The sequence below is a fragment of the Miscanthus floridulus genome, chromosome 9 (genome assembly GCF_019320115.1).
Source record: "Miscanthus floridulus cultivar M001 chromosome 9, ASM1932011v1, whole genome shotgun sequence".
In the NCBI taxonomy this organism is placed as follows: Eukaryota; Viridiplantae; Streptophyta; class Magnoliopsida; order Poales; family Poaceae; genus Miscanthus; species Miscanthus floridulus.
The window spans coordinates 13850090-13920002 of NC_089588.1; the positions used below are offsets into that span (position 1 = coordinate 13850090).

General features: G+C 44.0%; 7 protein-coding genes and 1 long non-coding RNA gene across 10 annotated transcripts; 4 read left to right on the top strand and 4 right to left on the bottom strand.

Moving 5' to 3' along the window:
- Positions 1-19354: 19354 nt before the first annotated feature.
- On the bottom strand, positions 19355-24011 carry LOC136483447 (uncharacterized). 3 transcript variants are annotated; one of them, XM_066480527.1, is made up of 4 exons: positions 23591-24011; positions 22942-23126; positions 20481-22854; positions 19355-20318 (listed from the first exon to the last, which is right to left on the bottom strand). In XM_066480527.1, the coding sequence occupies exons 2-4, from the start codon at positions 23057-23059 to the stop codon at positions 19754-19756; spliced, it is 3057 nt and encodes a 1018-aa protein (XP_066336624.1). In that variant the 5' UTR covers positions 23060-23126; positions 23591-24011; the 3' UTR covers positions 19355-19753. The 3 variants fall into 3 exon arrangements, with proteins under 3 accessions (XP_066336624.1, XP_066336622.1, XP_066336623.1); XM_066480525.1 differs by having other exon boundaries at positions 19355-22854; XM_066480526.1 differs by having other exon boundaries at positions 19355-22854; positions 22942-23129.
- On the top strand, positions 23884-28913 carry LOC136479279 (uncharacterized). The gene is made up of 3 exons (XM_066477200.1): positions 23884-23986; positions 27535-28159; positions 28910-28913. Exons 1-3 carry the CDS (start codon positions 23884-23886, stop codon positions 28911-28913), a joined length of 732 nt encoding a protein of 243 aa, XP_066333297.1.
- A 559-nt stretch (positions 28914-29472) lies between these two features.
- LOC136483451 (methylesterase 17-like) lies at positions 29473-30802 on the top strand. The gene is made up of 4 exons (XM_066480531.1): positions 29473-29872; positions 30024-30164; positions 30278-30412; positions 30505-30802. The coding sequence occupies exons 1-4, from the start codon at positions 29627-29629 to the stop codon at positions 30775-30777; spliced, it is 795 nt and encodes a 264-aa protein (XP_066336628.1). The 5' UTR covers positions 29473-29626; the 3' UTR covers positions 30778-30802.
- LOC136483454 (uncharacterized) lies at positions 29730-30612 on the bottom strand. The gene is made up of 3 exons (XR_010765447.1): positions 30482-30612; positions 30317-30388; positions 29730-30216 (listed from the first exon to the last, which is right to left on the bottom strand). It is a non-coding gene; the product is annotated as an uncharacterized lncRNA (long non-coding RNA).
- Positions 30803-31289: 487 nt separating the features above from the next.
- Positions 31290-33588, top strand: LOC136483452 (methylesterase 17-like). Its single transcript, XM_066480532.1, has 4 exons — positions 31290-31532; positions 31928-32068; positions 32505-32633; positions 32941-33588. Exons 1-4 carry the CDS (start codon positions 31308-31310, stop codon positions 33202-33204), a joined length of 759 nt encoding a protein of 252 aa, XP_066336629.1. The 5' UTR covers positions 31290-31307; the 3' UTR covers positions 33205-33588.
- Positions 33589-33770: 182 nt separating this feature from the next.
- Positions 33771-35885, bottom strand: LOC136483450 (mannan endo-1,4-beta-mannosidase 8-like). Its single transcript, XM_066480529.1, has 5 exons — positions 35484-35885; positions 35067-35261; positions 34810-34932; positions 34514-34725; positions 33771-34389 (listed from the first exon to the last, which is right to left on the bottom strand). Exons 1-5 carry the CDS (start codon positions 35883-35885, stop codon positions 34041-34043), a joined length of 1281 nt encoding a protein of 426 aa, XP_066336626.1. The 3' UTR covers positions 33771-34040.
- A 94-nt stretch (positions 35886-35979) lies between these two features.
- On the top strand, positions 35980-40780 carry LOC136483449 (cysteine desulfurase 1, chloroplastic-like). The gene is made up of 10 exons (XM_066480528.1): positions 35980-36261; positions 36760-36893; positions 37277-37436; positions 37805-37991; positions 38255-38400; positions 38494-38566; positions 38700-38763; positions 39268-39367; positions 39461-39619; positions 40285-40780. Exons 1-10 carry the CDS (start codon positions 36073-36075, stop codon positions 40453-40455), a joined length of 1383 nt encoding a protein of 460 aa, XP_066336625.1. The 5' UTR covers positions 35980-36072; the 3' UTR covers positions 40456-40780.
- Positions 40781-42446: 1666 nt separating this feature from the next.
- On the bottom strand, positions 42447-43536 carry LOC136483453 (ethylene-responsive transcription factor ERF095-like). Its single transcript, XM_066480533.1, has one exon. It carries the CDS (start codon positions 43425-43427, stop codon positions 42771-42773), a length of 657 nt encoding a protein of 218 aa, XP_066336630.1. The 5' UTR covers positions 43428-43536; the 3' UTR covers positions 42447-42770.
- Positions 43537-69913: the final 26377 nt, after the last annotated feature.

The following is a 69913-nucleotide window of genomic DNA, read 5'->3' on the forward strand; positions in this document are numbered from 1 at the left end:
GAGCTTGTTTCTTCACAATCTTGTGTCCAGCTTGGTTCCTATCTTTGTGCTTAGACTTTGCTTGATATCTTGGGTCTTCTCTTGTGCTTCTAAGGTCTTGCTAATGGTGTTGATCATCGGATCATCACGTTGCCATTGTCCAAGTCACGTCTTGCATCCTATTGAACTACAAAATAATCACTTGCAAATTCATTAGTCCAATTTGATTGTGTTGGTCATCAAACACCAAAATCCAAAGTGAATGGGCCTAGGGTCCATTTTCCTTACAATCTCCCCCTGTTAGTGATTGATGATAACACAACCAAAGCAAGCAAATAATAGAATTTTGAAATTTAAAAACTACCTACTTGCTAGGATGCAATGCAAGGGGCAAGATTATATGATGCTAAAATATACTACTTGTAAGATTATATAAAAACTTATCTTGCCCTTACAAATGTCCCCATGTGGTATTATGGATTTAAGCCTTGCTTCCTACAAATTCTCCCCATTACATAGGCTAATCCATAATCCAATATCCTCCCTTTCTTGGACCATTTCTATAAATTAATGCTTGCTTTTGGTCCTCTAAATTCTCCCCCTTTGGAATCAAACACCAAAAAGGAAGACATTAGTAGCACAAGGGAGGGTCAAACTTTGTGATCCTTTGTATGTAGAGTGGAATAGGTCACAAGATTTGACTCTCACATTATATAGATTAAGCTCCCCCTAAATATATGCATACATATGATAGAAGGCAAAGCATATGCATAATTGGCAAAGTATTGCACAAGGGAATTTAATCTATATAATGCACGGAGAAAGCATATAAATATCAAAATGAAATCAACATGATGATATTGGTTTAGAAATACCACATGTAGGAATCAATTTGATTTCTACCACTTGCAATTGGTGGTGGATATTTGAAGTATGATGCTTAACTCCGGGGACTCCATTTTCCTTGCAATGAGACTACTACACACATGATAAGCTTGAAAAGGTGTTAGTCTCAAAGCATCCAACTTGTAGATTAACCTCCCCCTAAATTTGTGCACACAAGTATGGATTATTTGTAGGAAACATGCACATTGATTTTAGAATAAAAAATACCACTTGAAAAATGTCATCACATGAATGTGAGAGTCATTTTTTGAAGGTGATATTCGGGAGAAATTATCTACAATTTGGACTTTGGCACATATTAGATGAACAATTGAAGGAAAAGCTATGTGCCATGCTCCAAAATAATTTAAAACCATGTAGGATTGCTCCAAGAAATAAGAATAAAACCGAGTAAGCCTACCATATGAAATACCTAGTGTATGCATGACAAAAGATATAAGCATGCAAATGCAAACCTAGGCATGAAAAGTAACTAGATGCTTAAAGATACCAATTTGTAAGAAATACCGCTTGAAGGAAGTATCAATTGAAAGTAATAACATCCAGTTACCTAACATGGGAAGGGGAATTTGGGTCCATAGTATTCACTAACCCACTTGGCAATGATTTTGTCTATCATGATGCACCCCATGAAATGCACCCATACTTTGCCAAGTCTCCAAATTCTCCGAAGTCCTTTGGACTTCTCACTTCCCTTTCGGGATCCAAACCTTCTTGGTGCTCCTCATGTTGGAAATGGTCTCCTTTGGCACCCAAAAGTGTTTGACCCCATTGTTGGCTTGCTTGTTCACCTTGATGGCCACCACTTTGTCATTTTTCTTCTTCTTCAAGAGATAAGGTGTGGAGGCCTTCTTGTCTACCTTGTTGGTGTAGGTGTTGGAGAGCTTGCTTGTTTGCTTCTTCTCTTTCTTCTTTGCTCCTCCCCCATTCTTCACCTTGCACTCATAGGACTTGTGACCTTCCTTGTGGCACATGTAACAAACCATTGTTTGTCCTTCATCAAGCTTCTTCACTCCCTTGATGGTGTTATCTTGATGAAGTTGGGTTTGCTTCACCTTGCCTTTCACTTGAGTCAAGTCCTTGGTGAGGCAAGCTACTTCTTGCTTGAGTTGCTCATTCTCCTTTACAACCTCTTGTGTGCATGTATCTACAACAACTTTCTCAACACAAACTTAGTTGCACAAAGGTGAGTCTAAACATAAATCATTACAAGAAGTAGAGGCATCCTTTTTAGACATGTTAAAGATAGAACTTTTCTTTTTAAATGCCTTGGTAGGGGTTGTACTAACAGCTTCAAGATTAGCAACTTTATTAGTTAGCTCATCACAATATTTGCGCATGGTTTCCATTTTTGCAAGCAAACTTTTATAAGCATCTTGTGAGCTAGCTAACTTTTCTTTTAATTTTTTATTTTTCTTTACAAGTTGCTCATCATTGATTGTGCATTCATTTATTGTTGCACTAGCCTTAAGTTGCTCAATTTTAGTAGATAGTTCAACATTGAGATTAGCAAAGTTCTCATATTGTTCAAGCAAAGTTTTGTATGCTTCTTGTGAACTATCTAGCTTTTCTTTTAAACGTTTGAGCTTCTTTTGTTGACTAGTGCAAACTTTAGCATAATTAAGATTTTGTTGCACAATTTCATCATAAGAAGGCATATCATCATCACTATCACTCTCACTAGAGGATGAGCTTTTGTTACCTCATGCCATAAGGCACACACGAGAAGAGCTTGATGATGAGTGCTTGCGGCCTCGCCTCTTGTGATGATATTCTTCTTCACTTGAAGAATCATCCCACTATCTTAGTGATGTGAGGGCTTAGTTCTTGCATGCCTTCTTCTTTGTCTTGGGTGTGGGCTTGTTTGGACAAACTTCCACAAAGTGCCCCAATTCGCCGCATCCATAGCATCCTCTCTTTTTTTACTTATTTCTTTGATTGGTGAAATTGAGATCTTGAATTTGAATGGGCACACCCTTGACATTGAGCCTTTGGATCATCTTCTCCACCTTATTGATTAATTTGATTGATTCTTCATCAAGGTCAGAGGTGGAGGAGGAAGATTGATCATCATCACTTGAATCTTCATCATCATCATCATTGTCCTCATCTTCTTCTTCATCTTCACTTGAGGAGCTTGAGCTTGAGCTTGTCTCAACTTGCTTGCCCTTCATCTTCTTTTTCTCGCTACATGCGAGAGCTTTACCTTTGCTTGATGAAGAAGCTTCTTCTTGACCCATCTTACGTGACATTTCAAATGCCACTATCTTGCCAATGACTATGCTCGGGGTTATGGTGCTCAAGTCCTCCATATTGTGAAGGATGGTGATGATGCTTGCATATTTCTTTTGTGGTAGCACGAAGATGATCTTCCTCATGATGTCTGCATCATCTAGCTTTATTAATCCTATTGAATGGAGCTCATTGATAATTAGATTCAAATGAGAATACATATCACGAACAAGCTCATCATCATTCATTGTAAAGGAATCATAATTTTGTTTAGCTAGACAATGTTTTTGCTCACGGACATTACTTGTGCCGTCATGGAGCTCTTGGAGTTTTAACCAAATTTCATGTGCCGTATTTAAAGTGAACACTTGGTTAAACACATCCATGCTAAATGATTCAAACAAGCAATTTTTAGCTCTAGCATTGAAATGCATTTCTTTTTCATCACTCTTTGTGGGTTTTTCGGGATTCTTAATGGGTTTCATCCCATCATGAGTGACTCTCCAAACACCCAAATCAACCACCTCAAGGTGGCAAGCCATTCTAGCCTTATAATAAGGGAAGTTAGTGCCGTCAAAGTGCGGAGGCCTAGAGGTATCCATCCCAACCACTCTAAATAGCGTCGGCTCAACGGCGGTTAAGCCAAAAGTCCAAAATTGAGCCAACCGGCTCTGATACCAATTGAAGGGACCGTGACGCCTAAGAGGGGGGTGAATTAGGCAACTTAAAATTCTAACTCTAAACTATGGCCTCTTTTTCTAACCTTAGCAAAACCTATGCAAAAGATAAACTACCTAAATGTGCAACTACGATTTTGCTAGTATGTTGCTATCTCTACCGCAAAAGAAGTAATTCAATCAATGTAAATGCAGAAGCTTAAAGAGCAAGGTAGAGATATGCAAACTCCCGTTGATGACTCTGGTATTTTTACCGAGGTATCGAGAAGCACGCAAGCTTTCCCCTAGTCCTGGTTGGAGCCCCTCGCAAGGAATCCCTCGCAAGGGCCAAGCTCCCGGTCGGGTAACTCCGTGGATAGCCTCGGGCCTTCCCCACGTGCAAGTGGGTCTCTGACGTGCCTCTTGGTAAGCCTCTCCCGGATGCTCCCACCGTCTTCACTATCAAGCTTCTGGTCGAAATGCCACGGACCTTGTTCCCTTCAGTACACGGTGGCGGCCACACCACAAACATGGTTGGTGTGATCTCACAAGACTTCAAGCCCCTCCGATGTACAACAATGGTGCGTGCAAGCACCGAGTGGTAAGAGGTATGCAAACCTCACTAAACACTAGGCCTAAACCTAGAGCAAGCGCATGAGCGATGGTCTAATCAACCTAAGCACTTCACAAAGCACCTACGCTAATCACCTAATGAATCACTAAGCTCTATGCAAGTGGAGATCACTAAAATGGTGTATCAACACCCTTGGTATGTTTCGTCAGCTCCACACACCTGAAATAGCCGGTTGGGGGTCTATTTATAAGCCCCGCTGTGAAAGTAGTCGTTGGGGACGAAATCCTGCTTTTCTGCTACTGACCGGACTCTGACCAACGTCCGGTTAGCACTGACCGGACATGTCTAGTCACGAAAATGGCTCTCTAGAACCTTACTGATGTTGACCGGACTCTGGCACTCAGCGTCCTGTGCAGCGTCCTATGCATCGGAGCGTTCGGTGCAGCGTCCTGTGCAGCGTTCGGCGCAGCGCCCGGTCGCTGCTGTTGACTCTACTGTTGGTGAGCCTCTTGATCGGAGCATCTGGTGCAGCATCCTGTGCAGCGTGTGATGCAGTGTCCTATGCATCAGAGCGTCTGGTGCAGCGTCCTGTAACCTTTGTGAGGTCGTTTCTTCGTGATCTTGTGTCTGGGTTAGTTCCTATCTATGTGCTTGGACTTTGCTTGATATCTTAGGTCTTCTCTTGTGCTTCTAAGGTCTTGCTTATGGTGTTGATCATCGGATCATCACGTCGCCTTTGTCCAAGTCACGTCTTGCATTCTATTGAACTACAAAATAATCACTTGCAAATTCATTAGTCCAATTTGGTTGTATTGGTCATCAAACACCAAAATCCAAAGTGAATGGGCCTAGGGTCCATTTTCCTTACAGAGGAGTAATAGTAGATAGAGTAATAGTAGAGGAGTAGAGTAGAGGAGGAGTAGAGGAGTGTAGTAGCTAGTAGTTAAGAGCAGCAGCCACTTAGATACAGTAGTAGTCGTACATAGAGTAGTAGAAGTGAGCCACTTAGTAGTATAGGGAAGTGAGTAGAGTAGCAGCCAGCTAGTAGGAGTAGGAGTAGCTAGCAGTAGCAAGTAGAGTAGTAGTAGTTCAGTAGAGTAGTAGTAGTTCAGTACAGTAGGCAAGTGAATACACATGCATGCAAACTGCTACAATGAGATGTAGTAGTAGTAGTTCAGTAGAGTAGTAGTAGTAGTTCAGTACAGTAGTTCAGTAGAGTAGTAGTAGTAGCCAGCAGCTAGCAGTATCAACACACATGCATGCAAACTGCTACAACCAATATAGCTTAGGCAAGTGAAATCAACTAATAAATAAATAAATAAAACTACTTGCAACCTAAAAAGATGACCAAAATTTGTGCAAATGACAAAGTTCAGAACCTAAGCTAATTGCATGTGCTTACCGCCACCACCGAACAAAGGAGGTCAAACAAATCTAACCTGATACACTTTTCATAGAAAAACAAACAAAAAGATATGAAAAAATGCAATAGTTGTAAAATTCGAAGGATAATAAGTTAAATGTATGCAGATAATAAACTCTGTTTGAAAGTTTAAATAAATAACTTAATGAAATATGCTTCATGAAATCTAACTTCTAGACCCCCAAGCCAGTGAATATACATCAAGGGGAATGTATTTTATTTCAAAATACATCATTATCCGACCTTTCAAGAATAAATTAGCTCAGTGTGACAGATATCATGTGCACGAATCAAAACATATCAAATAGCATATAAAGAGTACAATTATGAAATTTGTATAATGATGCATTTCCAAGTTCCCATTTTTGTACAGCAACAATTCTTAACATTTCAACTAGCACATCAGAACCATCAAAGTTAATAAAAAACACAGGATCCCAATTTCCAGTAAATATTCCATCAGAGTATCACATCAGCATGTGAAGTATTATTGGATTATCACAAAACTATGTTGGTACAGTTAGAATTTGGATGATCCCTTTGCAATAATCAAAAAGTTTTGTGCTTTGTTCTGGTTTGGGGAATTTATAATTCCATCAGATCATGCCACAAGCTGCATGCATGTAGAGTGGATTATCACAACCACAATGCTGGGATAGTTAGAATTTGGACGGTCCCTTTGCATCAAAGAATCAAGAAGTTTTTTGCTTTGTTCTAGCATAGGAATTTTATGGAAGTACACTAACAAAAGAATAACAGAATAGAAAAGAATGGCTATAGGTAAATGACATGATTAATATCAACAAAAACTTACAGGCAATACCAGAAACCACTAATCCCCAAAACCACTGAACCTGAACCCTGGGTTCAGATACACATGGGATCAAATGCAGTGCACTACGTGCTATGACATGCATCAAGTGCTTCTTAATGTACTACAACAATGTGTGGCGACTATCTCCAAATTAGGCAACAAGGCCTGCACCTTAATTAGCTAATGGGAATCCCTGAACTTTGTTTGACTAATGACATGACCAGTCTAGAAAGGTAGGCATAAGTTACGTATCAATCCTTTAAAATTGTCCATGTTTTTATTGCACTTTAGTGCATACTAATCTATCATTAGCAATATGGCACCAAAAGTGATTGGCCTAAACTAAGCTTCAACTTATCTAGCAAATTTGTGACCTGATTTCTGTGGTGCAGCTTAACTGGAAGCTTTTGGTAGCTGACATGTGAGTGATAGGTTTTCTTTTTCAAACTTACTTGAGGAGATCTTGCCTAAGCTTTGCCAATTTTTATATCACAAGCATTTTATTTTGGGCTTAAAAATCATAGCTACATATAGGACAATAGCAAACTGCTCTGTAGCTCAAGGCCTCTAATGTAATAGAGAGAAAACCTTTGCATATGCAATTTATGAGAAACTGAAATGATTAATTTTCTGTGTATGTGTGTATGATTTTTCTCGAGATATACATGCACATATTTTACTCCTTAATTGCATAATACCATACTCTAATATTTTATTTCCATCCTTTTATCAATGAACAGTAGTTGCGGCTCAAGCAGCGGCACATGCAGCTGGTGCACAGGTGATAGCTTCGTAGCCTGGGACAGCTCTAAGCTATGGATTGATAGGCTATATATATATGCCAAGTTGTCTTTGTTTAGAGGAGCAATGCCTGGCATCTCGATCATCTTGTCATGCTAGCTGTTCAGTGAATGGGATGCAAAGGGGGTAGCCACCTAATTGTCCCCAATTGGCACATAAACTAGATTCGACAGTACACATAGAAGCACACACATGACACATGCATCAATCATCAGAAAAACAGGATCCTACAAAAACTAAGTCACCAGTCTTAGTCGATCTATATCTATAGGACTTGAGAAAAGCAACAATCACAAGGCCATTTCTGCTTGCATTGGAACCAAACACCACACCGAATTTGCTTTTAAGTAAATAAATAAACTATCACAGAGCCAACAAGGTTGATTAACACAAAAGCCAAATTAACTCAAGGTGGATCCGAATTACCTATCAGGTGTAAGGGAAGCTGTAGAGGAGCACGAACGTCGGAGAGCACGGGAATGAGTATGGACGCCGGTGGAGGTGCGCGGATGCCAGAGAGCACGGGAAGGAGTGCGGACGCTGGTGGAGGTGCGTGGAGGCCGCCCGCTGTTGGAGGTGTGGACGCTAGGGAAGGAGTGCGGACGCTAGAGAGCTCAGGCACCATGGCCGCTCGCCATGGGAGGGAGCACGGACGCCGACGCACCTGGGCCACGGGAGGGCGGGGAGCAGGCCCGCGGCACCTCAAGGTTGGAAACCCTAGCGCCACCGGCCGGGGCTCTAAAACCCTAGCCACCGTGGAGATGGGGCGCGGGCGTCAAGAGAGGTCCAGGTGTGTGGAGACGGGGCACGGGCGTCGGGACAGGTCTGGGAGGCGGCGTCGACGGGGCGCCAGGGAAAAAGTGGGTAGCCTAACAGCGTCGAAGGAAGAAGAGAGCGCCCTACAGGTTTTCACCCGTGCACCCTTGTATTTAGACTCAGGACGATTTCTAGGGGCAGTTCCTGATCCAGCCGACCCTACAAATGCATTTGTAGGGGCGGTTCCTGATCCAGCCGCCCTTACAAATGCATTTGTAGGGGCGGTTCCTGATCCAACCGCCCCTACAAATATTTTCTATTTTTTAAATTATTAATTTTATATTTTTTATATCACAAAAACACAAAGTAATATAAAAACAATTGTATATATACATAAATATAATATTTTGTATTATTCTATATATGCAGAAATATATATAAAAACAATTGTAGTCAAAACAATATAGAAAACAAAAATTAAAAATTGGAATTTTAAAACTTCGACTATAATTTTACGACATTAAATGAAATAAAATTAAAATGTTGTAAATATAAAAGTTGTATAACTCATCAACATGTACAACTTTTATTTTTGTCATCTTGTCATGTGACTTTTTTTTGAACGATTTAAAATTTGAAATTCAAATAATTTCAACTTGAAACAATATTTTAAAAGAGTAAATGATTTTAGATGAAAAACTCATGAATACCAAAGTTGTAGAACTCATCAATATGTACAACTTTTATTTTGATCATATTTTTATTTAATCAAATTTGAACAGTTGAAATTTTGAATTTCAATAAATGGCAACTTCAAACAAGATTTTGAAACCTTAAATTATTTCAACAATAAAAGTCGTGAACATAAAAGTTGTTGAGCTCATCACTATCTACAACTTTTATTTTGGTCACTTCTTCATGTGACAAAGTATTAGTAAACATTGTTCACAAATTCACATATGACTCATAGTTTCATGAACTATACGAGAAACATGTTGATTATGAATAATGTTTACTGTCACTTTGTCAGATGAAGAAATAATCAAAATAAAAGTTGTAGATCTTGATGAGTTATACAACTTTGATATTCATCACTTTTTCAGCTGAAATCATTTAATGGTTGAAAATCTCGTTTGAACTTATTATTTTTTGAAATTTGAAAATTTAAAGTGCTCAAACTTTGTCAAATAAAAAGAATGACCAAATCAACACACTAACTTGATAGGGCAAGATTTTAGAAAATTTTAGGAAAAAATCATCACATTTGGAGTTAGTATAAGGGAGAAAGACTAGTTACAAATTTTACCTAGAGATTAAAAAGAAAAATCACAACTGTTCATGATGATCAATGGTGAACAAGTGTGATTTCTCTTTTTAATCTATGGCTAAAACTTGTAACTAGTTTTTCTCCCTCATACTAACTCCAAATGTGATGGGTTTTTTTCCTAAAATTTTCTAAAATCATGCTCTATCATTTTAGTCTAGTCATCTATCTTTGTCACTAATTTTTAACAATTCAAATCTTGAATTTTAGAAAATGATAGCTTCAAACTTGATTTTCAAACACTAAATGATTTCAGCTGTAAAGGTGATGAATATAAAAGTTGTATAACTCGTCAAGATCTTCTACTTTTATTTTGGTCATTTCTTCATTTCATAAAGTGTTAAGTGATTTCATAAAGTTTTAGTAGTAATAGAGTAGATGTTCAAATAGATTCATCTGGATGTTGCAAAGGGTAGTCTCACACACATGCATAAATGTAGTCTTACACACATACAAAAATATGTAGTCTTACACACATACATAAATATATAGTCTCACACATATGCATAAATGAAGTCTTACAAACACACACTTACACAAACACTCCACGTTCAACAACTAGCTAGCCCGCTGTAACGGTTTTTCCCTTGACACCTTTTCGTTCCCATGGCAATATGTCTTTGGGTAGGTTCTTTTCCACAACACTGATCCTCTTAGGAAAGTCTATGAATAGCAGCATCTCATCGTAGTTATTGTAAGCTTCAACATCGTCCACGCCATCAACTCCAATAATATGCTACGAAGGCAACCACGTGCTTTGTCTTCTTCTTCGGGGGGAGGTTACTTTGTGGGTCAGACATATAGAAAACTTGTGCGACACGTGAAGCGAGCACCCAAGGGTCATCTTGGTAGCCTAGATTCTTGAGGTCCAGGACTCTCAATCTGATCTCATTCAGTTGGTGTTGTTTGATCTAGTGGCATCGAAACAGGGCCACCGTTATATCCCTTCCATAGTCAAGTTCCCATATCTCTTCAATCATGGTAAAGTATTGGATCTTTCACCCTAATCCATCGAGAGCCTCTATTCGAACACCGCTATTTTGGTTCACATATTTACTATCCTTTGTGTGGGTATAGTACGTATACCCATTGATGTCATAAGCATTCCAAGATATCACTTGTCTCGATGGCCCCTTCGCCAACCTACTGATGGTAATAGAGTCTATGGTTTCTTCAGGCGGTATGTTTTGGTCCTTCAACCATGTAGTTAGTCATTGCTTGTGTTGTTTCATGACCCAATCATCCGAACGGCCATTTCTCTCCACCATAATGATATCTAAGTGTTCATCAATGTACGGTTGCATCAGTTGTATACTCAGCAAGACATTGTAATGCGCCCGACTCACCTCTTTGTAATCATGGTCGATGAACACTTTTCTACCACTAGTGACCTTCCTAGCCAGCCTACCCTTGTGACGAGAATCGGGTTTACCAATCCCTTTCTGTACTTTTAGGTACTCTTGACAGCAATCGATGACTTCTTTAGTACGATAACCCTCTATCATGGAGCCCTCTGGGTATGCTCGATTATGCACGTATCGACTTAGAACCGACATGAACCGCTCGTAGGACCACATTTCATGCAAGTAGCAAGGGCCTAGCGCCTGTATCTGATGAACCATGTGAATCATGAGATGTGGCATTATATCAAAAAAAGTAGGAGGTAAACACATCTCTAGTTGGTTTTGTGTCTCCACCACAAATTCATGTAGATCACTCAGCTCTTGCTTGTCAATCGTCTTCTGTGAGATCTTCGAAAAGAAGTAGCATATGCGGGTGATGGCCATTTTCAAGAACTCTAGCTTTATAGCCCTGATTGCAATAGGTAGAAAAACTGTCAGCATCACATGGCAATCGTGAGCCTTGCAGTGTGTTATTGACAAGTCCTTCATCGACACTAGCTTCTTCACATTTGCTGAAAACCTAGTCGGGACTTTGAACCCCCTCAGGAAAGTGCATATAGCTCTCTTCTTGTCTGGTGTTAGGTTGAAGCATGCCGCAAGCAGAGTGTATTTTCCATTAGCCTTAGGTACTGGGTGAAGTTGTGGCATCACATTTAGTTGCACCATGTCTTTTTGTGCTTTCAGACCATCCTTTGACTTGCCTGTGTCTATCAAGGTAGCAATGAGACTCTTAAAGACATTCTTCTGCACGTGCATAGCATCAATGGCATGGGGGACCTCCAAGTCTGGCTAATAAGGCAGATACTGAAAGAAGATTGATTGTTTCTTGAAAGGTACGCCTTCGATAGGAGATGTGCTTCTATCTTTGTTCGTCTTATCTGGATTCTTCTTTCCATAGACGATGTGTATGTTTTTCACCATTCTGTACACGTGTTCTCCGTTATGACATCTCTCCAGAGGGGGTTCAATCTCTAGGGCGTTGTCATAAAATCTAAAGAACAATTTGCTGTGGTACTTATGACTTGTCTTTAAGAAGCATCAGTTCCTTAGGTAAACTATCTTCTTGGATGCATCCAGGTACACTGATATAGTACCATCCAAGCAAACCAAGCATCCTGTCTTCCCTTTGATCTGTCTAGACAAAGCAAACAGCTCGAGGTAATCATTGGTAGTAACAAATATTATTGCTCTACATATGAAGTCCTCCTTTCAGAATGCATCGTACATCTACTCCCCATGCCTCCATAGCCTCTCTATTTCTTGCATCAAAGGCTCGAGGAACACGTCTATATCAATGCCTGGTTCTTTAGGGCCAGAAATAAGAATAGTGAGAAGGTACTTTCTCTTCTGACACAACTATGTTGGGATATTGTACATGGTTAAGATCACTGGCCATGTGCTGTGGTCGCTCATCCTCTCATTGAAAGGATTCATTCTATCGGTGCTCAAGCCAAACCGTATATTCCTTGGGTCATCGTTGAATTCTTTGTGCTTCTCATCAAACCTTTGCCACTGACTACAATCAACTGGGTGTGCAATCTTATCATCATCCACCTTGCGCTCATCATCCCACCATGTCATGAGTGCGGCTTCTTTAGGGTTTAGGAAGATACATCTCAAGTGGTCGATCACTGGCAGGTACCATATTACCAAGGTAGGAATTCTTCTCTGCTTTGCATCGTTGCCTAATGGAGTGTCATCTAGGGGATAAGATTCTTGTACCACCTTTTTTGTACCCTTCTTATTCCTCTTTTTCCCCGTGGAGGCTTCGTCCCCACTGTAAATGTCATTGTTCTTGTATCGGTTGGCCCCACACCGGGGACATTTATCCAGTGACTTGAACGTTTCACCACAAAAAAGTATATAGTGGTTGGGGCATGCATGGATTTTTTTCAACCCCCATTGTCAATGGACTTATGACCTTCTTCGCTTGGTATGTGTTGGCGGGAACTGAGTTTGATTGTGGCAGCACCCATGATAGGAGATGTAATAGATCATTGAAACTATAGTCTGACCAGCCATACTTAGCCTTTAGGATGAGTAGCTCAAGCACAAAACGTAGCAATGTCCAATGTGTTGGACAACCCTTCTCAACACCATACATAGTCTCCTTCGATGCTTTTGTCACCCTTTCCAAATTTTCTAGACCTTTCGAGCTACTTAGTAAAATCTCTAGTCTAACAGCTCAAATCATGTCCTCCAAATCATCTTCATCCCTGACACGTGCTCCACCATCATTATTGGCACCACCTTCATCGTTACCATCCCAACCACCAGCATCACCACCTTGTTCATTGCCAAACTTGAAATCCATTCGTGCATCAAGCTCTGCTGAATATTGGGACAGGGATTCTATGGTTTCGTCATCGTATTCCTCCTTATCCTCGTCATTAACAATAACCGTTTCACCATGATGAATCCACACTATATAGTCCTCAACAAATCCTCGCACAATCAAATGTGATCTGATGATAGTCACATCTGTCCATGCCATATGGTTCTTGCAATCTTTACAGGGATAAATAATTGTATCCTTATTCTCTTTCAGTGTCGTTGCATGCTTCTTTGTGGCTTCAATAAATTTATCCACCTCTACACGGAAACCTGCCTTGAACCTTAGCGAACCATACATCCAAGAGTTCTTGTACTCCATCTTTTACAACAACAACAAAACAAACATTAAAGGACTACTTATTCAGATATATATAAAAATGAATCAAATTAATAATTACTTGAGAATAATTGTATATACTTCAGATATATATGAATATAAATCTAATATAATTACATGAAGCATACAAATACACCATGGTAGAGGAAAATTAATTAATGGCCCATTTATCCATAAATAATTAAAATACATATTTATTGATTACAATAAACAATTTCAAAGACAACAATTAGCAACAATTATACTTTACCCAATATCTTTCATACAAACCCTAGTCTAATTTTATCAAACATAAATTTACAAAAATGAAATTAATAAAAAAACCAAACCCTAGATCTAGATCTACATGCACATGAAACATGCATAAAACTAACTAATTGTTCACTAAAATCAAGAAACATGGACCAAATAAGGGTATGATCTTGTTCCCCTCCCTAATTTACCCTAGTACATTTAAAACTTGGGTCTAATTTGCTTCATAAGTAGCTCAAGCACCATAGAAGAGAGAGAAAAACAAAACTTTAATTACTCACTAACCAACCATTAAAACTTCAAAAAAGTGTGGAATAGCATTTTCTTACCTTCTACAACCTCTCCACCAAAGGATTTGAGACCAAAACCTTCCCCCTTAGTAGAGCAATTTTTGGGAGGTGCCCAAGGTCTCCCCACCTTTCTTTCATGGCTTGGAGTGAGTGACCCAAGAAGGAAGAAGGTGCTGCAATTGTTTTATATGTGGGTCATTTGTAGGGGCGGCTGGTGATTGAGCCGCCCCTACAAATCGGAGGTATTTATACGGGGGCATTTGTAGGGGCGGCTCAATCACCAGCCGCCCCTACAAATAACAACATCGGGGACGGCTGGTGAGTGAGCCGCCCCTACAAATTAGACCCATTTGTAGGGGCGGCTTGTATCACCAGCCACCCCTGCTATTCCATTTGTAGGGGCGGCTGGTGTCTAGGCTCCGGAGCACGCCACTGTAGGGGCGGCTCCATCACCAGCCGCCCCTACAAAAAATTTGTCCTGTTGCTAAAAATCATTTTTTACGTAGTGGTGGTGGGTGTTCGGCTGACTAGGGAGGTCATGGAGGTGTTGAAAGGTGGTCGGATCCCTGCAAGTTGGAACGAGGAAACCATAGCTTTGATCCCAAAGACTGAGAAGCCAGAGCGGGTCATAGATTTGAGACCGATCAATCTCTGCAACGTAATCTACAAGGTAGTTTCCAAAGCTATATCAAATAGATTGAGAGAGGTGTCGCCTGCAATTATTACTCCAAATCAAAGTGCTTTTGTGCTGGGGCGTTTGATTTCTGATAATATCCTTATCGCATATGTTTGATTTCTGATAATATCCTTATCGCATATGAACTCACTCATTATCTACTAAATAAAAGAGAAGGTGAATTGGGGTATGCAGCTCTAAAACTTGATATGAGTAAACCGTAGGATCAAGTAGAGTGGTGTTTCCTAGAGAAAATGATGAGAAGGTTGGGTTTTCATGATTCTTGGATAGGTCTTATCATGGAATGTGTGTCGACAGTGAAGTATAGGGTAAAGGCGAATGGAGATTTGTCTGATATTTTTGTCCCGCGGCGAGGTTTGAGACAAGGGGACCCATTATCACCCTACCTATTTTTATTGTGTGCTGAAGCTTTTTCCGCCCTATTGAAAGAAGGAGAGTGTGATGGTTCTCTGGCGGGGGTAAAAATCTGTCATAGTGTGCCAAGTATATCTCACCTTTTGTTCGCTGATGACTCATTAATTTTGATTCGTGCGACCGAAGGGGATAGTAGGCAGTTGCAGACAATACTACAATTGTATGAACAATGTTCAGGGCAACTGATAAACAAGGTGAAATCAGCAGTGCTTTTCAGTATGAATACAAAGCCTCAACAGAAACAAGTGGTGTCTAACATTTTGCAGGTCACAAAAGAAACAATGAGTGAGAGATATTTGGGGTTGCCGGTACATGTGGGACACTCCAAGACGAGTATTTTTGCATATCTGAAAGAAAGGATTTGGAAAAGGATGCAAGGGTGGAATGAGATATTTCTTTCATGGGCAGGCAAGGAGATTTTAATCAAGGTAGTGGCCCAGGCGATACCGACCTTTGCTATGGGATGTTTTGATCTCTCTAAATCTTTGTGTGATTAGATAAGTGCTATGATTTGTCACTTTTGGTGGAACCAGCAGGTTGAGAAGAACAAGATTCATTGGTTAAGCCGGGATCAGCTTATGTTACCTAAGGAGGATGGTGGTTTGGGATTTTGAGACATACATGCCTTTAATCTTGCTATGCTTGCAAAGCAAAGTTTTTTTTGATTGCCTCAACCTTCGAGTACAAGCTGTAGTATCTGATTTTATTTGGAAAGCAATCTGGAAGCTGAAAATCCTGGGCAAGGTAAAACATTTTTTCTGGCGTTTGGCTCATAATAATCATCCTTTGAGTTGGTCAAGGACACAGTCAAACTAATTCTAAAGGCTAAGGAAGAACAAAAGCTGATGATGATCATCACCATGTGGTATATTTGGCAGGAGAGAAATATAATTAGAGAAGAAGGTCGGAGACGAGGAGCAGATTTCCTTGCTTGATGTATCTGATCATATGCAGACGAGAACACTGCAATTGTGACCGACAACAGTTTGACGGGCAAGAGTGTGCGTCGAAGAAAGGAGTATTAGAGGAAACCCTCACAGGGCTTTTTGAAGCTTAATTGTGATGGATCTTTTTTGCCGAGTTCACTGGAAAGGAGTTGGGGCTATTTGATTCAAGACTGATGGGGATGTGATAGTGTCAGGAAGAGGGAAGATAGAGTGTCTCTTAAATACATTCCAAGCTGAACTCATTGACTGCCTCCAAGGAATACAAGCTGTAGTAGATCTGGGTATTGGCTGGCTAATCGTGGAGACAAACACAAAGATGGTGATTCAGGCGCTAAACACAAATGATTATGAGAAAACTGCAGTCAGTGTTTTAATTGCGGAGATAAAATCCCTAGTGTCTTCTTGTTTTATTAGTTTTGGGTGTTCTTCTAAGAGTAGGGATTGTAACAAAGCCGCTCATGAGCTGGCCGTGTTGGGTTATTTGTGTAATCCTAGGGAGGAACAAGTCATGAGTTCCATCCCTGAAAGTGTTTATGTAATTGTTGCTAATGATTTGTTAGCCGTTGAGTAATGAGATTATACTCAGTTTCAAAAAAAAAAGATGCCCCCAAGACACTCCGCTGCTCCTCCACATCATCTTCAATCACATAGCTAACATTAAAGTGCTCAGTTGTTGCTCCTTCATCTCCCACCGTTTCTACAAGCTTGACTGCCCTCTTTGACTTTGTTCTTGTCCACGTTGACTGCATCATCCCCGGCGAGCCCCCATACTCGGCATCCTCATCGGCGCCGTCCTCTCCTATGCCCTCTGTGCGTGCCCATGGGGTCTTCTCACAGATCACACGCATCAGGCTCTAGGACATCATGAAGCCCATCCAAGGGCTTAGTCACATCCTTCAAGGAGGGTCCACCTCCTTCGCATCAAGCTCCTGACACTGGCAGCCATGCCTACCATGTGCAACGGTGCTTGACTCACCCATGGCTAGCGGTAGCACATGATAAAGTTGGCGATGTTGGGCTGCTGCAAGAGAGAGGTGGCTCGTGATGGAGGGCGGTGCTTGGGTTGGAGATGCACGTGGACTCATGGAGGCAATGGCAAATTGAGGGGAAAACATTTAGTGCATACTGGATGCACACAACGTCCATGCATACGCAACTTTGATGTGCGGCACGTGTCCACCAACAAACGTCTGACGCATGCAGCCCGCAAACCATGGACGAGAACCTGGAGGCCAGAGCCAAGCACATGAGAGGCAAGCGGGTGCACGCCGTTGGATTGGTCAAACTGGACACATGGCAACTATCTATGGCATGTATGCAGGGAGGCATGGTGGATAGTATGCACTGAATTTTTTTCCCAAATTGAGAGGACTGTCGATGATGCTGCGACTGGGGCGAGGGTTGCGAGCGTGGAGGGAAGACGATCAACGGGATATGGCATCATTGATAGATAGCGGCTCAACCTGCGGTCACACAATGGTGTGTGGAGTGAGGCACGCGGATGACTGGATGAGTAGGATAAGGGGGTTGGCACCAACATGCTGACTTTTAGTCCTCAAACTTTGTATTTTGGGATCAATTTCATCCATAAACTATCAAAGTGCATTTAACTTTTATTTTCAACTTAATTTTGTCTATTAAAAAAGAGAACCTTATATTTTAGGCATAATTTCATCCATAAATTATCAAAATTATAGATCTGCTATTGTTTCAATATATCCATATATTCTTAATGAATAAATAGTGTTCGATGCAACTGTAATTGCTCCCGGATATATATAAATGGAACCATTATAAGGTAACACTACAAATAACAGCTTGGAATTATTAATGACCACGAAAGAGTTTTTTGATGAATATTATTTTTCTATCTCCAATCGTTGATGGTGTTCGAGCTAACCAGGTGCAACAGTACAACGTTCCACGTAGAACGCAGACAACGTTGTGTTGAAAATAAAAGTTTAAAGAATAAAATACACTTTGATAGTTTATAAATGAAATCAAGCCCAAAATGCAAAGTTCGAGGATTAAAACGATCATCTTCATAGTTTTAGGATGAAATTAAGCCTAAAAGTAGGGTTTGAGGACTAAAACGACCGTTTTGAAAGTTTAGGAATAAAACTAAACCTCGAGAAATAGTTGAGGGACCAAAATAGCTATTCTGCCTAAACTTTTCCAAACACACACACACACACACACAACAAGCTGTTGGGCTAGCAGCGATGCGCAGCAACGCCACTCCTGCAAACGGCTGCTACAGTGCTATTGCTGCGGTGTGCCTCGGCCAAGGCCCAGCTAGCAGTTCTGCTACAAGCTAACTTACGCTAGTGTACAGTAGCAATTGAAAAAGAATCATCTCTATGAAACACAAAATGCTTCGGTGATCACAGAGTCTGAAATTAACAGTGTGAAGCATCCAGGTACTCCAAGAAACACACGAGACCATCACAACAGTGAACAGACCCCAACAGCCCCATGTTTTCTTCATCACTAGGCTAATAGTTATACTTCATCGTTCTATTTCTCAGTAGGCACCACACCACCTTTACATTGCCAGGCTTGCATTGTATATTTGCATTGCAGGAGGCCCCATGAAAAAGACGGACTCTCTGGGCAAAGGTGTACCAAATGAAACCAGTGGCCAGAGGGCCAACAAACTAGAAAGAAACCACCTCATATTTTCCCCCATTTCTTTTCAGAAGATTACACATGGTGCACATGAACAAACCAGATCCTAGGAATATAAAAATGATTGTTATGCTCTCACATTATCATGCTCCCATGCAAAACAGTATATGGAATCCAACAAAACACTTGCAGAACAAGCTCATCACAAGGATGTCATCATTGCATCACCTACCTTTTTTCATGGCATTGTGGGGTTATAGTATCTCAACACCATCAGGAATGGCTGTATTAGCCTGTCCACAGCCAGCCTCTGCCTTTGACATCGCAATCAGATCCAGCAGCAGCCTTGTCTGCTGCGACTGCGATCATGAGACACATCGTGCATGTCTTTACGGACAAGCCACATGCACCTGCAAAATTTAGTGGTTGGTTGGATAGTCCACCTCACTTCCACACATGAGCCAGCACAAATAATGTGCAACCTGCCTTTGATCTGTTAGCATGCTACTGTCGGTCTTGGACATTTTTCTTGTGACAGAGGAAAAGAAAAGCTAAAATGAAAATGAACTATGTTAGTGTCAATACAATGTCTACAGCTCCCATTTCTCATTTCTGAGTCTTAATTCAACATGCAGGAGTTGTGAAAGACCTGAACTTAACAGTATACCGACTATATGATCAATTTTGACCACGAGATTACCAACAGTGTGGTATTAGTAATTGTCATTATACCAGATATGAACAAATTTACAACAAGAATAAGCAATATCTATACACCATAACTAAAGAATATGACAAAACTAAATTGCTTCAAATATTCCAACTTCTCTGAGAAACTAATGAAACTATTTGATGGCAAGATGCCAACTTGCCTTCAGATCATAGAAAGGGCTTCTGCGGTACGGTTGGACCACACTCCAAAATTGTTTCTCCTTCCTAAGTTACATGCAAAGGGAGCAAAAGGTTTCACACTTCAGAGTAAAACCTTATTTGTTCTTTCTTCTGGATACTCTGCTGGAAACTGGCACCATTGACTCAAAGCTCTCATATCCATCTTCAAACACCCTGCTGTGACGTAACAACTGGCTAGCTGAATCATAACCCATGAGTCGATGGAGTGCCGAGTCAGAAACCTTCTTGCCACTTTTTGTAGCAGCAAGGCTACTAGATCCAGCTTGAGTAGGCAAGCTTCTTGTGTACGATGCTCCATAATCTTCACTGATACTAACAGGACCCCCTGTGAGGCACTCAGCATAATAAGAAGCAATATCATCATTTTTAGCGACTATGCTATCATCCAGGTTGTATGACTCTTGGGCCACATCCACACTACTCTTTGCATTTGCATTGTATACTGCAGGAAATGATAATGCCAGAACCTTGGAGCACTTGCCACATTGCATTTTGCCAACCTTTGCTTTTGATATGTAGATATCTGATGGCATTTGAACCAAATTGAAACAGCTATTGCAGATAGTGAATGGGGAAGCACCTGACAGAGGCCGCAAAATATGCTTTCTCACCACTCGTTTCTGCTCCTTGTAACTTGACCTAAGTGATTCATGGTCCAGAATTGTACTTTCAGCGTACGAGGACTGATAATATGAATTGAACTCCCATGGGTCATAATTGTGTGGTAGGCGTGTTTGAGCATGTCCAAAATGGCAATGTGTGTATGTATGGGTTGGAGAGAAAGGATTTGGTGGTGGGTACCTTGGCGGCCTTCCATGACCATAATAGGATTCTAGAGCACAGGAACTTGGAACGGAATCACCATCAACACTTTGAAGATGGTGCTCAACATCATAGCTATTGGATTGTTGCTGGTACTCTAGGCCTCTCTTCTGGTAACTTCTCTCAGAGCCCTTCTGGCTTGAAAGCCTACTTAGCTGATCTCTTAGTTCATCCATCTTTTGGAGGCGCTCATGTCTAATGTTATTATTGAACTTGTTTGATGTTCTGTGCACCAAATCGCCCCGACTGGGAGAACCACTTGAGAGAGAACTTGAGGTATCATCCATTTGTGACTCCATAAATTTTTGAATTGAGTGGAAATCTTCGGAATCAAGTGACCGTCCCTGACGAAGCTGGCTACCTCTAGGTCTGTAGGTCATTTGTTCTTTGTTCTTATTAAAGCTAGCTAACTTGGACTGATTCCTCTTATTTGGCAAGCTTGAGAACCTAGCAACAGCTGCCCTGTTTTCTTGAATGCAGCTGGCCGTATTTCCATCTTCCATAAAATCCTCTTCCTTTTCTTCAGTGGCATCAAGTATTGGCTCATCTTGTTGAAAATTTCGTTCAGATTTGGCGTATCCGGCACTGAATGAAGTGATGACTCCTTCATACAGATGTGCACTTTCGTCCTCCAGGGACTGTCGATCCTTACCATGCTCATTCTCATGAACCTTCTTTGCAATGTCCTCATCTGCAACAGCAACATTCACATTTTCATTTTCCATACAGCTCTCTTCATTTTCTTCAGAGCCATCAGCTGTCTCTTCATTTCCATGAACTCTCTCTGCAGTGTCTTCATCTGCAAATACAAGATTATCACTGACATAAACACAGTTGGTCATGTTGACGTCTTCCATACAACCCTCTTTCATTTCCTGAGTGACATCAGTTGTTAAATCTTCATTCCTATGAACTCTCTCTGCAATGTTTTCATCTGCAAGCATAGAAATATCATTGCCATGCACACAATTGGTCATTTCGTCATTTTCCATGTAGCCATCTTCCATTTCCTGAGTGCCATCTGCTGTTAGCTCTTCATTTACACAAACTGTCTCTGCAATGTCTTCATCTGCAGGCACAAGGACAAGATTATCACTCCCATGCTCTTTCTCATGGGAATCTGCAGGCACAAGATTATCATTGGCTATCTTGTCATCTTCCATTTCTCGATTGACATCTGCTGTCAGGTCATTTAGTTGAAAACTTTGCTTAACCTCGATGCTGCCATCATCGACTAAAGAGGTCCTTCCTTCAAAAGGATATGCACTTTCTGTGTTTGCAGGCTGGCAATCCTTACCATGCTCTTTCTCATGGAATCTCTCTGCAATTTCATTGTCGGCAATCACAATATGCTCACTCCCATGAACAGAGTTGGCAGTATTGTTGTTATCTTCAATACGCTCATTTCCTTGATTGCCATTTCTTATTGCCTTGCTTTCCTGGTGAGAAGTTTGTTCAGATTTGAGATGTCCACTGTCAAATGATGAGAGGCTTTCTTCACATGGATGTGCACTTTTAGCACCCAGGGCCTGTGGATCCTTGTCAAGCACATTTCCATGAACTCTACCTGCACCCATCCCATGCTGCTCCAATGGCTCTCCTTCATCGCTGAAAGACATCTCTAGTTCTTCAATCAATCGACCATGTGGATCGCTTCGGGAGGCATCATTCACTCTGCACCTGCGGCTACCCATTTGGTTACGCAGAGCATCACTAAGCCCGCTGCTTTCTGCTTCGTCCGAGAAGTATTCATCATCACTACTAAATGAAAGAGACCTCTCCAACTCTTCGATCAGAGCTTTGTGAGACTCAACATGCATGCCTTCATACGTGCGCGGCTTCTCCTCCCTGTGAGCAGCCTGGCTTTTCTCATACAGTGTCATGCTTAGTTCACTAGTGCCAATATCACCGATTTTGCCTCCATTGGCCTTTTCACCAGTGTCAACATTCTCGCCTCTTTCAGTCAAATCCGAACCAGAACCAGCCCCATCGTCTTCACCATGTGTCTCTCTCTCTTTGACCATAACCCCAGAGTTTTGGATATTCCCATCATCAGTTAAGGAGCACATGTTCTCGTTCGGATGCTTGGCATGGGTTACACCACTATCTTCAGCAGACATAGTTCTTTCATGGACTGCACCATCACAGGAGTCGATGCTGTTGGCAGTGGAGGACACGCTTCCATGAGGCGTGGCTTCATGAGGCCGATCAACAGAGGACACAGCTCTCTGTTCGCCCGAGCAGATTGATCCGCTACTCTGGATAGAGGATCCCTTCAGGCTACATGGAGAGCCGGTGCTGCGCTCCCTAGATTCCAAACCAGCTCGTGCTGCAGGGGCAGTCCGATGTTTCGCTGCATCGGTGACACAACATATACCAATCAGATTGTTTGTTTGTTTCCATAAACGTAGAAATGAAAGATGGACGGAACGATTCGTACCTCTGAGAACTGTGCCGCAGCCGCCGCACTTGTAGACAGGAATGGAGGGGTACTCGACGAGGAGCTGGTGACATTTGGGGCACCTGACGAACCGGAGGCTGTGAGCTTCCATGGCCATGGCTTCCCCGCGGTCTATCAGCTCCGGAGGCTAGATGCACGCGGTGGAGTCAAATGGCATCAATCCCCTGCTGGTGCAGACAAACAAAGCTACATCAGCGTGCCACTCTGTACCTACTCAGAGTGCCATGACTCTGTTACTATCCCCTCGATTGTGTACTCGGGGAGGCAATCAGAATGGACACAAGAAATATATATATCTAGTCTAGGAATGAATCCGGACCAAGATCAAGAACAGACGAGCGATATTTTATTTTCTCGGGGGGGAGCTGTCTGGAGTGCTGGACTGAATTTAGTCGACGACAACTCACTCAATCTAGATTTCAGTTGGGGATAAATAAACAAAATGCCCGGCACATAAGTAAACCACCAATAATCGCAGCGAGGCTCGCACGCAGGCAGGCTAGCCATGGCTTGGAGCGGTAGCAGATCTAGGGACTAGGGTTGGGTTGGAGAGAGGAGCATCCAGAAATAGTATTAGTGCTGCAACCCAGCGAGCGAGCGGCAAGAGTTGTGGTGGGAAAAAACGAACCTTTCGCTCTTCTTCGCTGCGGGCAAGAAGAAATGATGATCCTGTTCCTGAAGATTGCTCCTTGGTGTGCAGTGTGCTGGAGTTGGGCCTGTAGCCTGTTCCCTCCTTTCCTCGATCCCCCGATCAATCGCTCGGTCTGCCGGCGGCCAGGTCGAGGCTGGCTGGAGTTTGACTTGGGGGGAGGAGGAGGATTGAGGAACGAAGGAAGAAGAGCCCCAGCCCCGCCGCCTCGCCTCCCAGACAGACAGACAGGGGGAGGGGAGGGGGGATGGAGAGGAGGTAGGAAGAGAGAAATGGGACGGGGTGCAGCCGTGCGTGCACTGCAGGAGGGCGCCAAGGAGAAGGTGAGGAGTGGAGGAGAGGGTGGGAGGGATGAGACGAACGTGGCGGCGCAAGGTCGGAGCTTTGCTGTGCGGCGGGCTCCGTCCCCGTGTCCCTGTCGCTAGAGATGAAAACGGTACGTACTCTATTCGAAACCGAATTTATTTAGAGGGGTTAAGATCTGTCCGTATCTGAGCCCGAATATTCAACATCCAATACTGTATCCGTATCCGAATACTCAAATCGTATATTTATAATGTCGATATCTAATCGTATCCTATTATTTAAATCCAAATCTAGACAGAAATATAAAAACAAATATAATATCAGTGATATCCGTCCGTATCCGATCCGATTTCATCCCTACCGTCTCTGACGACCCTGACCGCCTGCTTGCTTGCTTGGTTTCACTTCGCCCTTTGCAAGTTGCGTGTCAGCACGGGTGGTGTGAGTGTGAGCCGCCCCCGGACACGGACTTGTCACCATGGGGCTGTTGTGCTTGTGCGTCTGCTGCTGCTGCTGCTGCGGTCAATTTACGTCCAAGTCAAAATCAAATAAAGAAAAGGAAACAAGATAATCCCTCTTCCTCAAGGCATCTCGTAGGGTTGACTCGGAAATACAGTCGTGTGTTGTTGTTGCTGTTAATGGACTCTAGCTGTTTCTAAAAAATCACATGTCAAATCTAAAATTAGTAGAGAAGATCGCTGTTTTCCTCTGATAGTTTTTAATAACATGACCTTTTTTCATCTATTTTGTTACGCATCTACGTATATAATAATATATTTAGATACATATATGAATGGACGAACCAAAAAAAGTTAAAACAATTTATAATTTAGAACAGTGGAAGTAGAACTGAGAGTAGATTCAGAAAAACCGTTGAAGTGATGCTCTAAGTCAGGGATTTACACGGCACAGTCAACAGCCTGTTCGCTTGCTCGTAAACGATCGTAAATTTCCAGCTAGGAACAGTGTTTTTCTCTCACACCAAACCAGCCAGCAGTAAATAATCCACGATCGTTTACGGCCTCCCGAACAAACTGCAAATCATTCCATCAAATAAATTCCGAGCATACTTGGTTGACTTTCAAAATTTGCCATGCCAAAAGTTGGGTAAAAAAATTACCATAGATTTGGCAAACTAAATATAAGAGTTTGGCAAGTTTTAATAGCAAATCAAATACTAACCAAGATCATAGCTTGTCAAATCTTTGACATGACAAAATTTAGAAGCGACCCAATCAGGCCCTCCGTCCCAACAAATTCCTCATGATTTGAAACATAAAAAAAAACAAATTCTTCGTGATTTATACTGTCCTACATTCTCTACTGGTAAATGAATAAAAAAAACAGGAATGACCGGAACGTAGGTACTGTACTATCAATGTCCTATGATAGTACTTCATTATTTAATGCCTTCAATTATTTACCCAAACGCAACCACACATGTAATTGGATTCCGTCCAGATCGACGTGTTTGACTGCCTACCAACCAACCAAGAGTCCAAGACTGAGACCCTATTCGTTTTACTAAAAAAAGTCACGGCTTAAAATACTATTTACTAATTTATTATGAAAAAATATATTATTTGTTTGTTGAAATAGTACGCTTATAAGATAAATGAATAGAGCCGGAATCGATCATCGAACCCTCTATAGGCTATATTATGTGTCGGATATCAATAATAGGAATACCTAAAGCAAGAAAGTTAGCGCACACGTTGATTTCTTCGGATGAAGCAAGACGTATTAAAAAGTCTCACCCAATCCCAAGGCCACGGGGGGCTCGCCCAAGGCCACGGGCTCCATCTCATCCGACCCCTCGGGTGCGGGCTCCATCTCGCCCGACCCTAAGGACGTGGGCTTCGTCTCGCCCAACCCCTCGGGTGCGAGCTCCGTCTCGCCCGACTCCAAGGACGCGGGTTCCGTCTTGTCCGACGAAGACCTATACCGCCGCCAACCACTTCAAGTCCAAGCGTATGGACCTGGGTCAAAACTCTGACACCAGGGAAGAAATTGGCACGACTCGATGTAACCCGTGGCCGTGACGGGCCATACCTGAGGATTCACATCAAGAACAGCATCGAACATCCCGGTGTTGTTCTGCCTAACCCTTGTACGAATGCTGACAGACGCGTCAGTTCACCACGACATCCGCGCGGGACGGAATGGAACGCCATGACCGGCAGATGACGCCTGCGCATGGCGCTAGTGGCGGACAGGGCCGCGACGTGGAGATGTCCCTGTTGACATCTATAGGATCGACGGGATCCGCATGAAGGAGAAGAAGGGCCCGGCGATCCTAGATTCCTTCTTCTCTCTCTGGTTTCTTCTCCTTTTTCTTCACTGTAACCTACGCTTTCCCTTGGCCTATAAAAGGAGAAGCAGGACGTCTCATGAAGGGGATCTAGATCCGCACGAAAGCGAACCACGAGATAAAACACACAAGAGCACGACACGAACACACGGCTAAGCAACGATCGAGCTCTCAGCACCCGTTCACTCCTTCCACCAGAGACTTGGGATCCTTTCTCTCTCGCCTGGTTGTAACCCCTACTGCAAATCAAGTACCGGTAACACGAGCAGCAGCAAACTGGACGTAGGGACGTTCCGGCCGAACCGGTATAAACCCTTAGATCCTCCGAGCACACCATTCAAACCAGACGCGCAAATACATTTACTGATCGGTGGTCCGAAAACACCGACATTGTGGCAAGTGACTCCTCCAAAATGGAATAGAGAACTGTACTTGAGCAGTGAGCACACATGAACTGGTTGTTGTGCCGACACATTTAATTGGGACTCGTTGCACAGCAGCACAGCTTGTCACCGTACCCTCAATTCTGTTCTTCGTGACCGTGACGGCTGACCAATAATCTGCTCTAGCTCAGCTAGGTATTGATAATCCAACAAAAGCCCATGTTTCTGTCATGGGCTTGGCCCAACTAGGTAACCTCAAAGGGCACCAAAAAGTGTTATCTTCAGTACGTGCAGGCCCATTTAAACCACACATGACCCACACAGCCATTCGCTTGTCTTTGATTTTTCTTTTTCTTTTTTGGCACCTAAAACTTTGCTCTAAAACTAATCTCCTACGACTAAAAAGAACAAAGTGTGGATATTTTTTTTATGCGACATTTGTTTTGGTTCGTCCGTCTGCCCACGCCTGCGATCCCACGACATCTTAATTACTGATTGATCCTGTCATTCTCCTTGATTGAATATTGCCTATCATGTGATAGAGGAATCATGGCAAAATAGGAAGTAGAAAATTATTATGCTATCCATATACACATTGCATGTTTGCATGCACCAGCATACATGGCAATGAGCAAAAGGAAAGAGAATTAACACAGAAGGAAAGAGAATTAAGACAAAAGGAACCTCTTTGCATTTCTGAGAACCTTGCCAAATCTACCTACATTTAATTACTTCCCCTCTTTGCATTTACAAAAGGGACATTTTTTTCTCTTTTCATTTGGTTTCACGCTCACGTGTTCCATCGCCCTCGCTTGCTGTTTCTTGCGTGAACCATAGTTGATGTTATCTGTCTTCCATGGCTCAGCCTCCCAATCCCAAGAGAAGGTCTCTACCTCTCCCTGACTGGAGATCCGGCCTATCAGAGGATCTCCTCGAGTTCATCGGGCAGCGTCTCGCGTCAGGCCACGACACGGCATCCTTTCGATCCGCTTGCTCCCCATGGCGCGCCGCCGTCCCGTTCGCAACCTTCGGGCCGCTCCTGCTGCTCCTGTTCTACCCCAACTCGGACCGCGTCGGCTTCTACTACATCCCGGAGAAGAAAGTCTTGTCCAAGACATTGCCCGACGTGCGCGGCAAGGTGGCGTGCGGCTCCTCGTGTGGGTGGCTGGCGCTCATGGACGAGGCGACGTCTGTGACGCTGCTGAATCCATTCGCCGATGCCCATGCCCCCCGCGTTGAGCTCCCGCTAGTAGGCGAACAAGTCATGGCGGCGTCCTCATCGGAACGCGTGTCTAGGGTCCACGGCCGGTGGGTCCTCCATCCCACCAACGGCTACGGGGACGCGGATGCCGCAGGCAGAGCCATCAAGCTAGAAGATATGAGGGACATGTTCTTCCGTGAGATCGTGCTCTCGGCGCCGCCTGACGCCACCGGCCGCGAGTGCGTGGCCATGGCCATGCTTGGGTGCTCCACGGAGGTCGTGTTCTGTCGGGTTGGAGTCGACAGCGCATGGACGCTGCTCGACACCAAACTGGAGTTCTTCGTGGGGTCCATCGTCCACTGCCAAGACAAGTTCTTGGTGATCGACTGCACTGGAGAAATCTCTGTCTGCAGCAGCAACGCCGCCGGCGCTACTCCAACCGCGACGCTGCTGCCATCGTTGTCGCCACCGCAGCTACCTGGAATCAAACGGTGAGCTGCACATTGTGGGTGCCATGGTGAGCACGTTCCACGAGATAGAGCTTTCACCTACAGTAGCGCGATCTACAAGTGCAACCTCCACGACCGTACGCCGGAGTGGCCCAGGGTGAAGGACATCGGTGATCAGATACTGTTCGTGTCTAAACATTTCAATAAAAGCTTCAGTGAAACAAGTGTATCCAAGTACAAGGAGAACAAAATCTATATGTCTGAGCTATTGTATGGGGATTCATATGACTTGGTCCATCGACTGGAGATCGTTGATATTGCTACCGGCGCATCCGAAGTGAAGCCCGTCCAGGAAAAGATGCAGGGTTCTGAGGCTCTAGGTTGGATTCGACCCAATCTCTGGAAGCTCTAGAGTTTGTGAGCATGTGACGCCGCGCACTCCGTAACTGTATTAAATTCATAAACTTTGCTTTTTGGATTAAATGTTACTTTAACGTTGGTATTTAATTTAACAGTATTGTTATTTTATCGTGCGATCCGTGTGTTTTTAGTATAAATTGTTAGTTATCCCATAGCAACGCACGGGCACGCTACCTAGTAAAAGGAAAATCATAGAAATGGTGGTGTTCCATTGGCTTGCCAATACAGGTAAATTGTTTTAGAGAAAAGATAAGATATTTCTATTGGATAAAAAAAAACATATTCCAATCCGATGGGGCCGGGGACTATTCAACAATGTATAGCAATTAAAACGTTGACATAAAGCTTTAAGATGATAAGATAGCTTCTATAGATTAGTCTTAAAAGCACTTTCATAAATTTACATAGTTATTGATATTTTGATATTGTAATAGAAAGTTATAGTCAAAGCCATGTGTTTGAAGACCGTGCCATTTTTTATAAAACGACAAGAACAATGGAACGGAGGGCGTACAAGCTACCCAGGTTGACATAAGCTAAACTACGCCCCTACTTGCAAACAAATCAATGTAGTTGTTGCATTGTACTTTTTTGTTAAAAAAATAGATATGCCCAAATTGCAGTCTAATTTGGTGTTATGACCCTAGGAACGATCATATATATCATAAACTTTAGGGCAGCTGCACACGTGCGCACAATGCGATTACGTGACGTACGATTGTTCCAATTCGCCGATTCCGTACGCTCATCTGCTTGGCCTGATTTGCACATCGATCGATTGACCATTTCAACTCACATTTGGTTGCGAATGCCTGTCTCAAACGTAAGCAACATAGGAGTATTACATATGGCCGTATATATTCATGCATATATACACAATAGTGCATACGCATAGACACACACGATCGTAGTATAACTTTGCAAACAACCAAAGCTGCAAGTAAGATGGAGGCCAGCGGCGAGGTTTACAAGGCCAACAACGAGCACTTCGTCCTCGTCCACGGCGCCGGCCACGGCGGCTGGTGCTGGTTCAAGCTCGCGTGCCTGCTCCGGGGCTCCGGCCACCGCGTCTCCTGCATCGACCTCACCGGGGCCGCCGGCAGCCTTGTCGACCCGGACGACGTCCGGTCGTACGACGAGTACGACGCGCCGCTCACTGACTTCATGCCCGCCTTGCCGGACGGCCACAAGGTGAGTGATCATTTGCCGGACGGCCACAGTTTCGCATATATATGCAGAAACTAAACTGATGTACACCTACCTTCCAAATACTAGTATTAGAAACTTGTGTCCATTAGTTCTGTTACCGGTTGATATTTCCAGTGTTACTGTTGCTTGTCAGGTAATTTTGATAGGGCATAGTGCAGGAGGACTGAGCGTCACCCATGCGATGCATTTGTTCAGAGACAAGATCAAGCAAGCCATCTTCATAGCAGCAACCATGCTCCCGTTTGGGTACCAAACGGAACAAGATATAAAAGATGTGATTCATCACTTCCCCTATGCTTATTGCTTTGTTCCACTCTTATTTATATCTGGTAACAGAAAGTAAGTAGTATTGTAAGTATTCTCTGAAACTTGGACTGAAACCAACAGGGGGTACCCGATTTATCCGAGTTTGGTGATGTGTACGACCTGAAATTCAGTCTGGGAGAAGACCGCCCTCCAACGAGTGTGGCGCTGAGAGAGGAGCACCAGCGCACGATCCTGTATCAGCAATGCTCCCATGAGGTTAATATAATGAACCATTTTTTCTTATTCATTTGTGGAAGCAAGATAAGTCTCAGCGAACGAACTCACCACCATGAACAACATTTCTGCAGGACTCCACACTTGCATCCATTCTGCTGCGCCCATGGCCGGCCGCTCTGAGCACTGCAAGGTTTGGCCATGTCGATGACTGCGTCGAGAGTGAAGTAAACACAGTGCGTCGGGTGTACATAAAGACAGCCAATGACCACATGATGAAGCCGGAGCAGCAGGAGGCGATGATCCAACGGTGGCCGCCAAGCGAGGTGGTGGCGATGGACACTGACCACAGCCCTTTCTTCTCTGCGCCGGAGCGTCTCTTCGAGCTGATCCTCAAGTCAATGTAATCTGTAAACGCTGGTGTAGCGTAATCAGAGTCCCATCGGAGGCTCCACCTGTTCTGTTCTTTCAGTGGTGCTATATGCATGCAGTATGCCAATCAAGTTATTGTTTATTTATCGATAAATGGCTGTCAGCCCACCACCATAAGACATATATATTCTGAAATTCAAATTTGATGATGCATGCATGTACCATGGTGAAAGCGAGTGATGATAAGTGCATGTAAGACCGCAAGGAGGAAAAAAAAAACATGAGGACAGAAGGCTAAATATATACCTATCAGTAACACACAAGGGAAAAAAGGAGAAAAACTTGCTGGTCCACACGCTATATCCTGATCATCTACCATATTAGGCAACTCTGCATGCCAGAAACGTAGACACCTGCTGTCATGAGACTCTCTATTTACAATGGAAATCACTGGACGCCTTGTCGGTTTGACATTTAATTTGGACTGGCCATGAAAATGCAGCTCCCCTGCTGCATGTCCATCAAATAGTTAAACTTATTAGATTGGTAGGCAGAGGCCAGACTGATGGGAATGGCAAAGGAGCACTTTGTGCTTGTTCATGGTGAAGGGCATGGAGCCTGGTGCTGGTTCAAGCTGCGCTGGCTCCTTGAGGGCGCTGGGTACCGTGTTACATGTGTTGACCTTGCCGGAGGTGGCGTCGATCCTACTGATCCCAACACAATCCGGTCGTTCAAGCAGTATGACAAGCCGCTCATAGACCTCATTTCAACCTTGCCAGAGGAGGAGAAGGTACGTGCATTGTTCTTCCTTTTTGCCAACACATTGAATATAAGTAATGATATGTTGCCACAATTTGTAATATCAGTACTACGGATTGCAGTGTAAATTGCCATAGGCAAAATGTTTTATGCTATTTTGAATAAAAGGTGTATCATATTACACAAAAGTAAGTGGAACCTATTTCAATTGAATCATAAGCTGTGCTTAAGTTATGATCCTTGACACTGTATCTAGGATAAGTGGATAACATGCACCTGAGGAAATACCTTACAACAGTGCTGTACAACAAAATTTAGAAATTATGTGACTCCAGCAAACATACTTAAGGCAGCTAGCTAAGGAGCTATTTAAGAACAATGTTGAAAATTGGCGTGCCATGCTAACTCATTTCAGTCCAATTCCAGGTTATTCTAGTCGGACATGGTGCTGGAGGGCTGAGTGTGATCCATGCAATGCACGAATTCGTTGACAGGATCAGTCAATCATTTTTTGTGGCAGCTACAATGCTACCATTTGGATTTCAAGCTGATGAAGATAAGAAAGATGTAATGTTTTTAAGAATCTATTTGCTCTCTTCGTAAAGCATAGACCTCCTAGTAAATGACAAAAACATAAGCCATACACTACACATCAAACAAACATATACATATAGTGCAAACATTTAGGTTTTATTATAAAAAGAGAAATGTAATAATTCGTATGAGCACAGACCCACCTAGTTGCAGTAGCTACTAAATTGTATTTGATCAAAAGTAAGGTAATATGGTGGAAATGTCAACCAGGCACTGAGTTCTTTAAAAACTGACTTATTATCAGCATAGTCATATGCAGAGACACGAAATAGAAAGTTCAGGAAATTTGAGAAGAACTCTGAAACAATTATATGAACTTACCTTAGCTCGTGATGAATTTACTGTAATTAATCTTCTGTTATAATACAGTGTATGATTATTACATCCTTTTCATATTAACATGTAACAGGGATTACCAACTTTGCCTGAGAACGAGATTGAGTTGACACTTGGTGCAGGAGCAGATGATCCTCCAACAACCATTGCCTTGAGGCTAGAATTCCAGCGTGATCGACTATCACAACAAAGCCCTGAAGAGGTATTATATATTTATATTGTATGAAATGTGCCTTGGGAGAAACATTGAAGCAAGAATAGAAAACATAATCTCACCGCACATTGTAATATGTGGGGATGTGCTCACCAAAGCCACCCTCTTTACTAAACTACTGATTATGTAACAAAAATCTAAACATTGTATTAGCATAATTCATCGTAAAAGGATATTTATTTATTATTTCCCTTTCTATTTCATGAGCATTCATTTCCTGAACTAAACATGTGCTCCAATGAAAGGTGAATAATGATGCAGAGTTTACTTACATCCTAATTTTTATCTGGTACAGGAATCAGTACTTGCTTCAATGCTGATGCGTCCGTGGCCTGCAACAGCTATCAGTACAGCAAGCTTTGAAGGAGATGATGAGAGATTGAACCGAATCAAACGAATTTTCATAAAGACGGAGCGTGACCACATGCTGGATCCTCAACAGCAAGATTCCATGATCAAGAAGTGGCCACCCAGTGAGGTTTTGGTCATAGATACAGATCACAGTCCCTTCTTCTCTGCACCAGAACAGCTGTTTAATTTAATAGTCAAATCTCTATGATGCACAAATGCAGAAAGCTACAGACTGGGGTTGCCCGAATTCTTGTAACACTACCCACAAACAATAATCACCACAAGATTTAGGACCTCAGATTTGTCAAACATCCTTCTCAGTGAATCTTCAAGGCATATCTGCAAAAATGGTTTAATGCTGCAAGACTGCAAGTAAAACATCGCTCAGCGCAAACACTAACCTTCAGTTTTTTTGAACAATTCACTCAAGTCAGAGCCTTTATAATTTCCATTCCAAAAATTCTTACATGTCATACAGAAAAATACGTAAAACATAGATGCTACTTTGGAAGCACTTTTAACTGCACCAGTGATTGATAACAATGTATAGTTTTGGCCAGTCTTTGTTAATCTAACTGAGACCTTTAAAGAGTTATTATTTTTCTCTTTTGAGCAATTCAAGAGTTCTTGTTTTCATAAAGTATAAAGTAAGCAAACTTCTGACATCCCTAAAAGTTCGAACAATAGATTTTCACTTCAGTAAGTTTCATAATAGATAATCACCTCATGACGCATAAAGGCTCAAACAACAATATGGGACGTGACAAAGAAATCACTTCATTGTATAAGGATATAGGTGGAATGCAATTCGGTAAGTGCATGACAGAGGAAATTTCATTCCAAAGTTCAATATCTACCCTCTCATTTACATGAAAACACATTATTTTTCAGATCCAGAGGCCAGTACATATTATTGTCATAATCACACGTGCCTTATAATTTACACACTAAACTTTCAACTTTCTGGGACATGTTTTTTGGCTTGCAAAAACTTAAAGCATGGACTGTGTCATATACTCTTATAAGTAGGGAGGCAACACATTTTCAAGATTCTAGACTCCTTGAGTGATCCGTAAGTAATTTTAATGTGGATGGTGATTTTGAAAAAAAGACTGCATAACCATCATCCATGTGCTCAGTGCTTTCAGGGAAAAGCTGCCAAACAAGGCAGCCTCCTCCAATCACTCCACTCTTCCAAAAGCTCAAAAAAGTACTGTAGACAGTCTCCATGAAAGCTTCGCGAAACTTATGGCCAAACTTTCCACGCTTAAGTGATACCCCAAACTCCCCGATCAGAATTGGCATCCCAAGCAAGTTGGCTGCATCATCAATATGCTGTTGCATCCAGGTTTTCACAAACTGGAGGTGACTGTCCTCTTCAGAATGAGGCAACCTGGCAAAAGGATCTCACTCAGTCATGATAATCAACTCAATCTCATGAAGTGCCTAGATGAAGCATTATAGCTGGTCAGCTACAGAACTCACAGTGGAAAGAACATGTCTACATGAGGACTTACCAATTGTCAGAATAAATATGAACAGAAGCCAGATCAATTCCCAGTGCACGATGGTTCCTGATAAAATCCGTCCCAATAGTTCCAGAATAAGCATCTGGGTTCACATGCAGAAGTTCTGGAGTCGACGGACCATAAAACCCTTCAACGCCGATCTCTAAAAGGTGCACAGGGTCTATAGACTTCACATATAACGCCATCTCTTCTATCCATGCCTACAAGAAACTCCAAGTGTTAAAACACGAAAAATAAAAGGAAACAGAACTGTAGCTGTAACAAATAGAAAGCAAAGTAAGGACCTGCAATGTGTTGCCTGATGGATCTGAATGGCAGTGTGGCTCATTAATCAGCTCCCAGGCAAGAATCGTAGGGTCATCCATGTAGGCGACATTTGTGATTGTATTTTTTCTTGTCAAAACAGCCTAAGATATGAAAGAACGGTGAATAAACTAAAAAAGTGCCCTAAAAACAGATGTTGATAAGAATTAAGATCACGAAGCTATGAATATATTGAGACTCGCTTCTCCATTTTGAGCCATGCAAGCGGAACGTTTACCTTAACAAAAGCTTTGTAGTAGCTCTTGATTGTGGCATCAGAGAAGAAGGTGTCATCGAAAGTAAGATCCAGGCCAGCATCCTTTCCCCACCTTACATACTGTGCCTTACCTCCATAATCTTCCCAGTTATTACACAGTGACAGTATTAGCCTCATCCTATGGTTTCTTGCCTCGCTGATCACGAAATCTAATGCCTGTAACAAAAAAAATGGAATTCTAAGCTTAGTTGTCACTTAATTAATTAGTAACTAGTACTACTGCACAGATATGAGTCTCTGTTTGAGAGACACAGGGAATGTAGTACAAACGCTGGACGATTGACAATAATAAATGATGTGAAGACGAGAGGCCCATGCACCAAGCATTTCATCGAACAAGCGCCGCGCATGCTACAGGAATAGCGACAGGGCGCGCACCTGAAAGACCTCCTCGTCGTAGGAGAAGGGTTTGAGCTGCAGCGCGCGGTACCCGCCGTCGTTGAAGGCCCAGGTGCGGCACACGTTGAGCCCGGCGCGGGCAGCGTCCGCGAGGGCGGCGGTGACCGCGGGGCGCGTGGCGGGGTCGGCCGCGAAGTACATGAGCCAGTAGGTGTTGAAGCCGTGGACGACGAAGGGCCGCCCCGACGCCCACAGGTGCGGGCCCCGGCGCTCCACCGCCGCCCACTCGCCCTCGCCGGCGCCCGGCGGCATGGCGCGGGGGATGCAGCAGGAGGCCGCGAGGAGGAAGCAGCGGAGGAGCGACACGCGAGGCGTCGCTCGGAGCGGCAGCGCCGCCAGGCGAGGACACGTCGGGCTGTTCCACTCCCACGCCGATTCCATGGGTGGGTGACAGGTGGGTCCGGCCACGGTCAGGCCGGTCAACGCCCGCCCCAACGGCGGCATCTCGAGGCTTGCTCTTGTTTGGAGGCTGACACGTGGGACCTACAGCACAGCGGCAGAAAGAAGCCGCAACCGAACAAAAAAGCTATCGTTCTCGTCATTCGTCAAGAGAGCCGCGACGGCGCGCATGGCGGCGACGGCGGCGGCGCTCCGGTGCTGCTTCCCCGGCTCCTCCGGTGTCGGAAGTGGCTTCGTCAAGCCCACCCCCTCCAGGCGAGGCTGGTGCGCAGCGGCCGTGGCGGCGCCGTCGCGGGAGGCGGAGCCGGTTTCGTCGCTGGGGCACCGCACCCGCGTCGACTTCCCCATCCTTCACCAGGTTTGTCGTGCTGCCTACGCCCGTTTTATCTGCCGCTTTGCTCGGGTTATATTACAGTTCAATCAATCTTAAGCCTTTGAGCTCAGTTAGTCTTCATTTGAGTTCCTGCTACTCAGACTCTGTGTGTGTGGCAGCTGCACATCGGTTCTGAACTTCTGATTGTTCAGAAGTTAGTAACTTTGGAGGTGAAAATAGAACCATGATTACGTTCTTAGAGTAACTCCAGCAGTTGGATGTTCAGAAGTTAGTAACTTTCGAGGTGAAAATACAACCATGCTTACATTCTTAGAGTAACTCCAGCAGTTGGATTTAGTAGCTTGTGAATTGCTACTACTATCATAAGGTTTTTCTTTTCCTTCTCGTTAGAGAATCAGTGCCATACCACGGGACACGGTGCGCAAAGTAGTCTTACTGTCTGTTGGATACTAGTAGCTTCTAGTAACATTTTAGTTAGGACTTAGGAGACTCTGATTTCATTTTTACTGTTGGAACTTGCAGGAATTCGATGGTGCCAAATTAGTTTACTTCGACAATGGTGCAACATCACAGAAACCCTGTAGTGTGATGAGAACATTAGATGAGTACTACCGATCGTACAATTCGAATGTTCATCGTGGTATTCATGCACTCAGGTAGTATATACAATTATATGTTATTTCTCCATGAAGTGTGTCTAAACTATAAATCCTTTTTTTCACTTCATTTTGTTAACGCTTTGTTGTTGATTTTGGTAAGCTCTTTCATGTGGATCTCAAATACCAAATTTTGATTCTATAGAAGTAAAACTATGTAGTGTTTAATGTTCTTGATCCTTGATTCTTCAGTAATATGCGCAAAATAATCAACTGAAACACTATCCAAAGAAAGCTAGATTAGTCGGTTCATGGTGTTCTTTGGCCAATGTGCATGAGTTCCTTCATCTGTTTGAGTTTTGGGTGTTTAAGCCGGTACCAATATATGTGTACACAGTACACATGTTGTAAGTTAACTGACATGCCGATTTCTTTGGCACCAGCGCGAAGGCTACTCATGCATATGAGGATGCAAGAAGAAAAGTTGCAAATTTTGTCAACGCAGCTGATAGCAGAGAGATTGTTTTCACTCGAAATGCTACTGAAGCTATCAATCTGGTAGCCTATTCATGGGGACTGTCTAACTTGAAAGAAGGAGATGAAGTGAGGCTTCTATCTCGTTCCTGCTGTTACATTATCGTTTACTGTACCTGCTGTTTATGATCCTAACTTTCTATATTGATTCATGCAACCGTAGAAGTTGTGCCTCTATCACTACTTTGGGTTTTGGCCTTATGCAAAAATAATAATTGTAACAACAAAAACAACAATAAATAAAATTTAAAAGTCCCACTCATTCCTTTGTAGTTTGTTTGTTAGTAAAGTGCCCATCTAATGACTGCTAGAGAACAATGCTGGTTTGTCGATCCCAAATTGTACCAAGTAGTATGACCTAGTACGTGTTCTTGGGAAACATGCAGTATTTTGTATATTCTTGATAAGAACCTTTTTTCCCCTATTTTCTTGGCCAGATTGTTCTTACAGTTGCGGAGCATCATAGTGCTATTGTTCCATGGCAATTTGTTTCCCAGAAGACTGGAGCTACCTTAAAGTATGTTGGATTGACTAGAGAAAATGTCCCAGATATTGAGCAGTTTAAAGGGCTTCTGTCAAGCAAGACAAAGATAGTTGTTGTTCATCATGTCGCAAATGTTCTAGGTAAGCTAATGCCTTATTTGAAATATTCTTAAAGGTCATGATAATTATACTGTAACTTATGGTCTTTGTGAAAAGCTATTAATATATTGGTATTAATGACATAATTGTTAATCAAATAGCTGTGTAGAACTTTATATGATAATTTGTAGTTTCTTTCGTACCCAATGAGGCTGAAAGTAAATATGCAACTGATGTTATTCCTATCAATTATCTTAAAACTACAATTTGAGCCGCATTCAACTACATTCCTTCATGGTTTCCAGGTTCCATGCTTCCTATCGAGGAGATTGTAACATGGTCAAACAGAGTTGGAGCTAAAGTCCTTGTAGATGCTTGCCAAAGTGTTCCCCATATGCCAGTTGATGTTCAGAAACTTGGCGCAGACTTTCTTGTCGCATCCTCTCATAAGGTTTTATCATAAAATTTCTGTTATAAATTAATTTCTAGTCATGTTGGAATACACAACAATTGACCTTCACAAATTATGGGCTGAACTTCTCAGATGTGTGGCCCTACAGGCGTTGGATTTTTGCATGGTAAATTTGAGATTTTGTCATCTATGGAGCCTTTCTTAGGTAAGATACTGCAAGGTGAATGAACTTGTTCACTCACTGTCAGAGGATAAAATCAGTAGCTAAATCTACAGCATTGGGTAAGCCTCAGTTTCCTGTTTGCATTTTACTTAGGCTTGTATTGATTTTGCTGCAGGTGGTGGCGAAATGATTGCAGATGTATTCCAAGACAAATCTACATACGCCGAGCCTCCCTCTAGGTGAGGAACTCATTGCTTTGATCTTTCAAGATCTGTCATTGGGTGCTATCATATGTTTTGAGGAAAGTCGTTACAGTGTATGTAGTATCTTAAGTGATAGAAAAGTTACTAGACAACAGGGCACACCTTTTACAAGTTAATGATCAAACATTGATTCTGCTTTTGTTTGCAGCTTTCTGATGTGGAATTTGACTATTTCCATCTTGATATGGCACACATTGAATATCCATGGTTAACCTGTACCCGAATTATTAACAGGCCACACATCACTCTTATTGGGGAAATCTGTATCCAGGATACTAATAGAATTGGATCTGTCAGTAGGACACTGTTAAATTTGCTTTTCTGTATGACCCCTGTCCTAGACAAAAGAGTGTGCTATAGACAAAATCGCAGAAATGCATAGACAAATTTCCCTGTTATAATGTTCTTCATTTATGTCTCCTATTGTTATTGTTTTCTTATAATGCTCTTGATTCATGTCTTACTATATGGTTTGGAAAGATTTGAGGCTGGAACTCCTGCAATTGGAGAAGCTATAGGATTGGGAGCAGCCATTGATTATTTATCATGCATCGGCATGGAGCAGATCCATGAATATGAGGTCAATATGACATCTATCTTGCTCCTATTGTGCTCCATAGAAAGAGCTATTCCTGTGATAGCATTCTCACTCCTGTTAATTTTTGCTGTCCAGAAAGAGTTGGGGACATATCTCTACGAAAGCCTTTTTTCTGTTCCAAATATTCAGATATATGGTCCAGCACCTTCCCAAACTGTTCACCGTGCTCCGCTGTGTTCCTTCAATATTGAGAATGTTCATCCTACAGATATTGCAGAAATTCTTGATCTGCAGGTATGCTCTAGTTGTGTACTTTTGTCAGTCTTGCTCTGAGCTCATTATTCAGACTGCATAACAGGACTTCTCAGATAACTTTATAACTCCACTCCGTTCCTGTTGCATATTACTGATCTTTCTATGATCTGCTCTTGCTCTTCTGCATTGCCTAGCTTTTAAATGCAATTCGAGAGTAGATAAAATTTTAGACATTCTAAATCGATCACAAGGAGAAATTGCAACTTTCAGCATCCAGCGGTGGCTTTAATTTGTTCTTACAATTTATTTTCTTTACTGACACAGTTGATGCTGTGATGGTAGTTGGTTCTTACATTAGCATATTCTATGCAATGATCTGTGTATCAGATGATAAATTGATGGCCTTCCACCACCTATATAGTTTTGTTGTGGCTTAATTGTATATGTAATTCAACTATTAGAGCTTAAAACTTTATACACTTTTTTATTTGAAATCTGTTGCAACGAACGAGCAATCACCTGTCATACCATGTTGTTTGTCTCTGATTTCGTGTTGTCTGGTTGACTTGCCCTGAAATAACTGTTACCAAAACTAAATGGTTCCAGTAAATGATTTAGTGGTATGATGCTTCTGCTTATTCCATGAAACGAATCTTCATCAGCACTGGTAATTCATTATTGATTTGCTGACCCTTTTGTTTCAGCACGGCGTAGCAATTCGATCAGGCCATCATTGTGCACAGATTTTGCATAGGACCCTTGGTATCACTGCAAGTGCTCGTGCAAGTCTTCACTTCTACAATACGAAAGATGAGGTGGATACCTTCATCAATGCACTTAAATCCACTATTGATTTCCTCACGACTCGATACTAGTGTGGTTTGAATAGTACTCCTAAGTTCTCCCCTTCTGGCAGTTTCATCACTCTCATTTGAGCTGTTGTACAAAAAAAAGTATACATATATTTGGTACAAAGGAAACATCCAGAGTGTACATCTTCTCAAACTGTTCTTCCTTATTTGTCTGTTCTTGTTAAACGAAGTTCAGAATGCAGAGAGTGCAAACGACCATTTTAACCAGTATACCGCATCCACATGAGAAGTCCTAGGTCACTGTTATGCAGCAGAATTCTGTGTTATATTGTGTCCTGCACTGCACATGACTCTAACAACTTGCCGTGAAGTATATCCAGCTGAGGTTTGCATGGCAAATTATTTCAGCTTGTTCTGGATGTGCGATCCTGGTTTTAGCAGCCTGTTTTGTACATACTCCATATTACTTACATTACATACGGTGCAGAGCCGTTTGCTGTTGCTTTATGTATTAGTATAGTAAGATGGAAGTTTTGTTCAATTAGCTATTTGGTGTTGCAACTCGGAGTCCATACAGGCAACACTAAGTCCACTGTTTACACAACAGACAGACCATAGTGCTCTAGTGCTGCCTCTTCCTTTTGCTTGGGTTCCATGCTTGCACTGAATCATTAGGTGTCGCTTTTCACATGCCTGGGCTGGGTTTGAGCATATTAGACATCCGCAATGGTATAAGTCAGATACTGGCTCTAAGCCAACCTCTCCACCAGTGCTAGCTTTTAGCAATGTCTTATAGTATGATTAGGCTCGCATGACACTCTCACATGATCTTAGAATATGTGTATGAGTCTAGCTCTTGATCAAGAGCTAGCTCTTTTCTCTCTTCTATTAAAATATGAAAAAAAATGCTTAGAGCTGCTGCTTATGAGTCAGCCACTGCTGGTGCCCTTAGTGAATTCATCACCAACGCTAAAACAAGTGCAAGCAGATGATGCACAAGAGGTGTAGCAGGGTTCTGGGGAGGCAGGATTGGGCAATTTGGGTTGGGTTCCCTATAATGCTGTGACCTGCAGCTGCTGTACTACAGCGTACAGCGTGTCGAAAACGAACAGCATACAGGAAGATGAGGGGACAGTGAACTGTCGGCACAATGATTTGTACTGCTACTAATCTGACTCTGTCAGTGGTGATGTGTACAACTAAGGGGGTTTTTGTTCCTACCGGAAAATTTTAGTCCCTGTCCCATCGGATGTTTGGACACATGCATGAAGTATTAAATATAGACGAAAAAATAACTAATTGCACAGATTGTGGCTAATTTGCGAGACGAATTTTTTAAGCCTAATTAGTCCATGATTTTACAATGTGGTGCTACAGTAAATATGTGCTAATAACGGATTAATTAAGTTTAATAAATTCGTCTCGTAAATTAGTCTCCATCTATGTAATTAGTTTTATAATTAACTCATATTTAGTTCTCCTAAATAGCATCCGAACGTCCGATGTGACATGAACTAAAATTTAGTCCATGGAACCTAACACCTCTTAACTTGAGGCTATTGCTAACGCGGTGAACATAGGCCTTGTTTGGTTCCCGGTTCCTTTCAGACTCTCAACTTTGGTACTATGTAAAAAGAAGATTTTCCGTCACATCAAACTTGTAGTACATGCATGTAATACTAAAAGTAGACGAAATGAAAAACTAATTGCACAGTTTGATTGTACTTTGCGAGACGAACATTTTGAGCCTAACTAGTCAACGGTTGAACAATTATTACCAAATACAAACGAACGATATAGTATCGCTACAGTACATTTTGCCAACTTTGCACATTCAAAATTTGGCAAAACAGGGCCATAGCTAATTCTGCGAGCTGACATCTAGAAATTGGCACGCTTGTATTCGCGATCTCTGGTGTGAGATCCAGTGTCCAGTTTAAACTGATCACTGAAGATGAAAGAACTGACCAGTGTTGGACACTGACGACTGATAAAAGGCATTTTGCTGAATTACTGAATTTATTTATACTATTTACACCCATCTTTTTGTTTGCCAAGGCAAATGATCCGACGACAGATCAATCGTCATACAAAAGCTGTTGCATTGCACTGACCTATCGAATTTCATCATTGGAGATAAATTTATAATAACTGCATTTCAGCATGATTTCTCATACTAGCCAGAAACAATGCGCTCTCAAAACAACTCGTCAGATAATCAAAACTGAATTGCTCACTCACTGACCGCTCACCGGTCACCGCCGCGCAAACAAAAACAAGATTTTTGATCTCTGGATTTCATTTCGATTCCAACTATACTATAAACAGAAAATTCTCACCGGCGTCCCGTCCCATTTTCAGAGGGCAAAATTGGTGGGTCAGAGAGGCAGGTCGAAGAGGTGGTCGAGGTCACCCAGATCGCCGAACTCCTCCCACTGGCCCCGCTTCGCCGCCGCGGGGGGCAGGCCGAAGTCCAAGAGCTCCTGCGGGCCGCCCTCCCCGAACCACGACGGCGGTGGCGGCGGCACCCCGGTGACCTCGTCGTCGCCGCCAGCGCCGGCGTCGACCACCGTGGACGCCGAGGAGGTCTCGGCCTCAGGTGCCGGGGACGGAGCGGGAGGAGCGGCGAGGGCAGGCGCCGGCGCGACGGCGGCGGGGGAGGAGGGGAAGTTGGTGACGGCGTGGCGGCCGCGGATGCGGAGCGCGGCGGCGTCGTAGACGGCGGCGGCCTCCTCGGCGGTGTCGAAGGTGCCGAGCCAGCGGCGCTTCCCCGCGAGCCCCGGGTCGCGGATCTCCGCCGCGTACTTGCCCCACGGCCGCCGCCGCACGCCGCGGAACGGCCGGTCGCCAAGGCGGTTCCTTTTCAGGGCGGGGGATGAGGGGAGCGGCTGGCCGATCTGGTGGAGGAGGCGGTGGCGCTGGCGGTGGCATTCGTCGGAGTCAGAATCGGTGGCGTCGGAATCGGCGAAGCGGACGCGGACCACGCGGCCCCCGGCGGCGTGGCGCGGGCGGAGGTGGTGGTGCGCGTCGTCCATGGCGAGATCGCGCGGGTGGTGGGGGGAGCGGATCAACGGGTGGGTGCGGATCGGATGAGCGCGTGGTTTTGGGAGGGTTTTAGGGAGAAGAGTGGGGAAAGGAGAGGAGACGAAAGAGGACGACGGACGGTGTGTACAGACGAAGGGGAAGAGAATCCGTTTGGCACGGGGGCATTTCTGGTAGTCCGTCTATCCACTGATGGCCCGTGGTTCCCGTTGCAAGTCCGGCCCCTCGTGTCAGGGACTTGGTGCGGTGCGAGCAGGTGAGGTGAGGAGAGCGACCGACTGGAGTAGAGGCTTGTGCCACGTCAGCCATGCTCTTTTACGACTTCCTTTCTTATTTTTTTTGAAGCATGCTCTTTTACGACTTTTTGTTCAACAGAAAATTCTGTGTATGACACCACAAAAAACTCTCTTTTTTCTATTTAGCACCTAAATTCAAAATCTTTTTTTTATATATGTCATATATTTTATCTTTTCTTTTCTATACTCCCTCTATCCTGAAATACAAGGAATCGAAGACATTTTCAATCAAACAAAATAAAGAGCTTGGCAAAATACCGCATTACCCCTCACTAGGAGAGTGTGAGTAGTTCGGTTATTGCTTTCCTAGTTTAAAAGGAATATTTACATGGTATTTTTTCTTGCCAAGAATTAGAAGGGAAGATAAGTTGTACTTAAAAGGAAAGGGGAGAGAGGAGCTGAGGACCTAGAATATCTTATGCTTTTGTATAGATTTTAAACCCTTGGTTCCTTATAACTGACACCTACCTGATTTCGGGTCTCTAACTAAAGATAAAAACGGACGGAAACAACATGAAAACCTCTCTCCAGTTTCCTTTTCCATATCTTTTTTACGGAAACAGGGTTGGGTTGAAAAAGCTAAGATTGAAAACAGAATCGGGATATACGGACATCTGAAAAAACAAACAAATATGGACGAAGAGCCAGAAAATTAAATTAAGATCACATAATCTAATATTCTCAAGTATACATGTATAAAGTCACACAATATTATACACATATAACGATCGATCTAATATTCACTTGCATGTCATGTGTGTTAACATGTTACATGCATATTTGATGATTAATAGGTGTATTAACATAAATCAAGGACACATGATTGTTACGCATATCAAGCATAGATTGAAAAAGGGATACAGGTCCATCCCGTATTAAAACGAGATCCCAAAAAAAGAGACCGAAAACACCGTCTTCTATTTCCACAACGTAATCACACAAATACAAAAACGGACGGGACAAATATAGAAGACGGGACGAGTTTTTCCAGTTTTCATCCCTACCTCTAACGATGTTAAGTCTAATCTAAGGCAAAAAAGACATGTTTGCCCCTTTGGTTTTTTGAGTCATGCCTCTCTGTTTCCTTGCTGCGTCAATTTTTATCACTTTTGTCAGACCGTTGGTCGTTGGCTCCTTGTTTTTCGCTTCTTTTTTATTCCCAATATTGTTCTGGTTCTTTTTTCTTTGCATAGACTACTGAATTCATGTCATAATTATTTTGAGTTCCTACAACATGACAACAACATCCATTATACAATAAGTCAATTTGACAACATGCAGCATTACAAATAAAGCAAACCTGTTTGGTGGTTTCTGTGGCTGATAAGCAGGCTGATGCTGTCTTGTTGTGAGAGAAAAAACAATATATCATGACTGATAAGCTGGGCTGATACGTTCAAGCGAACAGGGCTGCTATTACACACGCATATATTCTCATTAACTTTCTTCACCAATAAGTTAGTAGCACAATCACACACGCTGCTATTACACAACTAGCAGAGATTAGGTGAATGGGCTTACACATCCAGGAAAAACCTGATAGCCATCTCTTTGTTTGTCATGGTTTTCAAAACCCCCGATGAGTGAATTCAGCGAAAAGGAATCAGCGAGCAAGAGAGAGGTAGCTTACGAGGTTGAGCGCGAGGGCCGAATCTGGCACGCGAGCTGGTCGGCCTTGTTGCCAGGTGCCTGAGCGGCAGTCCTCGCCCGACAGGCCCGCTGCGCTGCGCAAGCCGGCGCCCCCGCCTTGTGTGAAGTACCGGAGCGTTGCCGGGCTTGGCCACCGAGGCGTGCCATATCCATATGGCTGGAACGCGCTCTGAGAAAGCCATGTCTGACCACCACACGGCGTGACATGACAATGAAGAAAGTTCATGGCGACCATGCCCCACATATATGGCACTTCTATGTATGGAATGGAATAGAAGAAGAGATGATCGGATCGCTGCCGGCTACCCTGTTCGGCCGGTGGTTTTCCTGGTTTATTGCGGCTTATTCAACAGTGTTATGTGAGAGAGAATAAACTGAAAAGCCGGCTGAAACCATGGGTGAGATCATGCCGATTGATTTGCCGTTCTTGTATGCCATGTTGTCACCAGAAACGATCCTGACTTTGGACAACACATGAAGGTCGCTATACTTGATCTACCAATAATTGTCCTATGAGAGCGCGAACTAATCTAAAATCTCTACAACCAAGGGAATTATCAACAACCGTCGGAGTAAGGGCAGTTCCAATAAAAGAAACTGGTAGTTTCTATAACATAGGATGCCGCATAAAAAAATACTGTTTTTCAACCCATGGTTTCTATGAGTAATAATTATTTTCTCTTTCTCTCTCCCAACTCTATCTTCTTCCTCCAATGGAAGTGCGACACGAGCTCATTAGAAACTAGTAGTTTCTCCACAATGGCGATTTCATGGTTTCTTGGTGCATTGGGTCAAGAGTAGACCTGATTTCTTCATGAAGAAACCATTTCTATGATTTTTGCTCTCTTTCTTCATTAATTATGTTGCCATGTCAGCGTTTTGCCTACGTGGCAAGTCATTTAATGAGGATAGAAACCATCATCAATGCACCATTAGGACTGCCCTAAGTAGCTTATTAGGGCAGTCCCAATGGTGCATTGATGATGGTTTCTATCCTCATTAAATGACTTGTCACGTATGCAAAACGCTGACATGGCAACGTAATTAATGAAGAAAGAGATCAAAAATCATAAAAATGGTTTCTTCATGAAGAAATCAGGTCTACTCTTGACCCAATGCACCAAGAAACCATGAAATCGCCATTGGGGAGAAGCCACCAGTTTCTAGAGAGTTCGTGTCGCACTCCCATTGGAGGAAGAAGATAGAGTTGAAAGAGAGAAAGAGAAAATAATTATTACTCATAGAAACCATGGGTTGGAAAATATTGTTTTTTTGGTGCGGCATCCTATGTTATAGAAACTACCAGTTTCTTTCATTGGGACTGCCCTTAATTCAAGTTATAACAGGAAGTTTTATATGTATCAACATTCAGTTATTAAAATTAATACTCTCTCCATCCACAAAAGAATGCAATTATGGATCCGTATCGGTCAAACTAGCTCATCTTTGACCAAATTTATAGTAAATAATAATATTAGCATTTATGTCTCCAAATAAATTTAGTATGAAAATATATTCTATAACAAGTCTAATGGTACTTATTTTGTATAATGAATGTTAGTACTTTTTTTATATAACTTTAGTCAAAATTCAAACTGTTTGACTGAATTGCATTCTTTTGTGGACGGAGGAAGTATATAATATTTAATAGTTATTGATATTTGTAGAGGAGAGCAACTCAAGCGACACTACTACAATTTTCACGGTAGAGGCGGCTGGAAAGCCACTATAGAGGTGGTTCTCCTGGCCACCTCTACTTTTCTGCCTGTATAAATAAGCGATTTATACAGGCAGGCACCCAGCCGCCTCTAGTAATGGTATTTTTATAGAGGTGGATGAGAAAGTCAGCCGTCTCTACAAATCTATTTGCAGAAGCGGCTGCAATCACTACTACAGAAATGAACTTGCGCAGCGTTGCATAATTGGCCTCCGTGGCGGGCACTGTTTTTGCCCGCCACAGTAATTCGGTGGCCGGCCGGCCACTGAGACGCCCGCTGCGGTAAATGATTTACAGCAGCGGGCAACCTTATTTGCCCGCTGCGGTAAATCCCCATTTACCGCAGCGGACATCTTAATGCGTCCGCCATGGTAAATCAATTAACTGCAGCGGGCAACCTTATTTGCCCGCTGCGGTAAATCTCCATTTACCGCAGCGGACATCTTAACGCGTCCGCCATGGTAAATCAATTTACCGTGGCGGGCACACTAAAAGGCCCGCCACGGAAAAAGGCAACGCCCAAATGGCCCAGCGCCGGCCCGATAGGTGTCTTCATATATAAGCCAGCACTTAGGGTTCCCTTTCACTCCTCTCACCCCCTCGCCCTCCCTCTCACTCTTCTCAGACGAGCCCCTCTCCCTCGACCCCACCCCTACACTCCCCATCCTCTATCTCTCCCGGCGGAGGCGGCGCTCTTCTCGGCCGTGGTGGCGCGGCTCGCACGGGGCGGAGGGCGGTGCGGTGGCGCTGCTCGCGCGGGCAAAGGGCGGTGCCGTGGCGTGGCTCGCGCGGATGGAGGGCGGCGTGGTGGCGCTGCTCGCGCGGGTGGAGGGCGGCGCGGTGGCGTGGCTCGCGCGGAGGGAGGACGACGCGTTGAGGCGGCTCGCGCGGGCGGAGGTTGTCGCGGTGGCCCGTCCTCCACCGGGCTACAGCGGCGTGGCGTCGTCTCGATCCGCCTCCAGCGACGGCCACGGCGGCGGATCTGCCCCGACGAGGGCGTATCCGGCCCCGGCGAGGGTGGATCTGGACCCGACGGCTCCACGGCGTCGATCCGACCACCGGTGGCTCCATGACGTGAATCCACATCTGGCGCCCCTCTCCCGGCGGCTGGTGGGCCTGTCGACGGCGGATCCGGCGAGGTGGAGCTCAAGGCGAGCTCGCATCGGATCCCGGCGGCGCTACGGTTTCGGACTATTGGGTTGGAAACGGGCTCGCCAGTGGGCTCGAGAACGGGCTCGCCGGCGGGCTCCTGGTTTTTTTGTTTTTTTTAAATGATTAACCGCAGCGGGCATCCTAACGTGTCCGCCGTGGTAAAAGCATATTTACCGCGGCGGGTACGTTACACCGCCCGCCGCGGTAAATCGGTTAACCGCGGCGGGCAAGGCCGCCCGCCGCGGTTAAGCCACGATTTACCGTGGCCTCTAGGCCGCGGCGGACGGCTTTGCCCGCCGCGGAAAACCGAAAACGCCCGCCTCCAGTAAAGTTTGTGTAGTAGTGAATCTAGGGCCGCCTCTGCAAATAAGTTTTATATGCCTCTGTTTTCATTTCTGACATACCACTATTTCAAAACATACACACAGCTAAAAGATTCAATTCCAGATACATACACATAGATAGACTACACATAACTAGTAAATAGATGGCATGATACCCCACTAGAAGTTCCAGATTAATAGTTAATAATAGATGGCATGATATATATAGGGAGAGTATACTCAATTTATTCTGTAGCCAGGCCAACCGAGCGCACCAGATGCCCATCCGATCCAGCCGGCCAGCCCCAAAGCGTTACTGCTTTGCTTTCCAGCTGCATGCGCGCGGGATCAACGCTGCAGGTAATTGCAGTAATTAATGACGCTGGATATTTGGAATAATTATTTTCACGCCTTCACACGGTGCCATAGCCATGCATGCAAAGCGTGTACACATGTGTTACGAGAATACACAAAGCTGGTGTACTAGTACAGCTGGTGCCATGCATGCAAGTATTACGAGAATACTAAAAGGAAATACAAACCTATCATATTCAGTAAATGATTTACTATGTTAAAAAAAGTAAATGATTTACTAGAAAATATATACCATTGATTGTGATTTACTAGGATCTATGCCTTGCTATCCTTGTGAATTTGACAACTATGATTTACGAGAATTTAGTGTAATTTACGAGAATGAACCTTGAATGTGAATTACGAGAACCGAAATAATTACGAGTATTTGAGTTGGCTTCATATGACAATTACATGATGAGTTACTTTGTTTAGGTTCTGGCTGTTCCATGTAACTAGTTGGCCAGTTACGAGAATGAATGAAGTCTAGAACTATACTATATTGTAACTGAGACAATGGTTTACCATGAAATAATTACGAGAATTTGAGTTTCTTGATACGAGAATTACATGAGAGTCAAATGGTTCATGATAAGTAGTTACTATAGTATTGAGACCATTTTACCATAAGACAGTTACGATATTTCAAATGGTACATACTGTATAGCTCCAGCTTGTACTGGGCGAATCATATAACTCAACATCACAAAATGGTACCAAACCGCTTCGACGATTACAGACTATATTGTTTCTTGTTTTATTCATATAATCAGGTCTATGTTGGCTGATAAGCAATGACTGAAAGTACTGTTGGGTTATGAGAGGAAAAAAATATTGTTCATTCGCTGAAAAAGTATAGGTCCATGGCGGTAGGCGACAGCAAGTACATGAATGTATATATTTATTTACTATAATTGAATGGTCAAGTTACCAATTACCGCAATGCAAGTCAGCATGATTTGACGTCATGATATTCAGACGAGCCTGTTACTGTAATGGCGTAGAAAATGTACCATGCATGCAATAGATTATGAGCTTTAATTTGTCTACTAGGCGCACACAAATGTTCATGCTACGATAATACTAGAATATACCTTGTCCACAAAAAATAGTAGAAAAATATATTCTAGTTACTATAATTAGCACGCAAACGTTCCAGTCGCACGCAAATGATCTTGTTACGATGAATTTCTAGTTACTATAATTAGTGCGCCAATGTTCTAGGCTCACGCAAATGATCTTGTTATGATAATTAGCACGGCAATTTAGCACAAATTGACGTCAGATGGTTTCTGATAACTAGTTACTATAACATCGAATACAGGAAAAAGAAAGCTTTATTAGCAATTAGATTAATTTACCGTAATCTGAATATAGTGTTTTCCTCTCAAACCATCCAGTCAACAGTGTTTTCCTCTCACAATAAACCAGCACTAGCCAGCCCAAACCAGCCCAGAAACCAACCAGCGAATAGGCCGATTGTTACCATACTTAGCATCGGGAGTTACCATGTTTCGATATGATGATGATACAGGGAGCAGTTACCATAACAAATAAACAAATTTACCATAAATTAATCATGATAATTCAAATAGTATAGAACATTAATTAGAATGGATAGTTACAACAATTTTATATCAAAGCTTGCGATAGTACACCGTTGTTCTGGTGCAGCTCGTCGTTGGCCACACGTAGCATGCCGTGGCCTTCATGAACCGAGCAGCAGATCCACGAGCGGAAGAGACCAGCTGCAGATGCCAAATCCATGAGCGCTCATTGCTGGGACTGCTTCTGGAGTTCTGGGACGACAAACAACGAAAAATCAGAAGGTGCCACAGGGCCGGAAACATGGCGCGGCACTCCTTTTTCCCCAGCGCCCAGACCCAACACGTACCGCTGCCGGTGACTATCTGCTCAAAGTGCCGGTGTCCCCATGGGTGCTCCATGCTCCAGGTTCCGTCGTGCAGGGGCAAGCAAGGGATGACACCGCAGCCCCAAACGCAGTTGCTCGCCACTCGCCGCGGGGATGCTCGTCGAAGGTGCCGGGAGCTCACCTCATGAAGACGGACGAACAAGAGTAGACCGGAATGGCGGAGTCGCCAGAGCATGCACCGGCGGCAGATCCAGAACAGGAGCCAGACCGGCGCCAGCTGCGACACTGGTGGATGAATCGGCATATGCAGCGAAGAGCAGCGCACTGCAGGCCGAAGGACGGCGGACGGTGTGAGTTCTGCAGGCGGACGGAATGTCTGTTGCAGGCCGAAAATGAAGCAATGTGATTGATCCGGAAAAAAGAAGGAAGCAACGTGATTAGAAGGGACCCATGCGGTGGATGAATGGACGGAGTAAGGGATTGAATCACGGCATGACTCCATGCAAGCATTGATTAGAAGGGGACCACGGACGACCAAGCCAAAGCCACGCGCCGGTGACCATGGTTCGCTGGTGATAGTTTTGGTCTGGGTACAAAATATGGTATTATGTAGCCAGCTATATATATATATATATATATATATATATATATATATATATATATAGAGAGAGAGAGAGAGAGAGAGAGAGAGAGAGAGAGAGAGAGAGAGAGAGAGAGAGAGAGAGGAGAGAGAGAGAGAGAGAGGGAGGGAGGGAGGGAGGGAGGGAGGGAGGGAGGGAGGGAGCGGGAGAGGGAGAGGGAGAGGGAGAGAGAGAGAGAGAGAGAGAGAGTTTCTCATGCATGCAGCCACTTTCGAGTACCAAGTTTCAGACACTACTACATCATGCGAGCAGCCACCACTCTACAAGCAAAAGAATCAACACTAGCTAGACCACGTACTTCATTCTTGTGAGCGGCCTTCTTATCCTTCCACAACTTCTTCTCTTCCTCCCAGTCGTCAACGATCTGGATGTAGAGCTTGTCATGACGCTTCATTGCCTTGCAGTTCCTATCAAAGAGGTCGTTGATGTCGTCCCTTGCCAACATGAGCCTCCAGCAGATGTCACGCAAGCCATCGTCGTCCTCTTCAGACTCCTTTTAGGATCCTCCTCTTCCTCGGTTTTCTCCTCCTCACTCTCAGCAGGTACCTTCATTACAGAAGTATGTGGTCAAAAACACATTTCATTCCAAGCAGCCAATACACATAGATGTAGGACTATCAACAAATTCCAGTTAATTTACAGCAAGTTATCATCAAGTTTCAGTTAATTTATAACAAGTTATCATAAAGTTTGAGTTCAGTTTTCACCAGCATTCAAGTTAACCAACATCTTTAGTGGACTGTGAACCTAGAAAACTGTGAAAATGTACACTCAAAATGCACATAGACCAGGAAGTTCAAGAAACTTTGAAAATGTAGAACCAATGCAACTATATACGAAACTCTATAGGCAGTCCTAAGATACATGAATCAAACTGAAGGAGGACTATGAACTAATTGCTTGTGGCCTTAGATAAACGAAGGACAACTTGAAAAAGAAATCATAGTTGGCACTAGTCACAAAAGCCTAATATAACAAAATGCTAAGAAAGGGTACTTAGCAAGTTACGGCAAGTTATAGTTAAGTCATAGCAAGTTTTGGGAAAGAGGTGGCTCAATATGAGAACAGGCTCAATATGAGAAGGAGAGAACATGATTGCTAGTGTCACCTCATCCATACGAATATATCATCACAACATATCAATTTATCATCAAATAACAGTTAAGTCTTAGCTAGTTATCATCAAATTAGAGATAAGTCATAGTTAGTTATCAGCAAATTGCAATTAAGTTATAGCAAATTATCATCAAATTTCAGTTAAGTCATAACAAGTTATCATCAAATTACAGTTAAGTTATAGCAATTTATCTTCAAATAACAGCGAAGTCTTAGCTAGTTATCATCAAATTACAGTTAAGTCGTAGCTAATTATTATCAAATAACAGTTAAGTCTTAGCTAGTTATCATCAAATTACAGTCAAGTCATAGTTAGTTATCATAAAATTACAGTTAAGTCATAGCTAGTTGCAATCAAATTCTTAGCTAGTTATCATCAAATTACAGTTAAATCATAGCTAGTTATCATCAAATTATAGTTTAGTCATATCAAGTTATCATCAAATTACAGTTAAGTCATAGCTAGTTATCGTCGAATTACAGTTTAGTTATATCAAATTGTCATAAAATTTTAGTTAAGTTATAAGAAGTCATCATCAAAATTTCACTTAAGTCATAGCAAATTATCATCAAATTACAGTTAAGTTAAAGCAAGTTATATCAAGTTATCATCAAATTACAGTTTAGTCAAAGCAAGTTATCATCAAATTATAGTTAAGTTATAGCAAGTTATCATCAAATAATAGTTAAGTCTTAGCTAGTTATCATCAAATTATAGTTAAGTCATAGCTAGTTATCATCAAATTATAGTTTAGTCATATCAAGTTATCATCAAATTTCAGTTAAATCATAAGAAGTCATCATCAAGGTTTCAATTAAGTCATTGCAAGTTATCATCAAATAAGAGTTAAGTTACAAGTTATATCAAGTTATTATCAAATTACAGTTTAGTCATAGGAAGTTATCATCAAATTTTGGTTAAGTCATAGCAAATTATCATCAAATTACAGTTAAGTTAAAGCAAGTCTGATGAAGCACATAAAACCCTAAAACTCTAACAAACTAGGAGCAGTGAAGCGAACATTTGAATCTGATGAACCCTAAAACCCTAACCCAAACAAAGGTGGCAAATATGCAAACCTTCTTCTTGCCTGAGCACCATCCATCACCTTTCATCGTTGTCGGCAGCCTTTTGATTCCGACGCTCAAAGGACCTAGCTTCTTGAGGGACGGCAACAAATCCTGCGTGTTGGTGCCTTTGCCCCGCCCAGTGAGGGTCCGCGCCACCATGCCTTTGCCTCGCCTGGTGGCAGGGGTCGGCATCGCCGCACCTCTACTCCGCCCGACGGTAGGGGTTGTCGTCATAGCTCCATTGCCCTGCCCAACGGAGGACTCTGCCATGCCATTGAAGGCAAGGCGCATTATGGATGGCTTGACCTCCTCGCCGGAGTCAATGAGGTATAACAACTCACCGCGCACCGAGATCTAGCCGCTCCTGTCGGTGCCACCGCCTGAGGGGAAATTGGCCTTTGGCATTACGTGTCTGCGTCTTCGTGTTCGTGTTCTAGCCGTGGTGGCTGGACATTGCCGCACACGCGAGGGGAGATGGAGGCAACGATGGGGGTTTGGAGAAGAGGAGGCTAGGGTTTTGAGGAGAGGAAGAGGCGCAGTGGGCGAGGGTAGTATTACTTATAGTAGAACTAGAGGCAGCTCTCTATACAGTTGCCTCTACAATTGGCTCTATAGAGGCGGCTGGAGTTACCAACCGCCTATGAAAATGAGTGCATTTTCAAAGGCGGTTGGTAACTCTAGCCGACTCTATAGAGCCAATTGTAGAGGCGACTGGATAGTGAGCCACCTCTGAATATGCATCTACAGAGGCGGATTGATTCACAGGGCACTCTAGAGGCGGCTAAATCAAGAGCCGCCTCTATAGTAAAAATGGTCATGTTTCTAAAAATCATTTTTGTAGTAGTATGATGGTCGTCCCCCTGGTCGCTGCATCTTTGTCCATCTAGTGAGGTGAATAATGTACAAGGGGTAATAAGTAGCTTATTACATTATAATAGGATAGTTTTTACATATCAATCTTTAATTATTAAGATCAATATATACTTTTTTTATTAATTATTAAGATTTGTAGAGGAGAGAAACTTAGACACCGAAAATTTGGAACATAGCATCGACTTAGACATCAATATGCTAAAGAGAAGTATGCTGCATTATCTGATGATAAGAAGGAGACATCTCGGGCTACGTCGTAAATATCAACATAATCGTGTATGAAGGCTAAGGCTACCAAGTGAAATACATTAAATCAATCCATCATGACCGCAAACGTTTATGGTTCGTTGTGTTCTTCCTTAATTTAGTTTTGTTTACATATATGTCTATATATGATATGTCATGGTATCCTGATCTTCACGACGTAGGATAAATCACCAGATAACTAGCCTCGAAGAAGCTAAGATAACTTGCTGCAAGCAACGATAACTAGCGCAACCTAACAAATAAAACTTGAACCCAACCAATGTCTTTAACTGACAACCTGAATCGAGTATTCACCCAACCACACTCTCAAAGAACCAACCAACACAGCCTACAATCAATTGAGGAGACCTCGATGGGAGTAGGAGCACCAATTGGGAGTGGATGAAGCCGCCGCTTGTGTAATCTTATGAAGGAAATCACAAGAGCAAAGGGATAGAGATCACCCTCAATATTTGTTAGCACACAACTAAACAAAGAGGTTCTGTATTTCGATTATCAAAAGTTTGTGTTTGCTGTGAAGCAATGGGATATTAATACTAGGAACAACCCTTCTAGATAGGTATCAACACATAATGAAAATGAAAATATAGACTTTGTGAAAAGGGCCTCCACGAAATGAGTTCCTAGATAGTTCCCACATAGCTCTTGGTCTTCCGCACAGTCTTTAGTGCTTTGGCAACAAATCCACCTTGGAAAGTACAATTGATGTGCCATTTGTTGCGTTGGAAAGTTAACTTGATAAGCTTTCAAACCATGTGCAACATGCACCATGAAACATTGTAGAATAGTACAGTTTTGCATGGAAAGTTGAACATCAGAAAGACTATTGACATTCTGACCAATCTTCACTAATCCAGTCGAATCAAAACATTGGAAAGTCCAAATAAGTTGAAACCATCCGAGCATGAAAGTAGACTTGATAAGATTTTCAACAAGTCCTCATGGACCTCCATAGTTTTTGGGAATCAAAAGTTATGACTAATTGTTTCTGATGGTTCTTTCTAGCTGGACTAGTCCGATCGTGGTCCTTCTCTGTAGTCAACTGAAAGGTCCTAAATGGCTACAGGGGGTGAATAGCCTAATAAAAATTCTGCATACACACTAGAGCAACTTGTTAGTTAACTAAATGACGATAATGCATTTTGCTCTAGCTCTACTAAAAAGTCAAGCCACCTACCATAATTATATTATATTCTAATCACCATGGCACGCAAGAGCTAGGTTGCTTACAACTACCATTAGTGAACTAGCAAGGAAGCTAATTGTCGGTATTTCGAGTTACAACCAATGAGTAAATTTCTAATATTGCGCGTCTGGCTTAGATAGTGTGCTAAGAGGACACGATGTTTATACTATTTCGGGCAGAATGTCCCTACGTCCAGTTCGTCATTGCTGCTCGTGTTACTAGCACTGAAAGTTTACAGTAGAGGTTACGAATGGGTGAGAGAGGGATGGGTCCCAAGTCTCTGATGGAAGGAATGAACGGGTGCTCAGAGCTCGGTTACTGCTCAGCCGTGTGCTTGTGTTGTGTTCTGATCGGTTTGATGTTCGATGGGTTCATGATGGTTCGATCGGGTCTAGTCTAAATCGATCCGATGCGATTAGTCGATCTAGATTCGATCAGTCGATCTGGATTCTGTCCGATGCCCTTTAATGGGGTGCACCGCTTTCCCTTTTATAGGCCAAGGGAAAGCACGGGTTATAGCGGAGGGAAAGAGAAGAATGAGAGAGAGAGAGCTGAAGGCCTTTAGGATCGCCGGGTCCTCCTTCTCCTTCATGCGGGTCCCACCGACACTGTAGCAGTCTTGTCCATCACTGGCACCATGCATAGACGTCGTCTGCCGGTCATGGCACTCCACTCTATCCTGGCAGATGTCATGGTGATCCAATGCGTCTGTCAGTGTTCGTAAAAGGGTTAGGCAGAATAGTACTAGTACGCCTGACACTGTTCTTGATGTGAATCCTCAGGTATGGCTCGTCGTGGCCACGAGTTACATCAGGGCATGCCGGTCTCTTCCTTGGTGTCAGAGTTTTGACCTAGACCCATACGCTTGGACCTAGAGTGGTTGGAGGCGGTATAGGACCCCATCGGGCGAGACGGAGCCCGCGCCCAAGGGGTCAGGCGAGGCAGAGCCTACCCCTAGAGGTTGGGCAAGGCAGAGCCTATGGCCTCAGGGTCGAGCGAGGTGAAGCCCATGGCCTCGAGGTCGGGCGAGGCGGAGCCCGTGGCATCAGGGTCGGGCGATCGGATCCTACCCCCAGAGGTCAGGCAAGGCGGAGCCCACGACCTCGAGGTTAGGCGAGGCGGAGCCTTCCCCTCGGGGTCAGGTGAGGCAGAGCCCCCGTCCTCAGGGTTGGGTGAGACAAAGCCCATGGCCCCAGTGTCGGGCGAGGTGGAGCCCGCCCCTAGAGGTCAGGTGAGGCGGAGCCTATGACCTTGGGGTTAGGCGAGGCGAAGCCCGTGACCTCAGGGTTGGGCGAGGTGGAGGCCTCCCCTAGAGGTCGGGCGAGGTGGAGTTCACGTGCCTGAGGGTCGGTTGGAGCTATAGTTGTGCTCTTGATTGCTTGGATGAATCAATGTTGATGACCATTTGCTCCTTCTCTTTGGTACCCTAGTATTAGTTCTCAACAGTAGCCCCCGAGCCAGCGGAGGAGTAGAATCCTCCTTTGGAGGCTTTTTTGAATGGGAAGACTCTAAAGGCCTTGGCCTTCTTTTGTCGCCCATGGCGTGTCCTGAGGATAGTGATTCCCTTTTGTTGTGATTAGACCTTTTGGGTCCAACTTTCCTCGAGCCCCCGCCTATAGCAGGGGTCCGATTGAGGGTCGGCTCATTTTTGTGATCATCTTCCCTCAAGCATTGTCGATGAAATATGGTCGACAGTCTACCTAGGGGTATGCTCAAGGTAGTAGATTATCGGTAGACAGGTGCGCAAGCTACGAACGAGATGGTGACACAAGACAGACATGAGGTTTTATCCAGGTTCGGCCGCCGTGAAGGCATAATACCTACGTCCTGCCTCTGATTGTATTGCTGTGTATAAATGAGATGATTCTTGAGAGGGGTCCCCTGCCCGCCTTATATAGTCTGGGGGGCAGGGTTATAGATCTGGAAACTAATCCCAACCAGTTACAATTGCCATAGGTGGCCGGATAAGGATTCCTATTCTAACCGACTAGGATCTTGCTTGATCTCCAAGTCTGCCTTGATTCCATGTGTGGGACTCCGAGCAGATCGGCTGGGCCACGCGTCGTCTTCTAGTGGGCCGAACCCCCTGGCCTGGGCCGGCCCAAACCTAGCCATAAGGGTATAGGGGTTAATACCCCCACAGCTAGTCCCCGAGCACCATGTATTATGTTGCAACACGCCGTTTGATCTTCTTCAGCTAATGCGGTCTGTCTTCATGTCATCTCCAACTGGTTGAAACATTAACCAAGCAAATGTGCTAGTATTCTGGTCAGCATAGAGAGCAGTAGACCACGATTATAGCCAAAGATTCTAGTTGTCCGAAGAATGCATGGTGCTCTAAAGAAAAAAGAAAAAGATTTCTTTCCTGATCAAGTGTGCCCACTTGTATTTCTGAAAAGAAATGTAAGTGACCCTTGTACAGTAGTAGTTATGGCCAACAGTCAGAGCGTAGGGGTCGATAAAATAAGCACATTCACCGTAAGGTGAAGTGTGCCCACTTAGTCCCCGAGCCTAGTAGTTGGTGACATAGACACATGGTACCAGGGTCTAAAAAGAATTCCCAGTTAAGTTGAGAATCCAATCGTCGTACAAGCGATATGAGCTGCACCGGCAGGTGCATCGTACCGATGTAGTCCCCGAGCTTGCTGGAAGGTGAGGTATCAGCCTTGTAGCAAGGTCTAAGTGAGAAAAAATAAATGCCTCTCAACTGTATGTGAGTACAAATCATATGTAGCCAAGGAGAGCGATCCCCGAGCAATGGTCGGAGAGTGGTCGGGGCAGTCCCCGAGCGTAGCATGGGGAAAACAACGAATCCCCGAGAATAACCGTAGTCAGGACAGTCCCTGAGCACAAAGGTAGTCGGGACAGTCCCCGAGCATGAGGGTGGTCGAGACAGTCCCGAGCATGAGAGTGGTCAGAACAGTCCCCGAGCACGATGGTGGTCAGGACAGTCCCCGAGCACAAGGATAGTCGCGATAGTCCCCGAGCACGAGGGTGGTCGGGACAGTCCCCAAGCACAAAAAGTGTGGCAAAAAACCATGTGCACATGTGCTAAGCATGGTATGTGCTCACTACCCCCTGATCGATCTCAAGCGCCTAGAGGCTGGATACCTGAAGGAGGTAGATCCAGACAAGGCTAAGGAGCTACGGATACCCAACTAGACTTATCGGCGAAAATAATTGGCGATATTAACCTGTGTAGAGGTGCGACACCACCTGTACAAGGAACGCCATCAACAAGTCAGCTGGGAGCGCCGTCATCTTCAAGCCAACCGGCGAAGCCTACAGTCTCGACCAGCTAGGCATCGGTGGGGCCATCTTCTTCAGCTCGATCAATGCCAGAGTCCCCGAGACCCGAGCACGATGTCAGGCCCAGCGAGCAGCAGGCGCCGCATGCCCCGACCAGCCAATAGTGTAGGCTATAGCTGTAGAAGAAGATGTAGTTGGGTTATTGTAAACTTGGACCTTTTCAGGCAAGCTTGTAATAACATACTTGTATATCAACATAAGCTTGTTTGTTTTGTAGAAAACGTGTTTAAGCTCGGATATCGTGTTGATGTATCTAAGTTAGAACGTGTTGGCGTTCTGTTTAGTTATACCAGTTTAGTCGACACATCATCCTGAAAGATTTGTATGGCCCTGGTTTGTCTTGTGGTCAGAGTGTGAGGTGCGTAGCTTGTGCACATGTAGAAACACACAAGTCAAACTAGAGAGCACTTGCCGATCACCCGTAGCGTAGAGAGCGGATCCCATTCACGCATTGGGAGGAACCGGAGACAGGGCCTGCTCCGAGAACCTGAGAAGGAATGGTGGTCGGTTTTATCTGGTAGAGTTAGAATAACAATAGACTTCAAAGTGACACATTAGAGTGGTCGGAGAAATCATAATAGCTTTATAGAAATAAATCAAAAGTACAAGAGGGGTACATATCTTAGTAGCTAAGCATAGAAACGCCTAAGCTTGTTGATGTGCCAGGAATTGGGTACGTCTGTGCCGTCTAGGCGAGCTAACCTGTAAGATGTAGGGTGTGTAACCTCCTTGATCATGAAGGGTCCTTCCCATGGGGTTGCAAGTTTGTGGACACCAGTCTGATTCGTCTTCCACTTCAGGACCAGGTCCCCGACCACGAAGAACCGCTCCTTGACGTTCTTGTTGTAGTACCTACGCAAAATAGCAAGGTATTTGGCTATACGTACGCAAGAATTGAGCCGCTTCTCTTCTGCACTATTTACTTCTAGCTCCCGCACTTCATTGGCCTTGTCTTTGACATTTAAGGAGTGCTCAATCAAGTTCCAAGGTACACCGGGCATGTTAGTGGGTTTCCATGCGAACACACTCACGTTGCTCCTCAAGAACCTGACGAGCGTGTCTTCCTATTTAGGATCCAGGTTGGCCCCGAAAAGGGTCGTTTTGCTGGGATCACCGTTGACCAGCTCGATCTCTTTGTGCTCTTTGGACTTGATGTTCTTGCATGGGGCCTCGAGCTCTGGGATCTCTAGGTGGTTGGCTAGGGTCTGCTTGGCGTCGAGCATGGTCTCGGCCATGCGAATAGAGAGGTCGTGAGCCTCTGCTATTTTGAAGATGTCATCCTCACAGGTGTAAGCTGCGTATACGTTGCCCCTGAGAGTTAGAAACCCCTTCTCAGTAGGCATCTTGAGCACCAAATACCTGTAGTGAGGTATGGCCATGAACTTGGTGAGCGCTGGTCGGCCAAGGATAGCATGGTAGGTGCCTTCAAAGTCGACGACCATGAAGTTGACGTAGTCAGTGCGGAAGTGGTCTGGGGTACCAAATTGCACAGGTAGCGTGATCTGCCCAAGAGGTGTGGAGCTCTGTCCGGGGAGAACACCCTAGAACTATGCCTCGTATGGCTTATGATCAGCCTAGGTTATCTTTAGGGCTGGCACACTATTCTTGAACAGTATATCGATGGAACTGCCACCGTCAATCAGCACTCTATCGAACTGAACCTTGTTGATACAAGGATCGAGAACTAGAGGAAAACACCCTGGCTCAGGTATTGCAGCCCATTGGTCCTTTCTGCTGTAGGAGATCTCACGGTAAGACCAACGAGGGAGCCGCGGATCGGCGATGAGGTTGTCGGCATTGGCCACATTCAAGCAAGCGCGGGCGAGCAGCTTGCGCTCTCATTTGGTCTCGATGGACACTCTGCCCCCAATGATGGTGTGGACGCGGTCGGTTGGCTTGACGTACTTGTGACGGGGATCTGCGTCTTCATCATTGTTGTCCTCGTTACGCTGCTCCCCTGCGTCGTTAGGCTTATCGGATTTATCCGGAGCCTGTTGGCGTGTGTAGATGGATTTGAGAACACGGCAATTCTCCATGGTATGGTTTGACTTGGGATGGAGCTGGCAGGGTCCTTTCATTGCTTTGGCGTAGTCTTCTTCATAGTTGCGACATCCACCACCTTTTTTAACGATGTTGACTTCGCCGTCATCTTCCCGAGCATGCTTGCCCCTATAATCGTCATGGCGATTACGCCGCTGATTACGCTGGTCGTGGTGGTCGTGAAAATCATTGCGCTGGTTGCGGTGATCCAAATTGTCATTTTGACCATGGTTGTCGTGGTAGTCGTCACGGTGTGTGGGGGTGGTCGGAGCATGGAACCCTTGCTGCTTCTTTGATGATTATCTTTTTAGCATCATCGGCGTCCGCATATTTTTTAGCAGTAGCTAGGAGCGCTGTGACTGATTCAGGTCTTTTGCGGAGGAGCTTGTCCCTTAGGGCATCATGGAAGTGGAGACCAGTGATGAAAGCTTTGATTGCCTCATTGTCGAAGATTGATGGGACCTTGATGCGCATCTCCGAGAAGCGTCGGACGTACTCGCGCAGTGGCTCATCTTTGCGATCTCGAATCCGCTGCAGATCATATTTGTTGCCGGGTAGTTCGCAAGTAGCAATGAAGTTGTCGATGAATGCTTGCTTGAGCTCTTGCCAAGAATCAAAGTAGTTTGCCGGCAAGCTGACCAGCCATTGGTGGCCTGCATGACCGACGGCGACTGGGAAGTAATTAGACATGACGTGCTCATCAGCCATGGTTGATCTGCATGTAGTTTCGTAGAGTATGACCCATAACTCGGGGTTCTCCTTGCCGTCGTACTTCTAGAGTTTTTCGAGCTTGAAGTTTTTTGGCCACATGACTTGGCGAAGGTGAGGAGTAAACTGCTTCAAACCTGGAGGGCCGTGGGTAGTATCATATTCCATATGGCGATAGCTTTTGTGGGATGCACGATCATTGGCTCTTTGGTTAATGCGATCGCGCAGATCGCGTTCTCCGAGGGAATAGCGATCCCAATTGCCACCCTGGTTGACCCCGCGATCGTGATTATCATAGCAATTGTCATGGTTGTCTCATCGATTATCGTCCTAGTTGTTGCGGCGGTTGTCGTCCCAGTAGTCATGGCGGTTGTCGTCCCGACCACCATCATGACCACTGTTTCCGCCTTGACGGTTGTCTGGTGGGTCGTTCTTGCGCGAGCCACGTTGGTTGGGTGGTTGTGGGCGACTTGAGTACTGGCGACTGCAGCTTGAACCTGTCTAAATCGCATCTACATACAAGTTAATATCACCTCCACTGTCTTGTGAATTGTCATTATGCTTATGATTGTTTTGAATCTTTGTAATGATTGAAATGATCTTATTGGGTGTTCCCGCAATTTCATTTAGTTCATAGGTTTAAAGTATAAGGATTAATGAAATAAATAGTGGGTTATGGTTTTCTTCTATTTTCCTATCCTGTCTTTGGAGTTACCTATCTTTATTGGTTCATATCTCCGATTTTTGGATGATCAAAAATCCTGAGAAAATTCTAGACAACAGTAGACTTCAATCACAAGACGAAGCAAGCTATACTTTGGTGTCCCCTACTTTACCTTATCTTAAGGGGGGTAGCCAAGTTGAGGAATTTGCAAGATGAAGTGTCCTACGTTCTAGTTTGCGCAGTGGAAGCGTGGTGGTACCCAAAGATTCAAGAGAGAACTCAGAGTATTAAATAATGAGGTTTGGTTAGAGGGAAGTTTATCCAAGACCAGCAAGATGTTGATAAATCTACTGGAGAAGCTTTTAAGTTAGTTTGGATCAAGAGACCTCAGCCCAGTGTTTGAAGGAGTCCAAGAGGTCGAAGTAAAACCTAGGTATTAGCTTTGTCAGATTAGGACAAGAGCTTTATATCCACTATGATACACCTTATCAAGGTGTGGGATGTGTCCTTATACGAGAAGAAAAGTAGTGGCTTGCTCATTAAGTCAGCTAAGAAAGCGTGAGTTGAACTAACTAACATGTTATCTGGAGCTATCCATTGTGGAGCATGGAAGTACCATCTTCTTGAAAGTAAAAGTGACATCTAGGAGGATCACAAGAATATATAGAACATCTTCACTAAGTTGGTCTTGAGCTTGTGATATCATCGTTGGAATGAGATTGGTTATGACTTGGAAAAGTGCTATCACTTCAAGAATCAAAGTCATGGCCGATGCCCTTAGCAACGGAGAATTGTGCTAAGAAGGTTCGAGTAACACCAAGGATTAAGAGTTGTATTCCTAGTTCGAGCAACTTCACCAGGATCATTAATGTTTTTAAGATTGGTGGTAGATTCTCTTTAGGACCAAGAAGATAAGGAAGCCTTGTTGAAAGGTGAACATATGAGGAAATAGAATTATGGCCTAGTGATTAGGGATACCTGAGAGTTGTTCAAGGTACCTGTCAAAATTTTGGAATTAGTTAGGCAAATTACTTGGAGTAAGGGCAACAGGTATGCAAAGTAAAGTGGATCTTTATCAAGACAATGGAACTGCATGAGGAAGTAAAGAAGAATCCAAGGACAGAGTATTCCCATCTCTTAGTCGACGTCTTTCGAATCTCGAGGATGAGATTCATCTTAAGGGGGTAGAATTGTAACACCCTAAAATTTGCCTCTTTTGAAATAGAGTTAAAATGATTTAAGTTGGAATTTTTGTGCACATGAAATATAGGAAAATAAAATTTTTCATTAAATTAAAATACATCATAAGGTAGCAACATGTTTGAGCATACATGCCATTGCATTTGATTTCATTGGTTGAGTGGTTTTAATGGAAAAGTCAAAATGGTTAAAATGCTTTTGAAATGAAATTAAAAATGGCTTTGAAATAAAAGAAAAGAAAATTTGAAAATAAGAGGATTTAAAAAAATTGGTAAAATTTATTTTTGAAAACTTACCAAAATTTATCATTTATATTTGAGATGAAAAGTATGTTGAAAACATATTCGGATTTGATATGATTTACATAAAATTTGGCTTGGATTTGGAAACTCAAAGTAGAAAAAGAATTTGGAAAAAAATAAAAAGAAAAAAACCTCCCCTCTCAAATTTGGCCCGAAGGCCCACCTTTTTCCCCCAGCCCGCTCCTTTCCTCCTCTCCACCGGCCTAGCCTCCTCTTTCTTCCTCCCGCGTTGGCCTGCTTGGCGGCCTAGCCGCTTCCTCCTCTCCTTCCCACATTCCAGATCTACCCCGGCCCACTGCTCCACACCCGTGGCGCAACCCACCAACACGGCCCTCTTCGGCCTTCAGCGCCCACGCCGCACGCCGCTCCATTCTCCCTCACTGCCCCATTGGCCCCGCTCTCAGCCGCCACCTCCCTTTCCTTTCTTCCTCATGCCTCCTTCCTTTTCTCGCCGCCGATGATGGCGCACGCCAAAACGGCAAGCCACCGCGCCCGCACCATATGGCAGGCGCCCAAATCCTCCCATCCCCCGCTTCCCTTCCTTCTATGCCACGCCCGTCTGGCCTATAAAGCACCGATCTCGATGCCCTCCTTCTCCCCTTTCCTCTGCTCGCGTCCAACAACTCCCCGCCGCTGGTAATCCACCCCTCCCGAGCGCTATCCTCGAAGCCGACGTGTCCCGAGGCTCCACCATGTTCCGCCGCGCCCGTAGCCCCGTAGGTATCACCAATTTCGTGTTTTGGTCATGGTTTCCTCAGATTTCTCGCTCACCCTTGCACTCTTTCTCTCTCCAGCCGCCGCCGCCATCGACCCGTGCTTCGGAGGCCTCCCGGACGCCGCACATCCTTCTTCCCGACTCGTGGTGAGCTTCACCGTCTCCCCATGCCTTCCACTCATTGTTTCGTGCGCTAGAACGCCGTATCATAGATCACCGTCGCCGCCGGCCATGCTGAGTTCACCGGTGTCGCTGTACAGTCACCGGAGGTTCACCCACACACACCAGCGCCGTCGGATCTGCGTTGGACGGTCAGGATTAGATCTACCGGTTCACTGTGTAATCGGTCCACAGAGAACCATGGACCCGGCGCATCGTGCCTGCGTCAGCGCGCGCCCACGCCGCATGGTGCACCGCACCAACCGGAGCGCGCCATGTGTCTACCCAGTCAGCGCCGCAGTCAACCCGTAGTCAAAGCCACGCTATTTTGCAGTTCAGCCCCTGGATTTTCAAGTAATCAACCCATAATCCAAATCAGTTCAAAATGATTTCTTTTAGGTCCTGTTTTCTTCTGTTTTAGCCCCTGTAGTTGTGAGTATTAGTGCCTACAGTCCAGTTAGCATTTAAAATTCATAATTAATTAGTTTAAATTCAAATTTGAGTTCAATTAATTATAGAAATGCCATTGAACCTTATTTCATGCGTAACTTATGCGTTTTAAGTCCAATTTGACCCGTTCGAATTGCGTTAGGACCGTATTTATGTTTTCTACGTGTTTATACTACTATTAGACCTGTTTTCAACATTTGGAATTTATGGGTAGATTTAATTTATTATTTAACTAAATGAAAACTTGTTTAAATCATAACTTATTCATTTTAACTAAAAAATAGTCCGTTCATGTTGCTATAGATTCATAGCGACGAGATCCACGCTTTAGTAACAATGTTTACTATATTACTATTTTTGAAAAATCATGGTTTAAATCATATCTTGCTTAATAATTATGCAACTAGATTTTATAAATAAAATATGATTTGTTTTACTTTAGTTTATAATTCAAATCTAAAATTGACTTAATTTAATCTATATTATTTATAAAATATCTTTTATATATGAATTCATATGGTTAACATAAATGAAGCCTATAGTTTTCTTTTTCACATATGAAGCAAATTTCTTGGTAGTTGTAACTTTTCAACCGTAGCTTCGATTAGCGTGCCTCTCGCGACTATGTGTTCTTAGCGATGCGTAGAATCGTATTTCAATTTCTTTTATTTATTTTTCTATGATTGGTGTACTGTTCTGATATAAATCCAATTGTATGCTATGCATGTATGTGTATGGATGTTTGTGTGGTGTTCTACGATTACATCCAGTCGGTGAGATATACGTGGTGATCCAGAAGAAGAAGAAGGACGCTGAAGATTAAAGCTTACCGAAGGATCGGTATTTAAGGCAAGTGTACCAAAGGCCCCTTGTTACCTATGAACTATTACCATTCATATTCATGCATGTGTCTAATTTGAAATACTTTTAAGCACTTTACCTAGATGATTACTTGTACCACATATCCTTGATACCTAGGGTTTTTGGGTAGGCATTTTGGATAGATGTTGCAGCGTTTAACATAAAATAATTGTTAAACATGACTAAAGGCTATATGCAATGTGATAAAATGGAGCTTTTTAGCAACAGATAGGGGGCTAGAGTACAGGGTTGAGTACTCTAGTGCCTCTCCATAAGGACTTAATCCTGAAGTGGCAACCCAGGAGGTTCCGTACAACCCCGAGTGTCATATGGCTCTGACTTTAACCTATTAACTAGATTGTACTAGCTCGTCTGTAGCTCCAGTAAGGGTAAGAGGGTATCTTTCCTTTTTCTGCTAGGGTGTGTACCGTGCTGCGATGCCCATGTGTGCCACTCCTTTGTAGCTACGACTTATTAGTGTAACTAGCTAAGGGTTTCATAGTGAAACCCTACCACACTTCCTGGGAAGAGGTGTAGTGGGCCTTGCAAACCCTGGCATTGGGAATCACGGCTCGGTGGGTAAAGATATACAATTTCTGTAGAAATATTTAACTTGTTATAATAGCCATGCTCACGGATACGAGCAGTCTAGATCCTTCAAGATTAGTGGTTACTGTGGATGGTGGATGGCTGGGAATTGAGATAAACTTGACTATACTTTAATATCACTTGGAAATTAGGATTGTTCACTAAAGTAGTGATACAAGATGCTAAAATTCGATCAACTAAAATTGCGAACCATAGTCAAACAGTGTCAAGCCTTTTGAGCCTCATAGATCCCTTTGATATACTTGCTAAGCATGGTGAGCTTACACTTGCTTTACATCCAATGAAAATCCTGGATGGTTACTAGATTGCTGGTCTAGAGGAGTTAGGCTTGTGGTTAACCAGTCAGTCGTCCCTGTGGATTTGGAGTCTTCGCCTGAAGATCGGAGTCAACTTTCCGATGTCTATACTCTGAGGTTATATTTCTTAAACTAATATGTTATGTATTTAAGTATTATCTTCTGATATTATCCTTATTTTGTAGCTATATGTGAGATTTGACTTCCTAGGCTCACATATAGTGTGTATCTGGTTTTGTCTTTAAAACTGGGTGCTATAAGAACGCTGGCGCCACCTACCAAAGGTGCATACAGCAATGCTTCACCGACTGGATCGACCCGCTCGATCAGCCCGATTAGGCCAAACGGCCGAAACCAACAATCATTGTTTATGTGGATGACATAGTGGCCAAAACGGCTCAAGCTTGCGACCTGATCCCAAACTTGGTTGCGACATTCGCGAACCTCCGAAGGTTCAACATCAAGCTGAATCCCAAAAAATGTGTCTTCGGGGTTCTAAAGGGGAAGCTGCTAGGATACATTGTGTTTGAGCACGGCATCAAGGCCAACCTCGAAAAGATCTCAGTCATCTCCAACATGGGTCCCATACACAACATCAAGGGCGTGCAAAGGCTCACCGGCTGTCTGGCGGCCCTAAGCCGATTCATCTCTCGGCTCAGCGAACGAGGGATGCCACTCTACAAGCTCCTCAAAAAGACGGACATGTTCATCTAGACTAAGGAAGCTCAGCAGGCTCTGGAGAGCCTCAAAGGTTCCCTAACATCGGCCCCGATCCTCGTTGCTCCCAAGCGGGGAGAACCCCATCTCCTCTACGTTGCGGCCAGCAACCATGTGGTAAGCGCCACCCTGGTCGTCGAAAGGGAGGAGCCGGGACACAACCTTAAGGTCTAGCGGCCTGTATACTTCATTAGGGAGGTACTCACTGACCCCAAGGTCCGGTACCCCTAGATGCAGAAACTCCTATACGCCGTGCTGATGGCGACATAGAAGCTCCTGTACTACCTCACCGACCACGAAGTTGTGGTCATCACATCATACCCGCTCAGGGATATCATCCGCAACCACGACGCCACAGGATGGATCTCCAAGTGGGCACTTGACCTCATGGGCCACGACATCAGGTACATCCCCCGTACCACCATTAAATCTCAAGCTCTTGTGGACTTTGTCACCGAATGGACAGAGGTGCAGCTACCAACCCCGGACGTCACCCACAAGTACTGGAAAATGTACTTCGATGGGTCCGTAATGGCGCCTAGCTCGGGGGCTAGAGTGGTTCTGATCTCCTCGGACGGGAGTAAGCTCTGCTATGCTATCCGCCTACACTTTTCAACCTCAAACAACACCGCAGAGTATGAGGCCCTTATCAATGGACTGCGCATCGCCATCGAGCTTGGTGCTACATGACTCTACGTTCACGACAACTCAGAGTTGGTCATTGATCAAGTCATGAAGGAGTCCTCCTGCAAAAGCCCCCTCATGGCAGCATACTACCAGGAGGTACGCAAGCTTGAGGACAAATTCCAAGGGATCGAGCTACATTACGTCCCCCAAAAGGACAACGACACGACCAATTTTCTCGCAAAATTGGCCACCAAGCGAGATCCCTCTCCAAGCGGAGTCTTCATCATCGACCTCCATGAGCCGTCCGCTCATGACCTGGAAGGTCCTGTCTAGACACACCCCGACGCTGACCCAGTGCTCGGGGGCTCCGACCCCAAGGCCAAACCGACGCTCGGGGGCCCCGACCCCAGTACTTCAACAACGACGTCGCCTGCTAATGCCACCATACTAGTGCTCGATCAAACCGACTGGCGAGCATCACTACTCACCTACCTCCTCGAGGAGGTCCTCCCACCCGAAAGGACTGAAGCTCGATGAATCGCTTGATGCGCCAAGACGTTCGTTGCCATTGGTGATGAACTCTACAAGCGAAGTCCATCGGGGATACTCATGAAGTGCATCCCTACTGACCAAGGGAAATAGCTCCTCCTCGAGGTCCATGCCAAAATCTACGGACATCACGCGGCCCCAAGGTCGCTGGTCAGAAAAGCCTTTCGCCAAGGTTTTTACTGGTCCACCGCACTATGAGATGTAGATGAGGTCATCCACAGGTGCGAGGGATGCCAATTCTATGCTCGGCAAACTCATTTGCTGGCACAAGAGCTTCAAACCATCCCCATCACCTGGCCATTCACGGTCTAGGGCCTCAACATGGTAGGACCCCTCAAAAAGGGCTTGAGCGGCTTCACTCACCTGCTCGTAGCAGTCGACAAGTTCACCAAGTGGATGGAGGCCAAGCCCATCACCAACATCCGCTCGGAAGAGGCGGTCAAATTCTTCCTCGACATCATCTACCGGTTCGGCGTTCCTAACTGCATCATCACAGACCATGGGACTAACTTCACCAGAAAGAAGTTCTAGGACTTCAGTGATGGATACGACATCAGGATCGATTGGGCCTTGGTCGAACACCCACGTACCAACGGTCAGGTCGAACGTGCCAATGGCATGGTCCTCTAGAGACTTAAGCCACGCATCTTCGACCGACTTAACAAGTACATCGAGCGATGGGTTGTAGAGGTCCCAACAATCCTCTAGAGCCTGAGAACAACCCCAAACTGATCCACATGATTCACACCCTTCT

What these genes read in the sequence shown, in the direction of transcription:
- LOC136483453 (XM_066480533.1), bottom strand. Translation starts at nt 43,427, where the DNA reads ATGGACGACGCGCACCACCACCTCCGCCCGCGCCACGCCGCCGGGGGC.
- LOC136479279 (XM_066477200.1), top strand. Translation starts at nt 23,884, where the DNA reads ATGGGACGGGGTGCAGCCGTGCGTGCACTGCAGGAGGGCGCCAAGGAG. An exon ending in GACGAACGTGGCGGCGCAAG is followed by an intron (nt 23,987 to 27,534) that starts GTCGGAGCTTTG and finishes CCGGCCTATCAG; the next exon opens with AGGATCTCCTCGAGTTCATC.
- LOC136483452 (XM_066480532.1), top strand. Translation starts at nt 31,308, where the DNA reads ATGGGAATGGCAAAGGAGCACTTTGTGCTTGTTCATGGTGAAGGGCAT. An exon ending in CTGATGAAGATAAGAAAGAT is followed by an intron (nt 32,069 to 32,504) that starts GTAATGTTTTTA and finishes AACATGTAACAG; the next exon opens with GGATTACCAACTTTGCCTGA. An exon ending in CACAACAAAGCCCTGAAGAG is followed by an intron (nt 32,634 to 32,940) that starts GTATTATATATT and finishes TATCTGGTACAG; the next exon opens with GAATCAGTACTTGCTTCAAT.
- LOC136483449 (XM_066480528.1), top strand. Translation starts at nt 36,073, where the DNA reads ATGGCGGCGACGGCGGCGGCGCTCCGGTGCTGCTTCCCCGGCTCCTCC. An exon ending in TCATGTCGCAAATGTTCTAG is followed by an intron (nt 37,992 to 38,254) that starts GTAAGCTAATGC and finishes CATGGTTTCCAG; the next exon opens with GTTCCATGCTTCCTATCGAG. An exon ending in TACGCCGAGCCTCCCTCTAG is followed by an intron (nt 38,764 to 39,267) that starts GTGAGGAACTCA and finishes TGGTTTGGAAAG; the next exon opens with ATTTGAGGCTGGAACTCCTG.
- LOC136483451 (XM_066480531.1), top strand. Translation starts at nt 29,627, where the DNA reads ATGGAGGCCAGCGGCGAGGTTTACAAGGCCAACAACGAGCACTTCGTC. An exon ending in CGGAACAAGATATAAAAGAT is followed by an intron (nt 30,165 to 30,277) that starts GTGATTCATCAC and finishes TGAAACCAACAG; the next exon opens with GGGGTACCCGATTTATCCGA. An exon ending in ATCAGCAATGCTCCCATGAG is followed by an intron (nt 30,413 to 30,504) that starts GTTAATATAATG and finishes ACATTTCTGCAG; the next exon opens with GACTCCACACTTGCATCCAT.
- LOC136483447 (XM_066480525.1), bottom strand. Translation starts at nt 23,059, where the DNA reads ATGGCCATGGAAGCTCACAGCCTCCGGTTCGTCAGGTGCCCCAAATGT. An exon ending in CTGCGGCACAGTTCTCAGAG is followed by an intron (nt 22,855 to 22,941) that starts GTACGAATCGTT and finishes TCACCGATGCAG; the next exon opens with CGAAACATCGGACTGCCCCT.
- LOC136483450 (XM_066480529.1), bottom strand. Translation starts at nt 35,885, where the DNA reads ATGGAATCGGCGTGGGAGTGGAACAGCCCGACGTGTCCTCGCCTGGCG. An exon ending in ACGACGAGGAGGTCTTTCAG is followed by an intron (nt 35,262 to 35,483) that starts GTGCGCGCCCTG and finishes TTTTTGTTACAG; the next exon opens with GCATTAGATTTCGTGATCAG. An exon ending in CATATTTATTCTGACAATTG is followed by an intron (nt 34,390 to 34,513) that starts GTAAGTCCTCAT and finishes TCCTTTTGCCAG; the next exon opens with GTTGCCTCATTCTGAAGAGG.